This window comes from Mustela nivalis (assembly GCF_964662115.1).
Source record: "Mustela nivalis genome assembly, chromosome: 10".
Taxonomy (NCBI): domain Eukaryota; kingdom Metazoa; phylum Chordata; class Mammalia; order Carnivora; family Mustelidae; genus Mustela; species Mustela nivalis.
The window spans coordinates 105,432,736-105,493,683 of NC_139029.1; the positions used below are offsets into that span (position 1 = coordinate 105,432,736).

The window sequence follows — 60,948 nt, forward strand, 5'->3', positions numbered from 1 at the left end:
CTCAGCAAGAGCCGTGACTGACCATAGTCTTTCAAACTTGTATTGCTGGAACTTTTTTTTTTTTAAGTGGGCTCCATGCCCAGTGTGGGGTTATACTCACAACCTCAGGCCTGAAAGTTGCTTGCTTTACTGACTGAGCCAATCAGATACCCCTGGAACTTTTCATAAGGAATCTCCAGATTAAATTTTTAGTAGCCTCTAGAATCCAGAAGCCAAGCCAAATACTTACCATCAGACTCGCTTGTGATATCTGTAGATTTGGGATAATTCCTCTTCTCAAGGCTCCCAAAATATCCTGAGGTTCTTGCACCTTTCAGGAAGCAACACTCTTACCTGGAAAGGCAGTTGAGAACTCCAGAAGCAAGGGTATCAAGCCAACACTTCCAAAGGGCTCTATTGGCTTCATAGAGTCAACCTTAATTCCTTAAAACTGTCCGGTCATATCTGAGTCTGTGCATGTTTCTCTCAAATACAACATTCCAGTCCAAACCTTGAAAATATAACCAGTGTTTCCAATGGTGTTCTCTTATAAGGAGAAGAGATTTTTATTGAATTTATGCAAATAACTGTAATTGCCATGAAAGAAAGAATACTCACTTAGGATTTCTGAATTTCAGAGGGTTCAGGTAGGGAGAAAAGTTAAATATCTTAATTTGTTCATAAAGGAATTTTTTTAAAAGATTTAATTTATTTATTTGACAGACAGAGATCACAAGTAGGCAGAGGCAGGCAGAGAGAGAGAAGGGAAGCAGGCTCTCTGCTTCGTAGAGCCGATTCAGGACTCAATCCTAAGACCCGGGGATCATGACCTGAGCTGAAGGCAGAGGCTTTAATCCACTGATCCACCCAGGTGCCCCATATAGGAATATTTTTATCATATTTCTGTAGGTCATGGATATTTTAAGAGAAAGTTTCCTTAATCTGAAAGAGCAAACATTAGAAAGCCAACAATCTTTTAAGTCAGAGTCATAAAAAAACCATAATCATCTTTCTTTATCCATTTAGCTCCATGTTATTAATTCTTGTTTGAATGCAGCTTTTTCTGTTAGTTCTGGAAATTTTTATTTAGCTTAGCTTTATGATCTTAAAGATATTAAATAACTATATTTGTCAAAAGTTCCTTTTATGAGTCTCCTTGAAGAGGAAACACATTTTGCAAGAGCATCAGAAAAATAACTAGAAATAACAAAGAACTCAAAAATGGACTTGGTTAAAAATCTGATATGAGATCTCATTATAATATGGGTGGCAAGGAAATCCAGTTATTTCTGATGTATAACATTTCAAAAATCAGAATATTGGGGAGCCTGGGTGGCTTAGTGGGTTAAGCCTCTGCCTTTGGCTCAGGTCATGATCTCAAGGTCCTGGTATCAAGCTCTGCATCAGGCTCTCTGCTCAGTGGGGAGCCTGCTTCCCCCTCTCTGCCTGCCTCTGCCTACCTGTGATCTCTGTCAAATAAATAAATAAAATCTTTAAAAAAATCAGAATATCAAGTGATGAGTGATGATCTAATAACAGAACATACTAAAACTTTAGAAATTTCATATATCTTCTAGAACAGTTATAGTGTTTATCCATAAAATACAACCTAAGGATTATTGTTGTTTGACAGTGCTTTCCAAGTAAATTAACATACCAAATTAGTAAGCCTAATTAGTCAAAAATATTTCATTTAGGATTTGAATTTCTGGGAAGTTTGTTTAAAAAAAACACAGAATGGGAGCTCCTGGGTGGCTCAGTGAGTTAAGCCTCTGCCTTCAGCTCAGGTCATGATCCCAGGGTCCTGGGATCGAGCCCCACATCGGGCTTTCTATGAAGCAGAGAGCCTGCTTCCCTTCTCTCTCTCTGCCTGCCTCTCTGCCTACTTGTGATCTCTGCTGTCAAATAAATAAATAAATAAAATCTTAAAAAAAAAAAAAACACAGAATGTTTTACAGGATGTATCTACATAAGATCATAGATTATTATAAAATTTAACATTGAATTACTGCTTAACCAGGTGGCCATAAGAGATTTTATGGGAGGTTGTATAATTGTTACCAAAACTTAACTCTTTAATACATTTTAAGATTTTTATTTATTTGACAGAGAGAGAGCATGAAATGGGTGGCAGAGAGGGACAGAGGGAGAGGGAGAAGCAGGCTCCCCACTGAGTACAGAGCCCAATGAGGGGCGCTATCCCAAGACCTGAGATCATGACCTGAGCCAAAGTCAGATGCTTAAGCAACCAAGCCACTCAGCTCCTCTAATATTGAAAGATTTAGTTTTTTAAAGTAATCAAAGACCTGATAAAAACAAATATGAAAACCCTGTTTTTCTGGGAAAATAGGGAAGAAAAAAATAACTTGTTTATAACTACTTAACAAGAGCAGACCAATAATCCAAAAAACCGGGTCTTTTTTTTTTAACAGAGAGAAAAGCCAAATTTGAATTTTATATCAGTGTACTTTTAAAACTCGTTTATTTCAATCTTAGTCAGTCCTGACCACACATAAAATTGTTTTCAAAAATTCACCTTCACAAACCTTCTACATGTTTCTTTTTAACTTAGATTTTGTCCTAAATTTTCCCTCTCTACCTAACCAGCTTCATTTCAGGACAAAATTATTTTCTTTTCCATCAACAAAAATGTCTTTTCATTTCTTATGTCATTCTTCTTACATACTTATTTTTGTACATACAGAGTAGCTTTTTAAAATCATCTTCCGGGCGCCTGGGTGGCTCAGTGGTTAAGCCGCTGCCTTCGGCTCAGGTCATGATCTCAGGGTCCTGGGATCGAGTCCCGCATCGGGCTCTCTGCTCTGCAGGGAGCCTGCTTCCTCCTCTCTCTCTCTCTGCCTGCCTCTCTGCCTACTTGTGATTTCTCTCTGTCAAATAAATAAATAAAATCTTAAAAAAAAAATAAAAATAAATAAAATCATCTTCCAGGGGCACCTGGGTGGCTCAGTTGGTTGAGTGACCGCCTTCAGCTCAGGTCGTGATCCTGGAGTCTTGGGATCGAGTAACACATCAGACTCCCTGTCTGCTTCTCCCACTGACCCCTCTCCTCTCATGCCCTCTCTCTCTCTCTCTCAAATAAATAAATAAAATCATTTAAAAAAAATAAAATAAAATCATCTTCCAGCAGTCTCAATCATATTTATCAGAATTTTAATTCTGAGAAACCTTAGTCTCCAGTCAAAACTAGTAACAAATTGTGAGTTATGACACCAGAATTCTTCAGATTGGCAAATTTATGAATATATTTTGTAACTTCTAGAAACTTCTTTTCATAGTATAACCTCTCAATAAGGCACAAAGCATGTTTACAACCTACTCAATTATCTTTCATTTTTCTGCAATAAGAAGCCAAAAGCAGACAAACTTACATTTAGTAGTATTTTAATATTTCATCTTATCTGGAAAAGACTTGGACAGCCAATGAATTTAACCTAAATTATCATTTTACTTAGCACAACTTCAAAGTTTTAGATGACCAGTGATTTTTTTTTTTTTTGGAAGTTCTTTAAAAGTTTATCCACAAACCCTTTCATTTATTTCACCTACTCATTTTTAACAATTACCCATGAAAACTTCATGAGACAAACAAAGTCAATCATTATTTTAAGTCCTCTCCTGCTGATAAACTACAACAGGGATAACATAAACTTAATATATTAATTTGGGTAGAACAAAAGTTGGTTCTCTGTATTATATTTGATATGGATAACTCTAAAGACACGTTTATTTAAATCAAACTGATGACCTTCTTTAGCTTTAATACAGCATTTTGTTGCATCTGTATCCACTGGAAAGTCCATCAGTCTCTTTCTCAGTGACCAATTTTATTTGGGGCTCCTGTTGAGAACTCTGAAGTGAGTGGCTTAAGTCCAGGGGAGTTCTTGGGCTCCTTCATATTGAATTGGGAGGTGTTTTAGTTTGAGCCTCCTAAGGAGGTAGCGCAATAGCTTGGGATGTCTTTTGCTCCTTGATAGGGTAGGAGGAGCCAGAGTTCATGGCGCTAGAGGCATGAAGGCAGCACAGGAGCTGGCCCTGGGATGGCTGGGTAGAGTACAGGAACAGAGGAGGCAGAGACAAAGGCGACAGGGGTGTGGCTGGCAAGGCCAGAGGCAGATTTAAAGTTTTCGGATAACATTAAAAAAAAAATCTCCTTCTGCTGTCTGGTTGCGTTTCAGCCCCATGGTAGAGGTCTGGGGCAAGGAGTGGGCTGGACACCAATTCTGGTGCTTGTGCTCAGAGCGTAAGGGGTAGGTTTAGAATTTGTAGTGTCTGCCTGTCTTCCTCTCCCTCATTATTCTGACTATTGGGAAAGGGATCAGGTGTCCTAAATTTTGTTCATCTTTATCTCTTTGGATCATCAGTTAGGTCCCTTCCTGGGATGTGTCTTTTAGTATGGAATAACATAAAAGTCAGAATTTGGAGAATTTTATCCCAGAGCATGTGAACTTGAAAAACATTTGGGTGAGCTTTTTTCTTTCGAGTTTTAGACTGCCCAATTTTTACAAGTGCTTGCCTGTAAACCAATTAAATAGAGCTCTTCCACAAGGTAATTTGAGCAATACCATCCAGAAGTAGCGCAAACATCTTGTGCTTATAACGCACAGGGACACCTGTACACAAACAGGATGCAAACAGCTTTAGTCTATGTTTCGCTGATATTTGTGGAGAGGAGGGGCACCTGGGTGGCTCAGTTGGTTAAGCAACTGCCTTCAGCTCAGGTCATGGTCCCAGAGTCCTGGGATCAAGTCCCATATTGGACTCCCAGCTCCATGGGGAGTCTGCTTCACCCTCTGACCTCTTCTCTCATGCTCTCTCTCACTTTGTCTCTCTCTCTCTCTCTCTCAAAATAAATAAATAAAAATCTTTTTAAAAAATAATAAAAGAAATTTGTGGAGAGGACATTAAAGACCCAATTTCCAAATATCCACCCCCCTTTTTAAAAAGATTTTATTTATTTATTTGACAGAGACCACAAGTAGTCAGAGAGGCAGGCAGGGAGAGAGAGGAGGAAGCAGGCTCTCTGTGGAGCAGAGAGTCTGATGTGGGGCTCCATCCCAGGACTCTGGGACCATGACCTGAGCCAAAGGCAGAGGCTTTAACCCACTGAGCCACCCAGGCAGCCCTCCAAATATCCCCATTTTATTAGAACCGATCTGGGGCACCTGGGTGGCTCAGTCATTAGGTGTCTGCCGTGGGCTCGGGTCATGATCCCAGTGTCCGGGGATCAAGCCCCACATTGGGCTCCCTGCTCAGTGGGAAGCCTGCTTCCCCCTCTCCTGCTTCCCCTGCTTGTGTTCCCTCTCTCATTGTCTCTTTTTGTCAAATAAATACATAAAATCTTTAAAAAGATAAAAACAATCTAATTATAAGACAGCCTTAAAATTTATGGATCCATTAATTAGTTATTTCCCATTTCCAATTAGAACATGGCTGGTTGTGTACAAAGATACCAAAAGCTCCAGCAACAGACAAACCAAATGAAGCCAGAACACCTCTGTGATCCTTGGTCCCTTCCCGAAAGCCGGGGGTTTCACTGACTGAACCAGATGTCTTCCCAGTGTCTGGTGACTTAGTCTTACAGCTGGCTTTCTCTAACTTTGTGCACAAGAAACTAATTCAGACATGTCAAAAGAACCCTATTTGGCCCATGTGAGACTCAGAATATCCTTAAATTTTCCCATTTATGTAAATACTTGCAACTATAGGCTCATTTGTGCTATACATATAGCCAACCAGAATTTTTGTGGGTGGCTTTTGGTTTTTCTGGGGGTTGTTCCATCCTTTGAAGCAAGGTTCCCCATTTCTTTTAGTTTTGGTTTTATTTTTAGAATAAGGCTTGAATAAGGTCTAAGAATAGTAAGTGTGGCAGACTGACAGGGTGCTGTTCATTAGTGTCACTTTCCAAACAGCTGTGATGTACTCTTCGATGTCTCAGTTTTCCCCAGCAAGATCTAAGACCCCTGAGGGGGCTCAGAGCACTGAATGATCAGTCCTTATGTGTAAGACCCCAGGGGAGCCCTTACCTCAGCAAATGGAAATTCCTATGGGGCCGTGACAAGTCTTGAGAAATATCCTCAGACACTCCTAGGCTTTCAGTCACCTGAAAGCACTGTTTGGCTGGAAGAAGCAAATGGCCCCTCTCTTCAGAGCTGAGTGATTTAGTCTCTCCTATTTCTAGCCAGAAACTGTATTCAAACTTCAAGCTTCATATTAATAACATCAGCATAATGCCAAAGTGAAACAACCAACCCATCAAATCCCCCCTCTAGGTTATTCCCACCTAGAGAACATTACCAACCAGTAACCTTTAACAACTAGGGAAAAAGTTAGGAGCTTCAACTCAGGAGGTCCAGATATCAGGAGAATTTACCAGATACAGCTATGAGACACTGAGAAGTCAGAGGGGCACAGGGGGCTGGTGCTGGTACTAGCACAGAGTTCCAGCCGACCCCAAGGTGTTCTCAGGTAAGCAGCTCTGATATGCTGCTATGCCAACATAACAGAACTGCCAACACATAATGAACAAACCTTTTAGAACTGGGAGAAAAAGAAAAAAAGGAAAAGAATTTTATTAGAACCCAAGTAAGGACAACTACCCAGGATATACAATCTTCACAAAGAAGAGAGTGCTGCTGAGAATGAATGTTTACTACAGGGTATATATGGTTTTCTGTTACATCAAGAGTTACAAATCACCATGATGAAGGACATTTCAGGAAAATCACAAATTTTATCTTGTGCTTTTAGTATGTGCAAGGGTCAAGGCTTCAGAGCTATGAGAACAGAACTTAGGGAGATGTTTACTCATCTTTAGTTTGAAATGTTTCCTTTTGGTTTTTTTTTTTTTTTTTTTTTTTTTTTTTTTTTGCTAGCAGATGTACAATGCCTGCTGGGGGCAGAAATAGAGCCCATGCTTTCAAGTTTGGTGGAGTCACTGTAACCATGATAACAGTTGTGCTTCGCTGGGAGCCCAGAAGCAGGGCCCACAAACATTGAAAACTGAAAATTTCCTTTATCACCTCTCCGTGCTTGTCCATCTGCTTGTCCATCCAGATGGGGGTGCTTGTCCATCTCCCCCCCCCCCCAACCAACACCCTCCTCCTCCCTCTGGAGAAATATTTAGGACAGGAATCTCACCCTCCAGATATTCCGCAGGGCCCTCACTGCCTGGGTTGCTGGTGCTCCTCCAGCCCTGACTGGCACTATTAACCACCTGAGCGCAGCGCCACCACCAGGGAGCGCAAAGCCCCAAACCCAGCGGCTTCCGCCACGGCCCTACCTCCAGCCCTTAAGACTACACAGGTTGTCCCGCCGCTATTCCCCTGGACTCGCGGAGAGAAGGGAGGACGCTGGGTGGGGGCGGAGTCAGAGCTCTCGCGTTGGCCCCGCCCACTTACGTCGGGTATAAAGTCCTGCCCGTTTGCCGCGTACCCCCAGACCTCGAAGGCACTGAAGGGCCGTCATGTCGTTGTCCAAGTCGACCATGGTTCTGGGTTACTGGGATATTCGCGGGGTGAGTGCCGTCCCGACGACCGAGCCGCTCGGTCAGGGAGACGGTCGCGGAGGCGACCCGAGGCTCAGGGTCAGCGGCCTCCGAGAGGAGGGGGCGATACTCCGGAGCCCGCCGACCCTAGCCACGGCGCAGCCCGCCCTAGCCGGGATCCCCGACCGCGGAGACCGATCCCGCTTGGCTTCTGGGATCGCCTGGCCCCGGAGAGGGCTGAGGACAGCAAGACGCTGAGGTCGATCTCGGGCGGAGCGGGGGGGGGGGGGGCGCTCTTAACGACCGCCTGGGCAGTATGCACGGTCGCCGCAGCCCCAGGCAGGGACGTTGGCGGGCGGGGGTTGGGGGCCCTGTGGTCGCCGCGCAGGCGCTGACGGCAGGTTTTTCTTCCCCAGCTGGCGCATGCCATCCGCATGCTCCTAGAGTTCACCGAAACATGCTATGAGGAAAAACAGTACACGTGCGGGGAAGGTAATGCGTCCCGTGTCTGTGACCCAGTGTCCAGCGCTAAGCCCCCGGCCCTCGAACTGTCTCTGTGGTCTTATGCCCAGAGGGTGGCATCACGCCTAAGTTGGGTGGGACATCTGTCCCAATTACCCGGGACCCCCCTGCTGTGTCCCGCGTGGGGAGAGGTGGATGCATCCTTTATCGAGCCTGGGGATCCTCCCTCTGCCACGGTCCAACCCAGTTTACTTAATAGGCCCGGAGAGTAAATGGTTAACTTTGGGATCCTGGGAATGTGAGGTATTGAGATGAGGTTATTTCTTTAGATCTTTCTACTCTCCTCAGGCAGGATGTTAAGAAGGTTGGGCCCCACTTCATTCTCTTACAGCTCCGGACTATGATAGAAGCCAGTGGCTGGATGTGAAATTCAAGCTCGACCTGGACTTTCCTAACGTAGGTGTCCTTAGGAGAAGAGGGGGCAGAAGGGAAGGCCTTCAAGTATATCCTTGCTTCTTTCCTCTCTGGTCTAGGGGGATCTAGAATGTGGGCTCTTAACCTGGATAAAATAGGTAGAATTCAAGGGTGCCTGAGCTTGGAAAAAAAGTTATTTTCATTTCCAATAACCACAATTGAAAAGTTAAGAATTCCTTCTCTGGTGAATATAGGTAATAAGTGACATTGGTTATTAGCCATGACTGTGACTTTGTCACTAGTCAAAATTGGGTATTTTCACATTACATTACATGTGTGGCAGATCTTGTACATAAATAGTAGTTACGTGCATCAGACTTTGAAATGATAGTTATTACACCTTGTTATTTAACACATAAAATAGACACACATGATAATTCTATTTCTTTAATGTTTTACAAATTGTGAAATCCTACATAATTTGCTTTATGTATTTAAAAATCGTATTCTGACAAAAGGTCTGTGGCTGCGCACACACACACACACATACACACACAGAAAGATTAAGAGCCCTGGCCTAGAACCAGGTGGAGGGGCATCTGGGTGGCTCAGTGGATTAAGCCTCTGCCTTCACCTCAAGTCATGGTCTCAGGGTTCTGGGATCGAGCCTCACATCGTGTTCTCTGCTCAGCAGGGAGCCTGCTTCCCCCTCTCTCTGCCTACTTGTGATCTCTCTCCCTCCCTCTGTCAAATAAATAAATAAATAGAAGCCCTCCTTTCTTTAAAAAAAAAAAAAAATAGAACCAGGTGGGGACCCAACAGCTATTTTCTTCTTTGTCCTAACACAGCATTTTCTCTCTACTACTTACCTGCAAGTCTCAAATTCCCCAGGAGAGAGAGGTTGGTTGCTCATCTGACCTGTCCTTTTCCTTCCAGCTGCCTTACCTCATGGATGGTAAGAACAAGATCACTCAGAGTAATGCTATCATGCGCTACATCGCTCGCAAGCACAATATGTGTGAGTGGGGTAGGGCCAGCAGGGGAGACCAGGCTGGCAATTCTCCGGGAGGTGGATGATTCCAAGGGTGATTTCTCATCCTCTGGCCTGTAGGTGGCGACACTGAAGAAGAAAAGATTCGAGTGGACATCGTGGAGAACCAAGTAATGGACTTCCGCATGCAGCTGATCCGGCTGTGCTACAGCCCTGACCTTGTAAGTCTCCTTAGCAGGCAGACATTAAGGAAAAGGAGTGTTTAAAAACCCTGGCGTTCATTCTGCTCCATTCTGCTACTTCTGCTGTCCCACCAACCCAGCCTGTCAGAAATGCGGGGGCGGGGGGGTCCATTTGTCCTATAACTCTGGTGTTGGCCCCCTGTTCTTTCTGTTCTGCAACCCCTATTGAAGGCAGTAAGAGGGAGGCACACGGAGGAGGGGGCCGCTAAGTGTCCCCTCATTGGCTCATGCCCTGACTCGCTCTGAAGGTGGTAACAACTGTTCTCTCTTTCTCTCTTTTTCCCTCTCTCCCAGGAAAAAATGAAGCCTCAGTACTTGGAACAGCTACCTGGACAACTGAAACAGTTCTCCTTGTTCCTGGGGAAATTCTCATGGTTTGCAGGAGAAAAGGTAGGAAGACAGGAAAAGGGGAAGATGCCTTCCTATCTCCCCAATATTACTGAACCCTGCAAACCTGACCATCTTATTGCTCCCCTAGCTCACCTTTGTGGATTTCCTCACCTATGATGTCTTAGATCAGAACCGTATGTTTGAGCCCAAGTGCCTGGATGAATTTCCAAACCTGAAGGCTTTCATGTGCCGTTTTGAGGTAATGCTCCCTGCACCTTTCCCTTTCAGAAACACTCCCATACTTCCCTGGTCCCTAGAGGACCCCATTATGGTATATTCTTTCTCAGCACCAGCATTTGCGTAAAGGGATCCATGGTTGGACACCTCTAAACCTTCATGTCTTAGGAAGGGCCTGGCTTCTATACCCTAATGGCACTATCTGCATGAAATTGTGGCCAGGGGTGGGATGGATGCTATAGAGACGGGCAGTATGGGAATGTCCCTGGTTTGGGATGTGTCTGTTGGACTAGGTTAGCGTCTTTACCAGGTTTGGTGTGCTTTCCCTTCAGGCTTTGGAGAAGATAGCTAACTACATGCAGTCTGACCGCTTCCTGAAGATGCCCGTCAATAACAAGATGGCCCAGTGGGGCAGCAAGAGAATATGCTGAGCCGGAGAAGGATTTGCACTGCTTGTTTTATTCCACCCTGTCCCTAGGGAGCATGTACCCTCACTTCTCGGCTCTTTTCAATAAACAGCATTTAGGCTACTGATGTCTAGCTGGAATTTCTTTTGGGAGTAAAGGCCAGAAGAGAGTAAGGATATGTGGAAAATTTCCAAGATGTGAATCCAATCCCCGCAACACTGACAATCCCCCTACACCACAACTGTGTTCCAAGCTAGAGGTGCTTGCCCAAGTCCTGAGAGCGAGCACTAGAAACAAAGGTGAGATTGTGCAACTGTAGAGAACAGGTCCATTACATGGGACTAGAGCCCTGTAAAGATGTGGCATAGATAACAAGTGAAACTGTATGGGACACTGGATTTTGCAGAACTGAAGTTCAGAAACAGTCCCTTATATGTGGGAATGTAGTGTGATAAAGATGGAATTTCAAACTGGTAAGCTAACCAATAAGAAAGTTGGGGCAATTACTTACCAATTAAAAATGATAGTGGGGTTTCTGGGTGGCTCAGTTGGTTAAGTGTCCCACTCTTGGTTTCAACTCAGGTCATGATCTTAGGGTCATGGGACTGAACCTCACATTAGGGTGCACTTGCGTGCTTTCTCTCTCTCAAATAAATAAATAAAATGAATGAATAAAATCTTTAATAATAATAATAATAGACCCCATACCTTAAATGCAAGTTGGTGCAGGCACTTTAGAAAACTGTGGAGATTCCTTAAGAAATTAAAAATAGAACTTTCCTATGACCCTGCAATTGCACTACTGGGCATTTACCCCAAAGATACAGATGTAGTGAAAAGAAGGGCCATCTGTACCCCAATGTTCATAGGAGCAATGGCCACAGTTGTGAAACTGTGGAAAGAACCAAGATGCCCTTCAACGGACAAATGGATATGGAAGATGTGGTCCATATATACTACTGAGTGTTATGCCTCCATCAGAAAGGATGAACACCCAATTTTTGTATCAACATGAATGGGACTGGAAGAGATTATACTGAGTGAAATAAATCAAGCAGAGAGAGTCAATTATCATATGGTTTCACTTATTTGTGGAGCATAAGGAATAACATGGAGGACATGGGGAGATGGAGAGGAGAAGGGAAATGGGGAAAATTGGAGGGGGAGACGGACCATGGGAGACTATGGACTCTGAGAAACAAACTGTAGGTTTTGGAGGGGCGGGGAGTGGGAGGTTGTGTGAGCCTGGTGGTGGGTATTATGGAGGGTATGTATTGCCTGGAGTACTGGGTGTGGTACATAAACAATGAATTCTGGAACACCGAAAAGAAATTTTTAAAAAAATAGACCCCTAACCTCAAACCATTCACTAAAACTAACTCATCTTCAATTCAGTCCCAACATTAAACAGAGCTGTAGAAGTGTTCAAGAAAATGTAAGAATATTTGTGATCTTAAGGTAGGTTTCTCTAAATAGGACATTAAAAACAAAAAGCCATAAAGGGAAAGATTTGCAAATTGAACAGTATTTAAGAATTTTCTATGACAAGGGACAAATAAGTATAATTAAATGACAAGATGGCAAACGAGACAAAAAAGGACAAAACAAAGACAAAAAAAATTACCAGTGTAAAGACTATATAAAGAATTCCTATAAATCATTAAGACTTTATTAAAATGGATAGAAATCTATGAACAAATGATTTACAGAAAAAGAAATGTGCCAGCCAAAAAAAGTATTAAACAGATGTTTATAATCCAAGAACTGCAGGTTACAACAGTGAGAAACCATTTTCCATCTATCAAATGAATAAAAACTAAGATGTTTGTGAAGTGTTGGCATTTCCTGCCTATGAGCCTGTAAATCAGTTACACTGGAGGACAGTTTGCCAACATCTTCTAAAAATCAAATCACGTCCTGTAACCCAACAATTTCCATTCTGGTTAAAACCTCCCCATGCACCTAAGCCATATGCTAAGACTGGGGTATGGTTTGTGGGAACAGGTGAAAATCCTGTCCATGCCCATCAGTATCATGGAATACCATAAGGCAACTAAAGAATGAGATTGAACTGTGTGAACTGATGTGGAAAGCCCCCAAGACACATTTTTTGAATTTTAAAAATTAGATTGCAGCTAAGCATATATGGTGCAAAACCTTTTGCATTTTAAAGAAGGAAACCATAAGGTAAGCATTTTCTACAGATACATTTATGTTTGTAAATGTGTAGAAAAAGACTTGGAAGGGGGCATGTGGGTGCCACAGTCGGTTAAGCATCCAACTCTTGGTTTCAGCTCAAGTTGTGATCTTGGGGTCATGAGATCGAGCCCTACATTGAGCCCTCCGCTTAGCATGGAGACTTCTTGAGATTTTCTCTCCCTCCACCCCACCAGCTTGTGCTCTCTCTCTCTCTCTCTAGAATAAATAAATCTTAAAAAAAAAAAAAAAAAGAAGAAGAAGAAGAAGAAAAGAAACAGAAAAAGGGCTGGAAGGACACACTGAAAAATGCTTACTTTAGGCCAATGGGAGAGAGCCCCAGGCTTCAGGATGGAAGTTAAAGGGAATCTTAGAGATAGGGGTAAGGATTTCTCTTTTTTTTTTTTTTTTCTTTGTTAGAACCATTATGCACTGGGGACCATCTGTACTGAAATGTACATTTCAAAAGGGTGAATTCCATGTTTTGCTTGTTTTACTGTGTCGCGGCCAGTGGCGCGACAAACCGACCAGGAACGTGAGGGTAAGAGGATGGTGAAAAGAAATTAAGAGACAAAGAGATGGGGGCAGGAGGAGCACCAAGGAGGATGTCCAATAGTGCCAATTTTATTCAAGGCTGTGAGGCATTATATAGCTAACAGAAACAATCATAAGAAAGTATCTATTTTTAGTTGTTTACTAAAGAGTTTGTAACATGCACAGAAAATCCTTCAAGCTTTCCCATTATCTATTTCCCAAGCCCCAATAGCAGACCCTCTAGCGCCAGATGTCCTGATTTCAAGGCCACTCAAGACACAGCACAGTCTTACAGTGGTGTAGTCTATAGCCCGTACAAGGACAGCAAGGACCAGCCAGGAATTTCTGACCCCGACCAAATCGTCTCTATCTGACTAGCAAACGTGTGGGAAGTCATGTAGGCGAGCACACAGCACATAGCACAGTCCCTTTCTCAGCGCTACTCAACTTTATTGACCTTAGCCTTTTGTTCCGCTATTCAGCCTTTAAAGGAGGCACAAGTCAGGGCCTGGTTTGGTCCTCGTCTGAAGCCTTAACGTGGCCTCCCACATTACTGTGCTATATATATCTATTTTTTATTGATGTACAGTTAATATAGAATGTTTTATTAGTTTCGGGTGGACAATATAGCAATTCAGCAACTCTGTACACTACTCAGTGCCCACCATAGTAAGTGTAGTCCCCATCTGTCACAATACAATGTATAGCTATATTCTCTATGCTGTGCTTTTAATCTCCATGCCTTATTTATTTTATAATGGGAAGTTTGTACATCTTCATTCCATTTATCCATTTCACCCATCCCCCACCCACCTTCCTTCTGGAAACCACCAGTTTGTCTCTCTAAGTCTGCTTAGGGGTTGTTGTTTCATTTTTACACTTGTTTTGGTTTTTGAGTCCATGTATCTGTAAAATCTTTCTCTGTCTGACTTATTTCACTTGACATAATACTCTCTAGGCCCATCCATGTCGTTACGAATGACAAAATCCAATTCTTTTACATGGGTGATAGTCCATTGTATACATATACCACATCTTCCATATCCATTCCTCTATTGATGGACACTTGGATTGCTTCCACATTTTATTGTAAATAATGCTGCTAGAAACATAGCGTGCATGTATCTTTTTGAATTGGTGTTTTTGTTTTCTTCTGGTAAATACCCAATAGTGGAATTATTGGATCATACAACATTTCTATTTTTAACTTTTTGGGGAAACTCCATACTGTTTTCCAGTGGCAACACCAGTTTGCATTCCCACCACGGGTGCACAAAGTTCTGCTTTTCTTCTCATCCTCGCCAGTACTTGTTATTTCTTGTCTTTTTTAGTCTAGCCATTCTGACAGGTGTGAGGCATTTCCCTGATGATGTGTCTGTTGGCCACCTGGACATCTGTTTTCTCTTTTAACAAAGGGAGTGTGTTCATATATTACTGTGTAAGAGAAACTAAGGGGAAGTGAACTCCTCTGGAGACTTATTTGGCACCACACTCCATATGCAAAGTCTTTAAGTGGTTTCCAGTCTTAGATAGTGACATGAGGGCCAGATTCCTGTCCTCAGTGGACCAGGAGGCAAAGATCTCTCTTGGGAGAGATCTCTCTCTCTCTGTTTCCTCTCAGGGACAGAGGGTCTGAATGGTCAGGTGATGTCAGGAGGGCAGCCTCAGGAGGTATTAGACACAAGGTATTAAGCAGGTGGTTCAACTGCCACCTGTTGTCAGCACTGGTGACAGTAGTTAGATACCTAGGGCTATATCTTGGATACGGGGAACCACTGGCCAGGAGAGATATGAAGCTGGAGTTTCTCGGTGACCCATGAACTATTGACATGAATTTCCATAATCTGAGTGGGTGAAGTGTGTCCTCAGGGAAGGGAAGGACTTGTGGGTTTAGGGAAGGCCGGAGGAGTTGAGAATGTGTCTGTCACTAGATAGAGGATGTGACCAGAAGTCAGAAAGAGAATGAGTGACTTATTGCTGTGTAACAATATTACCACCGATTTCACACTAAAACCACACACACTATCTCGTGGTTTCTGTGGGTTAGGAATCTGGGCACATCTCTACAGGGTCCTCTGCTTCAGGGGTTCATCTGAAAGCCACCATCTGTGTGTCAGCCGGGGCTACGATCTCATCTCAAGGCTCAAGATCGAGATCTCAGATCGAGAATGACCTGCTTCTGAGACACGAGATTGCTGATAGAATTTAGTTCCCTATGACCTGTTGGCCTGAGAGAGGGTGTTAGGTTCTTGCTGGCTGTCAGCTGGGGGCCACCCTGGGTTCCTTGGAAAGGGGACTTCCTGCTTCATTAACACTGGTAAAAGGGAAGGTCTCCTGGGAAGATGGCTGCTACAGCCCTGTGTAATATAATCATGGAAGCAACATCCCATCACCTTTGGGTTCCTCTGTTAGAAGCAAATCACTGGTCCCACCCACGCCCAGGGGGAGAGAATTTCTCACAAGAACGTGAGCACCAGGGGGTGGGATTATGGGAGACTGTTCCCCACAGGGAAGAAGGCAAGGAAACAGGAAATTGGCCGCGTGGTCCTCTGAGAGGACTCCTGGGAAAGATGGGTGGCAGAAAACAGTGACAAGGCAGTTACAAGGGAGAGGTTTTAAAAGCATAAATCTGCCAGGGAAATGGATTTCACATGAATTCCAGGTGGATAATGGGTAAATCACATGTTCCAACTTTTTCTAGTCATTATGTTTGTTAGGGAAAATCCACTAAACGGTTATACAAAACCAGTGAACTTACTGGCCCAGGAAGCTGGGAAGGACACTGAGAGGAACAGATCCATTCTACAGGAGCTGCAGTTCCCTCAGGCCCCAACCCACCCCCAACAATGACTCTAACACAGGCGGGGAAGAAACTACTGTCACAGTGGTGGCCTCCAAGCAAGGAGGGGAAGTTCATGCCCTGTCATCCCAGAGGCACACAACACACAAACATTGAGAGATTAGTCTACCAACAATGGGGTTGTACTAGGTACATCCATAAGAGCTTTCAAATGAAAACAAAAACCTTTAATCAGCGCTTTAAATGTGGTAGAGCAGGTCTCCCAAAGTATTAGGGAAATTCACCTGCATTCATTGTTGAAGGCTGAGCAGCTGGATTAAGGCACTCCCAGTTCAGAAAGAAATAGCTTGGGGTGGCTGGGTGGCTCAGTGGGTTAAAGCCTCTGCTTTCGGCTCAGGTCATGATCCTGGGGTTCTGGGATCAAGCCTGCATCAAGCTCTCTGCTCAGCAGGGAGCCTGCTTCCTCCTCTCTCTCTGCCTGCCTCTCTGCCTACTTGTTCTCTCTCTCTTTCTGCCAAATAAATAAATAAACATTAAAAAAAAAAAAAAAGGAAGAAAGAAATAGCTTATGGGACTCAAGAGAAATAGAGCTATCTCATTGATGGGATGAGTGGCCTAGGGGACACTGATGTGGATGGACAGATCTGCCTCGACAGCCAGCTCGAGGGCCTGCGAGAATGTCTGCTTTTGGCACAGAAATTACACACTCCTTATCCTTCATCTGCAGGACTAGGTGGGTCATTGAGCCACACCAGCTAAAGGGATTTAGCTGGAGATGGATGGTAGAGAAGAGAGAAGGAATGGACCATTAGCCGGTGATTTCTCTAATGCGCAAAGGTGCTCATGGCCCTCCCCTGCTTTAGTTATCCTTCATAATCTGACCTCTGTCTTGTCCCTGCCCCGGAGCACTGGCTACGAGCCTTGCTGAATTCCCTAAAGAGAAGCAAGCTTCCGGGGTCTGGAGGCTGCCTGGGTAGAGATCCTGGCTCTGCCCCAGTAATTTCTAGCCTCCTGTGCCTCAGTGCCTTCTCCCATAAGTGAACCCTCCCTTACTGGGTTATTAGGAGAATGAAGCCAATATTTCTAGAGCACTCAGAACAGACCAAAGGTACATACATTTGTAAATACAAGTAATCTGAAAGTACCATCTCTTTTATCTCCACGCTTTTGTTCTTGCTGTTGCCTCTGCCTGGAATGTTTTTGCTCCAGCCCTGCCTGCCTAATGACCATTCATCTTCTAAGGTAAGCTTAGAAGTTGCTGCCTCTGGAGGCCACAACTGACATCCCCCCACCAAAATGGTTAGTGATGATCACCCAAAATTTGTGATTGTTTTCCTTTGGGGAAAGCTTCACTACCCTCTTGCTTTTAAGTGACTTGCTTTGGTCAATTAAATACGAGGAGAAATTACATACATATTCCAGGCAGAAGCTTTAAGAGCACGAGCATGGGTTGCCCTATCCACTCTCTATCGCTGTGATGCCTCTGTGAGCAGGTATCAAACTGAAGTTTCTACTTGTATGACAGACAACAAGGAGCAGGGCCCCTGTTGACCACATCCAACATAAAGTATGAGTCAGAAATGAATGTCTATTAAACTACTGATGGGGTGCCTGGGTGGCTCAGTTGGTTGAGTATCTGCCTTCGGATCAGGTCATGATCCTGGCGTCCTGGGATCCAGTCCCGAGTTGGGCTACGTACTCAGCAAGGAGTCTGCCTCTCGCTCTGCCCATTCCCCTTCTGGTGCTTTCTCTCTCTCTGAAATAAATAAATAAATTTAAAAAAAAAAAAACTTAAAAAAGAAAAACCACTGAGATTTGGTTGAGGACTGACATCTGTCCTCCCCCAGACAAAATTAAATACAGTTATGTTAAATCTCTCTTCCTTTAGGATTCAGTGTTTTCTCCCATAAACTTACCACACTGAACTCTAACTGCTTGTTTAAAAGTCTGTCTCTAGGGCACCTGGGTGGCTCAGTGGGTTAAGCCTTTGCCTTCAGCTCAGGTCAGGATCCTGGGATCCTCAGGGCCCTGGGGTCGAGACCCGCATTAGGCTCTCTGCTCACCCGGGAGCCTGTTTCCCTCACTCTCTGCCTGCTTCTCTGCCTACTTGTGATCTCTCTGTCAAATAAATAAATAAAATCTTTAAAAGTCTGTCTCCGCCACTAAACTCTAAGGTGCCTGGGAGCAGGGACATGTGTCTTCAGCAAATTTTTATATTTAGTGCTTGTATAGAGCCCAACATAAAGCAGACACAATGCATTGACTCCACTCTGTTCTAATGAGAATTGGAAAGAGAAAAGGAGTTTGCTTCAAATAAGCGCTTACTGCTCTCAAAAAACTTTTTCACATTCTCCCCCATTCTGGAAAAATGGAATGTTCTGATTTTAAAACAGGTAGAGATGGTCCAGGTAGAAGTGTTTAAAGTCAGGACAAAAGCCCAGGTTCAGGGAGGTCCCAAGGATCAGCAAAAGAGTTCCAAGCATGGAGAGTGGGTTTCAATGATTCTGGAGTCTGGTTTATTCCTTGCTTAGGACAAATTGGAACGCAATTTTTTTTTCTTTTAAGATTTTTACTTGTTTGAGAGAGCGCATGAGCAGCAGGGAGAGGGAGAAGCAGGCTTCCTGCTGAGCAGGGTTTAATGCCCGTGCTGGATCCCAGGACCCTGGGCTCATGACCGGCGAGGAAGGCAGACACTCAACTAACAGCCAGCCAGGCGTCCCTCGAATGGAACAATTCTAAAAGCCAACAGGGATGGGCTGTCAGTGTTCTTTTGGCATTTTCCATGGAAATAATTACAGTTGACTCATGTGGGATGTAATCCAGAAGAAAAGATTAAATGGATGTGTGTATATTTGAATTTCAGGTAAATAACGGCTGCTGTGTCACCCCACATGGAGACAGAGGGCCAGCCGCAGGTCGGTAGAAGGGAGTGTTTTCAGTGGTGCACAGGGATTGGATTAAAGCAAACAGGATAATGTTCGTCTTGTGTTAGAGGTCTCAAGCACAATTCAAATAGGTCTGTACTTTTTCTTCTATGGTCTAATGCTTCCAAACTGCGTTAATATTTTTTAAACTGCGACCGAGGCCCTATCTGCTTCCTTTCAAAATTATGCTTCAAATGGAAAGAGAACAAGAAGAATGTGGGAAAACACAGGGTGTGCGGGCCCTGGGCCTTTAGGATGGAACTGAGATTTATCAGGATATTGCTGGGGCTACCTCAAAAGGTAGAATCTGTTGGGAAATGCCAGATCCGGCTAGCTAGGAATATGGCATTTAGCATTCCAGGAAGAGTTGTCCTGGAATCCATAAGGATCGGCCTCTCTTATTCTCTGCCTCCCAGGTCTTAAGTCACGATGTAGCAGCTGGCTGGTCTCTGAGGGTCTGTCTTCAGCAAAGGTTTCATTCATCATGTCACGGGAGTTAGGGAAAGGTGGGCTAACAAAGTGGGATGACAGTGAACATGAAAGTGTGATGATCAGAGGAATGGAGACAAAAAAAAAAAAAAAAAAAAAAAACCAGCTCAATCCAGGGGCACCTGGGTGGCTCAGTCAGTTAAGCGTCTGCCTTCAGCTCAGGTCATGATCCCAGGGTCCTGGGATGGAATCCCGCATAGAATTGGGTTCCTTGCTCAGCAGGGAGCCAGAGCTTCTCCCTCTGCCTGCCACTCCCCCTTGTGCTCTCTCTCTCTCTCTGACCAATAATTAAAATCTTTACAAAAAAAAAAAAAAAAAAAAAAGGCCAATCCAGGGAGTGCCTTTAGGTTGTTGATATCCAAGTATAAAAAGCCTTATTATGCACCATCCCTTTGGAATTCAACAAAGAAGGGCATCTGTTAAGTATTAAATAAATGCAAGATGTAAATAGATACAAATAAATGCATAACAGCTTATCTGCAAATCTGAGTGCAGGCTGCTTTCTACTATATTATTGCACTCACCTAATTTTCCTTTTTCTATCTCCCATTCCCTTAGTATTTTCTATAGGGCAAACTGGGGGTCATTGACATTACACTTTAGACGGTCATTTTTTTAAATATCAACCTGAACGTTTCTCAAAGATCTCCAACTTGGAACCCGATGCAGTGGTGGATGACACTTTGAGTTTTCCTGTTTTGGGTAAAAGAGAGTGAATGTTTTTGTTTGTATAAGGGATGGTTGCAAGAGGATTTTATGGTGGTGGCTATTGTTTGGAAACGCACATACGGAAAAGAAAGAAACCGGTTATGTTTTTAAAGATTTTTATTTATTTGTTTGACAGAGAGAGAATGAGGAGGGGCGATATGGCAGAGGGAGAAGCAGGCTTCCCACTGAGCTGGGAGTCCGATGCAGGCCTCACGGGGTTCCATCCCAGGACCCTGGGATCATGACCTGAGCTGAAGGCAGACGCTTAACTTACTGAGCCACCCAGCAACCTGTCTTCTGCATCTTTGAAACATCCTTCCTACAGTCCTGCCTACAGGTGGAGAATTTCTCGGGTTTAAATCCCATCTCCCCATGGTAGAAGACTGCCAGTTGACTCTTGAGATCTGTCTCCCCGACTTCTGCTGTCACGACCCCCCATTTCTGCCAGCACATTGCTTCTCAGGTAAAAGATATCATTTCCAACCTGATTAAATCTCTGGCCAGTGAGGTATAAATGGAAGTGTTATACTTTACTTCCAGAAGTTTCCTCAAGAGGAAAAAAGCAACCCCCATTCCTCTTTCTCACCTCCCCCTACCCTCACCCCCCCCCCCCCGTTGTTTGGAATGCAGATGTGGTGGGGGGCTCTAGCAGCCACAGAGGCCATGAGGTGACAAAAAGAAAGGACACCACATGCTGAGAATGAGGGCAGCATAAAGCTAAGCTAGGCCATTAAGGCTACAATGAAGCCAACGGTGACCAGTATTTACCCGGTTGCCTCCAGACCTGTCTTTGCATGAGAAATAAACCATTTAAACCAAGGTTATTATCTAGTTCTATAGAGCAGAACTTAATCCTAATTAATCCAATTGCTTTTCCAGCCCCTCCTTGTGGCTGAGGCACAGGCCTGGGACCCAGGTTCTGTTAATTGTGCACAGTGGTGTAGGATTTCAGTTCTAAAGAAGCAGGCCCTGAGAATTTATTTTTCTGGCAAGGACAGGAGTAGAAGGGTCAGGGTTTTGGAGGCAGCAGTGGTGAGACATTGGCATCTGGGTCTGCCTGTCAGGGCTCAGAGCTCCACTGTCTGTACCCAGCAATGGCTGTGAGGCTTTCTCTAGAACAATCTCTCATGTGGTTAGGCACATCTCCTGGCCACCCAGCTTCCAATGCCAACTCACTGGCCCTCTCAGGGATTCAGTGAGCAATATGATACCTCTGATAAGTCATTTTCCTGTTTCAGCAGCAAGGATCCCTAAGGGATAGGGCACTCCCTTTAGGTTTATCGAAAATAAAGATCTTGTGTTTCATACTTTAGACCCTATCTTACCTGTTTGAAACCACTGGCTGAAACCCAAAGTTTCTCATGGATTTGAATGTAACCTTTATCCTTGCTTTTCTGAGTGTGGGAGTGACTATAGTTGGCCACCAACATCCATTCTTCTGTCCAAACTAGGGTCTACCCTTGTGACTAGGCATAGCCATGCAACTGAACCTCATGAGTGTAAGGCAGGCAATCTGCCCACTTGCATCATGGGAAGTTGCTTCCTTGGCTTTTCTCTATTTTCCTTCCCATGTTCATGATACAGCTTCAACCAAGGAGAGGATGTCCCCTCAGGGATGGCAGCAGCCACAAAATGGAAGGAGCCTGGGTCCCTGAATAATCTCCTGGAGCGCCAACAGCCTGGACTATTCCCCGTGAGACGTGAAATGAGAATAAACTTCCACGTTCTGGAAGCTGCTGTCTTGTGGTCTCTACCAACTTCAACTTTCTCTGCTAACACCATGGCAATGGAGAAATACTAGGCGGGGAACTTGTAATTAACAGCAAGTGATTATGGATCCCTGCCGAAGACACCGGGCAGCCAGCCATGTGCTCAGAGCCCATCTTGTTCTCCCATTCTAGAAGAGGAAGGCACACACTAGATGGTGTATGGGCCCCGTCATCAGATGCCAAAACATCCCAAATCTTGGGGCCTCTGCTAGATCCTAGCCACAGTAAAATAATCTTTCTTGGTGGCCTCAGTTTGAAGTAGATACATTCTACTACTCCTACCCCTGGACTTTAAAATGTACTATTTTACCTTTTACGATTTTGACCATGTTTAAAAAATTGCTTTCATTTACAACTATCTTTGTTATCATATCTTCCTCCTTTTAAAGGACTGCATTATTTCGTTCTTTTCTTCAATAATCATCTTTTCCTTCTTCCCTCTCTCCCTTCCTTTCTTTTTCTCTTCTTTCTTTCTTTCTTTCTAAGTAAACTCTACCCGAGACATGGGGCTCAGACTCATGACCCTGAGATCAAGAGTCACATTCTCTGGGGCGCCTGGGTGGCTCAGAGGGTTAAGCCGCTGACTTCAGCTCAGGTCATGATCTCAGGGTCCTGGGATCGAGTCCCACATCGGGCTCCCTGCTCGGCAGGGAGCCTGCTTCCCTCTCTCTCTGTGATCTCTCTCTGTTAAATAAATAAATAAAATAAAATAAAATAAAAAGAGTCACATTGTCTACCGACTGAGCCAATCAGGGTAACATTTAAGGTTTTGTATACCTATTCCCTTTTCTTTTCTTTTTTTAAAGATTTTGTTTATTTATTTGACAGACAGAGATCACAAGTAGACAGAGAGAGACAGGCAGAGAGAGAGAGGGAAGCAGGCTCCTTGCTGAGCAGAGCCCAATGTAGGGCTCCATCCCAGGATCCTGAGGTCATGACCTGAGCCAAAGGCAGAGGCTTTAACACCCTGAGCCACCCAGGCGCCCCTAGCTATGCCCTTTTAATTTGAGCTTCTGGGTCATGAGTCAGGGAACTCTGGCCACCTGTGTTTGAATTTGTGTTGGATTACAGGCTCATCCAATTCATTTATGTATTATCCATGGCTGCCTTCACCCTAGATTGGGGGGGGGGGGTCCATCCAGATACTACGACCATTGGTTGACCCATGGGCTGGACCCCAGCAATCAGAAAGTCTTCATTCCCCATCCCTAACAGGTGCATTCCATTGCCTTCCCTGTTCCGCAAAGCTGCCCTGAGGATGAGCCTTCAGATACTGATGTGATGCTGAGACCATCCGTATGGCACCTGTGACTGGACCCAGTTAAGTCCTCTCTATCAACTTTTTTCAGAATCAGCAGATAGGGGCGCCTGGGTGGCTCAGTGGGTTAAGCTGCTGCCTTCGGCTCAGGTCATGATCTCAGGGTCCTGGGATCGAGTCCCACATCTGCTCAGCAGGGAGTCTGCTTCCTCCTCTCTCTGCCTGCTTCTCTGCCTACTTCTCTACCTACGTGTAATCTCTGTCTGTCAAATAAATAAATAAAATCTAAAAAAAAAAAAAATCAGCAGATGGGTATGGAGATCTCCTCATCACATGACAAATTCCCATGCTTAGTAAACAGGCCACCTATCAAACTGGAATCACCTGCCTCTGTCCCTGCCTGCCCTCCTATACACAGAACGGTCTCAAATCACACCTGGCAAGCTGCTGAGGAACTTGCAAACTGACAATTTACCTTGCAAACTTGCATTGCAGTTTACAGTGCCAGGGGGTAACTGTGACCAAGACTGCAGGGCCCACAAAGCCAAAAACATGCCCGATCTAGACTCTCACAGAAAAGAACCGGCCAACTCCACTTCTAGATCTGGATCTATTTTATTCGACCTAATAGTTTTGTTCTCTCTGCTTATCTTTTAACTTAATGTCACTTCTAATGTCTATTACTTCTTTCCTTTTTATTCTCATCCCTTTTTGTTCTATTGAGATACATTTGTTAACCAAGAGGTAGAGCTGAAATAAGACAAAAGCATGTATTTGGGGTCTCAGAGTTTAATTCAGGGAGTGCAGATGTGGGTAGCAACCCAAATTGTGTTCCTTTAGGGAACAAAAGTCAAAGATGTTAAAAGACATTTGTATGGGGGAGCCTGGGTGTCTCAGTCGGCTCTTGGTTTCAGCTCAGGTCATGATCTCAGGTCATATTAAACCCCATGTGGTCACGGCTGCACATGCTCAGTAGGGAGTCAGTGTCCCCTCTCCCTCCCCCTCTACCCCACCCCCACTGCCCCCACACACACTCTCTCTCTGTCTAAAATAAATAAAAAATCTTTTATTTATTTATTTTTTTAACATTTTTTTTTAAAGATTTTATTTATGTATTTGACAGACAGAGATCACAAGCAGGCAGAGAGGCAGGCATTTGTATGTGTTATTTACAAAGAACTGTGACTTGTGTGGGTGGCAGAAAACTAATCTTAACCGAATATAATTGGTTTGCTAAGGCCATTACTAAGCAAGATCTCTCTCTCTCTTTTTTTTTCCTGGCACCAGAGTTTAGGACTTTTAATTTGTTCCAAAGTTGCTGAAGCAAAAATCATGATAAAACATTCTGCTTTCGGGGTGCCTGGGTGGCTTAGTGGGTTAAGCCTCTGCCTTCGGCTCAGGTCATGATCTCAGTGTCCTGGAATCGAGCCCTGCATTGGGCTCTCTGCTCAGTGGAAAGCCTGCTTCCCCCCTCTCTCTCTGCCTGCCTCTTTGCCTGCTTGTGATCTCTGTCTATCAAATAAATAAATAAGATCTTTAAAAAAATAAAAAATAAAGGTTAAAAAAAAGTTCTGCTTTCCTTTACACCCCCAACACAAAAACAAAAACAGGGGCGCCTGGGTGGCTCAGTGGGTTAAAGCCTCTGCTTTTGGCTCAGGTCGTGATCCCAGGGGCCTGCCTTTGGCTCAGGTCATGATCTCAGGGTCCTGGGATAGAGTCCCACATCGGGCTCTCTGCTCAGCAGGGAGCCTGCTTCCCCCTCTCTCTGCCTGCCTCTCTGCCTACTTGTGATCTCTGTCTGTCAAATAAATAAATAAAATCTTAAAAAAACAAACAAACAAAAAAACCCCAAAACTCTTTGTAGGAAAAAAATGGTATTGCACATGGGAAGAAACAATATAAATTCAAGGCTTATAGATAAGGATTATCTAGTCAAAACCAACAGGGGACCCCCCTGAAATGTTATCTATAGGAAGTTCCAAAGAAAGTTGCAGGTATTTGGGCAGAGTCCTTGGAATATTTGTAGTGTGGCCCAGTTCAAAGTTCACAGTTTCATTAATGAGGATGTCCATCTCCTTAATAGCCTCCTGGCTGCTTCGGAAAACTCCTCAACATTAGTGATTTTATTTCCTTTCACCTTTCATAATGGAACAGGCGGCACGGAGGAAGGGTTTCCAAGGCAGGGCTAACACCCAGGGAAGGGAGACAGCGTGCAGTTGGCCAGGATCCCACACTATCAGTGGACTGCCCAAGCCCAAAGAGCCCCCAGACAGCCACACATAGAGCTTCTGCAAGCTTTCAGGACACACTCCAGGAATACTGCATTAAGGAGGGACCCAGGCACGGAAGGGCCTCCCTGGTTCTGTAGAGACCCCATGCTCAGGCACAGAAGTATATGAAATAGACAGAAATAAGCAAGAATCCTTATAATCCTACATATCCCCTTTCTTGGCACCTCACACACATCCCGGTCCACTGAGCTGGTATAACAGACACTGGAAAAGGGAACGCCATGTCCCCAGACACATGTGGCCCTGACTCCAAAGACCAGAACAGAAGAACACAAGCCAGGTCAGAGTGAGTAAGGCTTTACTGCAGATCATACAGGGCTGGGCAGGACCACCCTGGGACAGCCGGGCCTGGGACCCCGGGTCACACGGGGATTTGGGGCAGTGCTGGGGGGCTTGGGGATGAGCTCCCTAGGCCAGGAGAGGGAACAGCGACTGCCAATTGAAGAATGCTCCAGTTGGTTTTAGTGCAGGAGGGATAACACTGGTGGGGGAGGAAATTTGCTGAAGTAGAGAGCTACGGCAAAGGGTCCGGATGAAGACAGGGTTGGGAAGGAGCAAGGGGACTGACGGGTATTTCATGGGAACAAAGGAATGCACCAAAGGACAGAGAGGCAAGACTGCTGTTCGGGGACACACACCGAGCACAGCTCTGGCATCTCCTCGCTGGCATCTCCTCCCACTTGGCCCTACTTGTTGCCCCACATGGCAACCTTTAGAAACAGAGGGCCTGGGAGGAAGCGGCTGGACTTCATGTAGGCAGAGATCTTCTTCAGGCCCTGAGGGTGGAAAAAGAAGGTCATATCTCTGGTCTGCTACCGCACAGAGGCAACCTGAGGTCAGGACTATTCCTCGTGAGGTCAGCGCTGACACATGGCACATTTTACCTGCGGTCCCCTGCTCTGGGACGTCACCCCTTCCAGTTCTCTGTAACTAATGGGACACGTGACTAAGATAAAAGACTCCACCTGGAGCCTCAGATCCCCCAGACATGATGATGGGTGTGGAACCCCCACCAACCACCCTACAAGACACGTACCACTATCACCATCCAGCAGAAGGGAAGCAGAGGCCCAGGTGGCTTCAGCGGCCACCTCAGGCTCCCAGGCTCCCAGGTGGGAAGGGCTGGAGGGCAGCTGGCTCTCTTGCCAGGGCTGGGCTCCTCCTGCTGGCCTCTTTCCTCCCCTGCCCTCCAGCAGACCCAGTCCCTTCCGGATCACAGACATCCGCCGGTTGCAGAGGGAGCTTCCTGGCTTCTCAGGGTTCGCCACACAGGGAACCCCAGCAGAACAGAGGCCTCAGAATGTGCCCATGCAGCCTGCAGGGGACACCTGACCTCACCCAGTGACTCAGCAAAACCTGTATGAAGGGGGAGAGGCTGGGAGCATGAAGTCAGGCCAGGCCACACTCTCAATTACTCCTCTTAAAGGTGAAGGTCCAACTGACTGGCCTGACTGAACCCAATGTCATGGGCACCAACTACCTCGTCCCCCGCCCTGTTGCAGCCAATGGGGCATGTGGCTCTCAGGGGTGTCTGAGCACCATCGTCCCAACACACCATGGGCCCAGTGAATTCTAAAGTGTTTGAAGATCCTGGCACTGCCTAGACCCAGGGGCCACAGAGTGTAGCCCACAGCCATCCTCTGTCCCTCCTGCTAGTTATTCCCGGAGCTTTGGCATCAAGCCCAAGGCCAGTCACCCAGAGAAGAACCAGCCCAAAAAGCGCATCTCTTGCTGAGGAATGCAGAAGACAAACATACTGCAGGCCGAAACTCCCGTTGGACAAATGCCTCCGGCCCCACAATGCTCACAAAGCACAGTCTGCTGCCCTCCAATGAGGAACGAAGGGACCAGTGCCATCAGCTGAGGTCCAGCCCCTGCTCCTTCAGCACCCACCCAGCCCTACACACCACACATGGCTGGGTGTTCCTCGAGTTCTCTGTGTGCTCTGAGCTCCGGAACGGTGGCTCCAGGCCCAGGTTGCCCTGGCGTCCCCACTGTGCCTGACACAGAGCCTCACACCCGGGAGAAGATCCGATCGGCCAACAGGACTGGAAAGAAATGGCCTGCCCCATCCCTGACCCAGGATCTCCATTGATGGGAAAGAAAAAGGGCATGGACACAGGGAGGTAAGGAAGGGGCCCGGCACAGAAGCCTCAAGACAGATTCCCTCCACAGGGGCCCCACCTAGGCACTCACAGCCCAGGACAAACAACATTCCTGGGGATGTCAGGCATCCCCATGCGGGGATCGGACTGCTGCAAAGCTGCATGGGGAACCCCAGGAAATGCCTCTGTGCCCCTCTATGTACTGTCATCCCTACCACAGCTCTGCTCTCCTAACGCCAGCTCCACGCACACTCCTGAACCTCTACTATGTCCCCAGAGTCCTGAGCTCTGTGACCCAGCGGAGTAAAGAAACTGAGCTTCCTTCTGGCCCAGGAAAAGGACAGCCATGGACTGCTAGCTACAGAAGCCATTGGCTGAGTCAGAGCCCAGCACACACTGAATCAGCTCTGTGACCTTCAGCAAATGGTTTCTCCTCTCAGACTCAGTTTCCACACCAGTAAATAACAGGTGGTAAGTTTTGCACCATGTAGGAATGTGGTAAAGATTAATTTTGCACCAAGTATGTAAGATCCTGAGCACATATCACGATATAGCAAAGCCTCAATCAATGCTACTTATTCTTTATTTTACAAAGAGGATGAAGAGAGCATCAAGTGAAAGGAGGGAAGACAGGAGAGATATAAATAGTACAAAGGATAAGGGAATCACCTCAAAGCGGGCCACAAACTCCTTCAGGTTCGGGAATGCATCCAGGCACTTGGGCTCAAACATACGCAGTATATCAAGCAGGTCATAAGCCAGGAAATCCACATAAGTGAGCTAAAGAAAGGCAAAGAACAGTGATCACCTAACTCTGAACCTGGGGAAACCCACAGCTTCCCACCCCCCCCCCAAACCTTCCCCTTACCTTCTCCCCAGCAAACCAAGGCCTCGTCCCCAGAAACTGTGAGTAGAGCTTCATCTTGTCAGGGAGGCCCTCCAGGTACCCAGGCTTCAGTTTCTCCTGAGGCACAGAACAGCCATCACCACCCTCAGACTCAGACTCCCCTGGCAGAGAGGCAGGTGTTCCCCGGGCTGTGCCTGACCCCCAGCTGCCAGAGGTGAGCGGCCCTGGCCCCCCTCTGGAGGGGGCATCATTGCCCAGGCGATGATTTCTCCAAACTGTGTTCAGCAGATCCTACTGAGTCCCACCTCCCACCTGTGGGAGGCTGTGGGAAGGCAGAGAACCCCACCTTGCTGTCCCTAGATCTGTCACCACTCATCTCCAAGAGGCAATGAAGTGATCAGTTGAAATGGCCTGGGGAAACAAGTCCCCACTTCTGCCTGCTGGGGGGCAGATAGGAGCGGCCCTTGAACAGCCCCTGGAAAGGTGTGGAGTTTGAGAGACAGAGGAGAGAGAAGTACAAAGCCATATCTCCCTGCTCTGCTTGCTGGCCAGTTGTGCTCAGGCCCGGGGCTGTCAGGAAGACAATGCTGAGCAAACAAAGTAAACACACTATCCAGCAACAGAATTTCCACCCTGGGCACTGACTCTACCCTAAGATTAGTACTCTAAGGAACTGAGTCACAGTGTTCATCGGATGCCTTGAGATATGACGGTCACTCTGGTGAAAGTATAGGGAGTGGCTTGGAAATCAGTCACTCCTCGGGGTGCACGTGACAATGAGATGCAGTGTAGATGGCACACAAGAGTCCAGCTGCCTTCAAAACCCTGTCCATCCCATCCCTGGGACTCACAAAGTCAGGGTTGTAGCAGATCCTGGCAAAGTATATGCGATTGTCCATAACCTCATTCTCTAAAATGTCCATGCGAATCTTCTCCTCTTCTGTCTCCCCACCTACAGCCAACACAACAGACTCTCAACATCAGCATCCCACCCAGGCAGGCCCAGGGGCACCCCACCATTCCCCACATCCCCACCCCAGCCCACTCACATAAGTTGTGTTTGCGGGCAATGTAGCGAAGGATGGCGTTGCTCTGGGTGATCTTGTGAGCCCCATCAATTAAGTAGGGCAGCTATAAGGACAACACGGGCAGGTGGGTAGGCCACGGGCTCCCCGACACCCCCTCCCTTAAAAAAGGGGAGACACGAAACCTGTCACTCACACGGCCTGCCCCTGCTAGCCGCTTAATCAATCCACTGTAAAATGGAGGAATGAGCTGGAACAGAGAGCATGGGGGACAGGCAGGGACAAGAACCAAGAAGCAGAGAAGCTAGCAGAAGCTGGCAAATCGGGTCACCTCAGAGCTGGGAAAGCAGGCAGTGTAGACACCCTTCTCACTTGCCCCACATCGTCAGCACCCCCTGCACCTACATTGGGGAAGTCCAGGCCCAGCTTGAATTTTTCATTCAGCCACTGGCTTCTGTCATAGTCCGGAGCTGTGGTGGAGAAGATGGAGTGAAACAAACCCCCCCAGAGCCCACTCTCATTGGGTCTGGGGAGGGGGTTGAGGGTTGGAGGGCGCCCACCAAGGATCAGTGGCCAAGACTCCAAGAGGGGGATCTGGAATCGAAAACACCAAGTCTCACAGTCCAGTTGTGGGGGCAAAGAACACTTTTAATGTTCTAGAACCTGCATGAATTGGTTTAAAAAATGTTTATGCAAGCCCTAAAAGGAACCCATCCCAAACCCCATACAGGGGGTCCAGCAATGCCCTCTCATGTCCTGCCTCCTAAGGCCAGCTGCACCTGGGAGGAGTTAGGGAAAGGGCAGGCCCTGCTCCAGCTGGGGGAGGGCGGCAGAGGGAGCTGCAGGTGGCCAGGGCATGGGGTGCTGGGTACCAGATCAGCAGGAATAGGGCAAAAGTCAAACTGCGAAGTGGATGCCATTACCAGCCCCCATGGTGTACTTCTTCTCCTCGTAGGGTGAGTCTGTGTACTCCAGGAGCAGGCGGATCGCGTGAGCAAGCTGCCAGAGACGCCCAAGGAGGAGGTCAAAGGAAGAAGTCCTGCCTTGCTGCCTCCCACTGCACCAGGTAACCTCACAGACCCAGCCCCCGCCACCCGTGGGCACGTGAGCGCGCGCGCGCGCGCACACACACACACACACACATACGCAGGAACGCGCCCACAGGCTGGCAGATCGCTAGAAAGGACTGAGTTGCAGGGAGCTCCAAAGGGGCCTTCAGGTAGAAAGGGTCCTCAGGGCGCAGCACTTCCTGCCGCCGTGCGCCTCCATCCCACCCAGCAGGGCAGCCCCTTTGCTCACCCCGCGAATGTCCCAATAACCCAAGATCATGACCATGGCGCTGGCTTTTGAGCGGAGTGCGAGGACTTCGCGAAGCTGTGCTGCCAATTTATCCGCGGAGGAAGGGTGGGCGGGGCCTAAAGGGACCTCCCCTCTCTCGGCCCCGCCCCCACGACGCGCCGGAGGCCGGGCCACCCGCTGGACGCACAGACCTAAGGAGGCTCCCTCTATCAGTCCGCAGCCGCTGGGGGCGGGGCCGCCTCTGAACGTCGCTGGCCACAGGCGCTCCTGTTCCCCGCCGCCCCCTGGCTCACCGCGCAATCCAGAGCTCTCTTTCTAGATCTGGAACCGGAGAGGGCGCTTGGAGATGCGCTTAAGTCACACACACACAAAAAAACACAGGTCTGCTCTTCCCCGCTAAACATCTCTCCCCTTCGCCCTTGGTCGGCCTAGATCCTGCCAGCTCCGGGAGTCTGCCAAAGTTAAGGCCAAAGAGCTATATCCCTCAAATCCGGAATTCAGGCCAGTCTGAAAATTCCTCCCAGGACAAGCCCCAGAGAACACACCATCCGTGGGTGGGAACTACCGCCCAGGACGAGGTCCAGAGAAATGGAACCCTGGTGTCAGTGTTTCCTTCACGGCCTGGGGAGCCCCAGTCCTTCAGTCCCCTGGCTGAGACCCCTGAGCTCAAGTGGAAATGAATCAATGACCCTTAGGACCCAAGTTGTGAATGGAAACCCTAGCCAAGGGCAGGGTTAGGAGGTGCAGTCCCGGAAATGCCCTGCCAGTCAGCGAGATGTCCCCACGTGGCCAGGACAGTGACACGGAGCTGATGGTGTCACACACAGAATGTGACTAAAAGAGGGAGGGGAATCCTCTGCCTGGCCAGTCACCCATCCTGCCACAGAGGGCAGACAGAGGGGGTAGCCTGCAGGAGGGTGGAGGTTTCCCCACAGGATCACAGTCTGACTGGCCCCCAGCAGACCCTCAGCCCTCTAGTCCACGCATTCTGGCCTGACCCTGACTTCCCACCCACATGTGATTTTCTGTGGCTCAGGCAGGTTCAGGCGGCCTCTCAGGTTCTTCTGTGATCTGTGACAATATCCTACTGGCCAACTTTCTCCAAAGGCAGGAGACTATTTGAAACTAGGTGAGTAGGACAGACTTGGCACGTGGCTCATTTCCCTTTGTATAAAGGGTATTGCAAGGCTGCGGGGATGTGTGAAAACGGAAGAAGGGAACTTTAAAAAACAAATGGGTTTACAGTTAAAGCACAGAAAAATGCATTACCGAAGCTTAAAATAGGTAACACTATGTTAGGACAGCAAGGAGTGAACCCAGTCTTGGCATAAGGATTTCCAAGCACCGTGATCGACAGTGCAGTGGGGAAAGAAGACACAGAGGCCTCAGCTGATCACTATTCAATCTCAGAAGTCAGAGGTCTGTCCATCCGTGCCACGCTGGGGAGCTGTGGGGGTGTCACCTGAGCCCAGCAGAGCTCAGCCCCTGCTGCATGTGCTCCCCACAATTCACCCCTGCCAATCCCCAGTGTTCCAGGTCTGGGTCCAGGCTCAGGAAGTAGCCTTTGGGGTCAAGGTGAATTCTGGGTGTGTTTGGCCACAGGAAGGAGATGGGGGCCAAGTGCCTAAGCATGAGCTGGCCTCTAGGTGGGTCTGTTTTCATAATACATTAAGGAGTTGTCACTTTGACTTCTTTACATCTTGAGCCTAGAACAGCAAACATCACTAAATTCCACTGAGACATTACATTTTTGAAGCTAAACAAGAAGCAGGGTAAGAACCTGTAAAATAATAGAACAGACATTGGTCCCCTGGCCCTCGTCCATGCTGTCACCCGGTAGGCACGTCGAAGAAGACAATCCTGGCCATGAACGATTAGAAGGCCCAAGGGAAGTGCCAAGAAAGATGCCTTCAACTATGGGGCACATTTCCTGTGGAAACACCCAGATCACTGAGAGGCAGAGAGGAAGAATATGGGGAAAAGAGACGACACCTGGCAGGGAAGGACCCTGAGGAGACGGGAGATGCGCCCAGAGCTCCCAAGGCCCCTTCCGAAGAAAGAGGACAGTTCTGCAGAAGGAGGAGGAGGAGGGCTCACCGAGGGGCACAGGGCCCAAAGGACCAGAGCAGTGGATGCTGGCACTGGTGCAAGGCATCGGGGAGCAGTGGGGAGCAGGGAAGCTGGAGAGTGGCTTGAAGGGAGGGAATGTGGCCAGTGGTTGCCTGGAGAAAGTCGGTCTCAGTGTTGTCAGGTCTTCTGGACATATATGTGTTCTCTACTGATTTAAATTATTGAAAATTTGAATATTTTTAAGAACACATCCAGTTTGGAAGTCTGGTCTCTGGTATGGCTTCTGAACAGCGCTCTGCAATTCCTTCAGGTTCCGCAGCTGACATTTTGTCCTCTCAAGGTAAAGGAGCAGAAGTCCTACATAAAATAGCCTCAGGATTTATAACTACATATCAGTAATAAATGCCAAGCTAACTAGAATTTAAATAAAAATTTGGAAGAAAAAGAAATAAATCCGAAGAAAAAAAAGACAGAAATGCCAAAGTACAGTGAAAATACCGTACATCATGGTAATATTTTTAAGTCATTAATATTATATGTAAATTCAGGCAATCCAGGGTGCAAGAATACTACTTAATCTAAAAATAAGAGAATAAAGAGAACCATTTACAAGATGATGTCACACTGGAACTTAGAAAGAAAATATTCTATGGGCTTATCTTATTTTGTATAAGGAAAGACAACTAGGGCCTCCAAAATTTAGGAAAGGAATGGCATTCGAGGTGAAACATTTAGAGCAAGACCCAGAAGAAAAACACTGAAGTAGAAATCATTCCGCTCGTGAAACCTTTAGTTAATTCTCTGATACCGTGGAGCAAACACAAATACAGCAAACATGTTAAAAGAAAGAAAAGCTCTGAATCATGTAGTAAGAACCTAGTGAAGAAAAAAAATAACCCATAGGACACTTGTTTGTCAGGAATTTTCTAAGGAACTTTCCAAGCTTTCACAAAGGACATGGGTTCCAGAGCTTGTCATAAGCCGCACTCAGGTATGGCATGAGAACCTTAACTTGGAAAGGACACAGGTGGGGCGGACTCTGCCTCCCAGTCACTTGGCGCCTAAATTCTACTACTAGGGACCACAGCTTGGAGAACAGAATATGAAGTTTTTGGTACAAATGCCTTTGTGCTCCTGCAGAACTGATTGAGAAAAGGACAGAGGAGGGAGGAGAGGGACGAGAGAGCAAATGTGGAAAAGTTCACGTCTGGGGTACACAGGACTCTTTCACACTACTCTCCTTTTCTAGAAGTCTGATGTAGCCATACTTAAGAAACAACACATTGATAGCATTATCCAGGACATACAGACCTACATATATTCTTTTTTTTTTTTTTAAGATTTTATTCATACATTTGAGACAGTACGGAGAGAGTGAGAGAGCATGAGCAGGGGGAGAGGAAGAGGGAGAGGGAGAAGCAGGCACCCCGCTGAATCAGGAGCCCAAGAGGTGGGGCTCAATCCCAGGATCCAGAGATCATGACCTGAGTGGAAGGCAGACAGATGCTTAACTACCTGGGCCACCCAGCCACTCCTGGACCTACATATATTCTTTGCCAAAATCCAAGTTTCATCAAGGAAGACCTACCCTAACTACTTGTAGCACTCTGATGTCTTAAGATTTTTTTTTTTTTTTTTTAATGACAGTCTCCATCCCCTAATGACTTGTGTTCAACCAAAGGTGATTTCACCCCTTGGGGGACATTTGGTAATGTCTGTAGACATAGCTGACTGTCACGACCAGGGCAGGCTGCTGCCATCTAGCGGGGCATGGGTTGGGAACGCTGGCAAACTCCAGGCTTCGCACAGCACAATGGCACTGACGAAGAATTCTGCACTCAACAGGTCGGAAGTGCCAAGGGGAAGAAACCCTAGCTTGATCCTGGGTTGAAAACCACAATTGGACAAACACTGTCCCAGCAATGCCAGCAACTGAAAGGAGACCAGCTGGCAGAGGGCTGTCTCTAAGAGGACAGTCTTACCCTGGGGGCAGGCACAGCAGGCCCCAGGCTGCAGATCAGGGTCAGAAGGATGACAGGTGACAGACAGGAAGACAGGGACTGCACTGGGCAGCCTGGGTCTGGGGCCTGCAGGGCGTAACTCCGGCTGTCAGACAGCAAGCCCCTCCAAGCTCTCCGCCCATTGTTCAGGGTCAGGCAGCCCTGAGTCCTGGGCCAGGATAGTAATTCTTCTGGAGCCTTGGGGGCAAGCTGGGACACGAAGAACTGAATTTATTTTTCAAATGCATCTACCGTGACTGAGAAGGTTGTACGCACAGTTCCTACAATTAAAGGCCGGCTCTTGAGGTCTACACTGGGACTGACTCTGGTTCTCACGGCCAGATGGCACGGCCAAATGTGGAGTCTAGAAGCACGCCATGGACTGCCTTAAACATGAACATCCAGGGAGGAGTCCTTGTGCAAACAGATCTGTTCCCCCAGTTTCCTTGCCATACTGGCCTCCCAGGAACACTCATAGACCTCAGATGGGCAAAATATATAGGCAGATGAAGGCCCCTTAGAGCCATAATATGGTGACAATGGTCAAGGAGCTGTACCAATGAGAAAGGTGGTCTCTTCCCTCCAGCCTTCCTCTCAGCCAGGCCTGCACCCCAGTCTTCACGCAATGCCTGGGGAACTCAGGCAGAGCCCGAGGGCCAGGGATGCGGTCGGACTCCACACACAGAACCAGCACTCAGGGAAGAAAAGTGTGCAGGAAGGATCATGTCTGCAGGGCACTCGGGTGAAGAAAGGTGGGGTGCTGTTCACCTTTAAAGGCCCTAGACAAATTTGCATTGGGGCCCAATAAGGCTGAATGCGAGTTACCAGAAAGAACAGGAGGGGAAGAAGCAAGATCGCTGGTTCCAGGGATTCAGGGTGGTCCAGCTGTGCTCCGGGGCACGGCCCAACAACACAGCACTGCTTCTTGCCAGCAGCTACCCTCACTCAGTCCTACTTGCTGCCCCACACAGCAAGCTTTGAGTATATCGGGTGTGGGAGGAAGCGGCTGGATTTCATGTAGGCAGAGATTTTCTTCAGGCCCTGAGGGTGGAAAAAGAAGGTCCAATGTCAGGGTCTGCTGCCTCACTGGCATTCATGCAGCCCCACTGAGGTACACCAAGTTTGGGACGCTTCCTTGTGAAGTCAGCGATGACACACAGCACAGTCTGCCAGCGGTCCCCTGCTCTGGGACATCACCCCTTCCAGTTCTCTGTAACTAATGGGACACCTGACTAAAATACAAGACTCCACCTGGAGCCTTAAATCCCACAGACACGATGATGGGTGTGGAACCCCCACCAACCACCCTACAAGACACGTACCACTATCACCATCCAGCAGAAGGGAAGCAGAGGCCCAGGTGGCTTCAGCGGCCACCTCAGGCTCCCAGGCTCCCAGGTGGGAAGGGCTGGAGGGCAGCTGGCTCTCTTGCCAGGGCTGGGCTCCTCCTGCTGGCCTCTTTCCTCCCCTGCCCTCCAGCAGACCCTGTCCCTTCCGGACCACAGACATCCCCCGGTTGCAGAGGGAGCTTCCTGGCTTCTCAGGGTTCGCCACACAGGGAACCCCAGCAGAACAGAGGCCTCAGAATGTGCCCATGCAGCCTGCAGGGGAGGCCAGACCTCACCCAGTGACTCAGCAAAACCTGTATGAAGGGGGAGAGGCTGGGAGCATGAAGTCAGGCCAGGCCACACTCTCAATTACTCCTCTTAAAGGTGAAGGTCCAACTGACTGGCCTGACTGAACCCAATGTCATGGGCACCAACTACCTCGTCCCCCGCCCTGTTGCAGCCAATGGGGCATGTGGCTCTCAGGGGTGTCTGAGCACCATCGTCCCAGCACACCATGGGCCCAGTGAATTCTAAAGTGTTTGAAGATCCTGGCACTGCCTAGACCCAGGGGCCACAGAGTGTAGCCCACAGCCATCCTCTGTCCCTCCTGCTAGCTATTCCTGGAGCTTTCGCATCAAGCCCAAGGCCAATCACCCAGAGAAGAACCAGCCCAAAAAGCGCATCTCTTGCTGAAGAATGCAGAAGACAAACATACTGCAGGCTGAAACTCCCGTTGGACAAATGCCTCCGGCCCCACAACGCTCACAAAGCACAGTCCGCTGCCCTCCAATGAGGAACGAAGGGACCAGTGCCATCAGCTGAGGTCCAGCCCCTGCTCCTTCAGCACCCACCCAGCCCCACACACCACACATGGCTGGGTGTTCCTGAGTTCTCTGAGTGCTCTGAGTCCCAGAACGGTGGTTTTAGGCCCGGGTCGCCTGGCGTCCCAGCTGTGCCCGACACAGAGGCTCACACCCGGGAGAAGATCTGATCGGCCAACAGGACTGGAAAGAAATGGCCTGCCCCATCCCTGACTCAGGATCTCAGCTCATGGGAAAGAAGGGCATGAACACAGGGAGGTAAGGAAGGGGCCCGGCACAGAAGCCTCAAGACAGACTCCCTCCATAGGGGCCCCACCTAGACACTCACAGCCGAGGACCAACAACATTCCTGGGAATGTCAGGGCATCCCCAAACGGGGATCGGACTGCTGAAAGCTTCCCGGGGATACCTAGGAAATGCCTTCTGTGCCCTTCTATGTACTGTCATCCCTACCACAGCTCTGCTCTCCTAATGCCAGCTCCACGCACAACCCTGAGCATTGGCTACGTCCCTAGGGTCCTGATCTCTGTGACCCAGACCTGAATGGACCCATGGTGTACTGGTCCAGGAAAGGGAGAGCCGCTCTCTGGTGTCTACAGCAAGCAGTCACTACCGGAGAGCCCAGGACAGCCGGCCCTGCCTCTGCGACCCTGACACATGACTTCTCCTTTCTGCCTCAATGCTCTAATCTGTACTGTACGGCAGGTAACATATCTGCTGTGTAAGAATGCCATCAAGATTTCACTTCACACACTCTATGTCAGCTGTGAGCCCAGATCCTGGTGTAAGCAAACCCTCAGTAAATGCTACTTGGTGTGGGGCATCTGGGAGCTCAGGAGCCTTGGCGTCCAGACTCTGCTTCACTGGAGGGTCTGCTTGAGGCTTTAATATCCCTCTCGCTCAGCCCCCTGTACCCCTCTATCTCTCTCCAAATAAATAAACAAATCTTCCTTAACGTGCTACTTATTCTTTGTTTTCGCTGTAAGGTAGGAAAGTATTAGAGAAAAGAGAGGACAGAAGACCTGTCATCAGTGAGGAGGCTCAGGGAATCACCTCAACTCGGGCCATGAACTCCTTTAGGTTCGGGAATGCTTCCAATGACTTCGGCTCAAATATTCGGTGCAGGTCAAGGATGTCATAAGCCAGAAAATCCACATAAGTGAGCTAAAGAAAAGCAAAGAACAGTGAGCACCTAACCTTGAACCTGGGGAAAACCATAGCTTCCCACCCCCCCAAAGCCTTCCCCTTACCTTCTCCCCAGCAAACCAAGGCCTCGTCCCCAGAAACTGTGAGTAGAGCTTCATCTTGTCAGGGAGGCCCTCCAGGTACCCAGGCTTCAGTTTCTCCTGAGGCACAGAACAGCCGTCACCATCCTCAGACTCAGACTCCCCTGGCAGAGAGGCAGGTGTTCCCCGGGCTGTGCCTGACCCCCAGCTGCCAGAGGTGAGCGGCTCTGGCCCCCCTCTGGAGGGGGCATCATTGCCCAGGCGATGATTTCTCCAAACTGTGTTCAGCAGATCCTACTGAGTCCCACCTCCCACCTGTGGGAGGCTGTGGGAAGGCAGAGAACCCCACCTTGCTGTCCCTAGATCTGTCACCACTCATCTCCAAGAGGCAATGAAGTGATCAGTTGAAATGGCCTGGGGAAACAAGTCCCCACTTCTGCCTGCTGGGGGGCAGATAGGAGCGGCCCTTGAACAGCCCCTGGAAAGGTGTGGAGTTTGAGAGACAGAGGAGAGGGAGGTAAAAAGCCATATCTCCCTGCTCTGCTTGCTGGCCAGTTGTGCTCAGGCCCGGGGCTGTCAGGAAGACAGTGCTGAGCAAACAAGCAACTGCCCAGTAACTGAATTTCCAACCAAGCTGGAATGCTTCCAGAGATTTGGGCTCCAATACGGGGAGCAGTTGGACTCTTCTTAAGATTAGCAAGAACTGAGGCAGAGTTTCATCCCATGCATTGTCACTGCAGTGACAGTATAGGGACTGGCTTGGGGGAAAAGTAGCTGCACGGGGTTCAAATGGCAAATAGATACAAAGTTGAGGGGACACAAGAGTCCAGTGTCCTGTCCAAAGCCTGTCCATCCCAGCTCCCGGGGATGGGACTCACAAAGTCAGGGCTATAGCAGACCCTGGCCAGCTCATTGGAGGTGTCCATAGCTTGGTTCTCCAAAATGTCCACACGAATCTTCTCCTCTTCTGTCTCCCCACCTACAGCCAACACAACAGACACTCACCCTCAGGATCCCACCCAGGCAGGCCCAGGGGCACCCCACCTTTCCCCGCATCCCCACCCCAGCCCACTCACATAAGTTGTGTTTGCGGGCAATGTAGCGAAGGATGGCGTTGCTCTGGGTGATCTTGTGAGCCCCATCAATTAAGTAGGGCAGCTATAAGGACAACACGGGCAGGTGGGTAGGCCACGGGCTCCCCGACACCCCCTCCCTTAAAAAAGGGGAGACACGAAACCTGGCACTCACACGGCCTGCCCCTGCTAGCCGCTTAATCAATCCACTGTAAAATGGAGGAATGAGCTGGAACAGAGAGCATGGGGGACAGGCAGGGACAAGAACCAAGAAGCAGAGAAGCTAGCAGAAGCTGGCAAATCGGGTCACCTCAGAGCTGGGAAAGCAGGCAGTGTAGACACCCTTCTCACTTGCCCCACATCGTCAGCACCCCCTGCACCTACATTGGGGAAGTCCAGACCCAGCTTGAATTTTTCATTCAGCCACTGGCTTCTGTCATAGTCCGGAGCTGTGGTGGAGAAGATGGAGTGAAACAACCCCCCCCCCAGAGCCCACTCTCATTGGGTCTGGGGAGGGGGTTGGGGGTTGGAGGCCGCCCACCAAGGATAGTGGTCAAGCTCTCCAAAAGGGGAATCTGAGACACTAAATCTCACAGTCCGGGTTTGGGGGCAAAGAAGGCTTAAAAGGCTCTGGAACCTGCGTGAGTAAGCTTACAGAATGTTTATGCAAGCCCTAAAAGGAACCCATCCCAAATCCCATACAGGGGGTCCAGCAATGCCCTCTCGTGTCCTGCCTCCTAAGGCCAGCTGCACCTGGAAGGAGTTAGGGAAAGGGCAGGCCCTGCTCCAGCTAGGGGAGGGCGGCAGAGGGAGCTGCAGGTGGCCAGGGCATAGGGTTCAGGGGACCAGAACAGCAGGAATAGGGCAAAAGTCAGACTGCAAGGTGGATGCTATTACCGTCCCCCATGGTGTACTTCTTCTCCTCGTAGGGTGAGTCTGTGTACTCCAGGAGCAGGCGGATAGCGTGAGCAAGCTGCCAGAGATGCCCAAGGTCAGAGATGGAAGTCCTGACTCGGTGCCTTTAACAGCTGCAGGTACCCTCCCAGACGCCAGGGCCCCCACCCGCGAGCACACGCACATACATTCATCCGCACCGCCTCCTCATCTCCCTGCTGCCTTCCCACACCCCCGCCACCCCCACCCCCCCGCCCCGCCACACACACACAGGGGATTCAGAAACGGGCCCACCTGAGAAGGGCAGACCGCTGGAAAGGACTGAACTTCAGCCAGTCCTGAGCAGGAACATTCTGGTTGTATTGGTGTCTACCACACAGCACTTCCTGCCCCCGTTCATCTCCTTCCCACCCAGCGCCGCGGTTCCCTCGCTCACCCCGCGGATGTCCCAATAACCCAAGATCACGGCCATGGTCTGCAAGCGCTTGGTGGTCTCAGCGTAATGCCTAGGCCGAACTAGGCTGAAATTTCATCGGGGGCGGGGCCTAGTTGCCCCGCCCCGGCCAGCCTCCACCACCCGAGGCTCTGGGCGCCAGAGCTGTGCCAAGAGACGCGCTCCATCCGCCGCCGCCGGGCGGATGCAGGAGGGGCGTAGTGAGGAATGACCTCCTGGCCTCGGGCGCCCCGGATTCCCCGACAGCCCGCGGCTCCCTGTCCTGTACGAAGCTCTCTCTCCAGGTCTGGGAGCTGGCGGGGCGCTCGGAGGCGAGCCTGAATCACAGAAAGCGCACACTCTTCTCCCTGGGCATCACTCCGCCTCGCCCCTATGCTGCCCAGATCTCAGGGATGAGATCTCTGGCTGCCAAAATAAAGCCAAAGAGTGGTGTCCTTCAAACCGGGAGTGTAAAGCAGCGCCTGTCCGGGGAAGCCCAGGTCTCAGGCCAGTCTGAAAATTCCTCCCAGGAGGAGCCCCAGAGAACACACTATCGGTGGTGGGTGGGAACTACCGCCCAGGATGAGGGCCAGAGAAATGGAACCCTGGTCTCAGTGTTTCCTTCAGGGCCTGCGGTGCCTCAGCCCTTCGGTCACATGGCTGAGACCCTTTAGCTCAAGCGGAAATGAATCAATGACCCTTGAGACTGAAGTTGTGAATGTAAATCCAGAACCAGTCCTAGCCAAGGGCAGGGTTAGGAGGTGCAGTCCCAGAGATGCCCCGCCAGTCAGCAGGATGTCCCTACATGGCCAGGACAGTGACACGGAGTTGATGGTGTCACACACAGAATGTGACTGAAGGGGGAAGGGGAGTACTCTGCCTGGCCAGTCACCCGTCCTGCCACAGAGGGGGTGGCCTGCAGGATCACAGTCTGGCTGGCCCCCAGCAGACCCTCAGTCCTCTAGTGCACGCATTCTGGCCTGACCCTGGCTTCCCATCCATGTGTGCTTTTCTGTGGCTCAGGGAGGCTCAGGTGGCCTCTCAGGTTCTTCTGTGATCTGTGATCTGTGACAACAATGTCCTACTGGCCAACTTTCTTCCCTGAAGGCAGGAGACTATTTCAAACTAGGCGAGTAGGGCAGAGCTTGGCCCCGTGGTTCATTTCCCTTTGTATAAAGGATATTGCAAGGCTTCGTGGATGTGTGAAAACATCCACACAGGCTTGGATGGGAGGGTTCTCTAGAATCTTAAAAGGATTTAGGTGAGGGAGGTCTATCCCAGAGAGGTTGGGCTACATGGATCCAGGCCCCTCCTGTTAGGTAAACATGTTGCTATGCTCTTGATTTGCCCCTTTGTTGAAAGTCCTAACCCTACTAGCTCTTCACTCAACAAACATTTCAGTACCTCTACATGCTGGACTCTATGTTTGATTCTGAGAATGAAAGAAAAAATTCCAACCATCAAGAACCTGTGCTAGGCATGGGGTGCAACTGACAAACTCAGCTTTTCATTTCATTTCATTTTAATGAGTTTAATTTTTAAAACTGATACTCTGGGGCTTCTGGGTGGCTCATAGGGTTAAGCCTCTGTCTTTGGCTCAGGTCATGATCTCAGGTCCTACGATCAAGGCCCTCATTGGGCTCTCTACTCAGCAGGGAACCACTCCCTGACCCCACCCCACCCCCTGCCTGCCTCTCTGCCTACTTGTGATCTGTCACATATATAAATAAAATCTTTAAAAATAAAATAAAATAAAACTGATGCTCCATTTGGGTATAAAAAGCATTAAGGTGTGTTTGGGACATGCTGGGTATGTGAATCAATTTTTTTCAAGTGTAAATATTTTGAAATCTAGACACAGTTCAAATATTTCCAGTGAAAATTTAGGGTCCAATTTGAGATATGCTCTAAGTATAAAGTAGACATCACATTTCAAAAACTTAAGGGGGGAGGGAGGGGAGAAGCTTGTAAAATATTTCATTAATGATTTTTAAATTGATTTACATGTAGAAATTATAATATTTTGGATTTATAGGGTTAAATAAAATAGAATACTAAAGTTACTTTTTTTTTTCTCTTTGTACTTGTTAATGTGGCTATTAGAACACTTAAAATTACACAGATAGCCAGAATATTTCCACTAGATGGTGTTGGTCTAGAGCAAGAGGAGGTCAACAAGGAGCCACCTGGTATGGCAGTGCTGGGAAGTGGTCCTGGATCCCACAAAAAGGATTTTCCTCAGGGTCTCCCGACACAGCAGGCGGGTATCAAATGCCAAAGCTCAGCTCTGTTAAAGCCATCCTCTGAGGGGCCCCAAAAGTGTAGTCTGGGTTCAGAAGGAGAATTTCATGTCATGTGGACCTTACCACAATTTTTTAAGTGTGGTCTGAAGACTCGCTCTCTGAAAGGCAGTTTTTGTTTTGTTTTTTTTTTTTTTTAATGTATCTTCTTTTTTTTTTTTTTAAGATTTGTTATTTATTTATTTGACAAAGAGATCACAAGTAGGCAGAGAGAGAGGCGGAAGCAGGCTCCCTTTTGTGGGACTTGACCCCTGAGGCTCTCAGACATCTCTACAAACAGAACCAGCAGAAGGGATTAAGACCCCCTGGCTTGGGGTGCCTGGGTGGCTCAGTCGGTTGAGTGGATCAGGTCATGGTCCCAGGGTCCTGCTCAGCGGAGAGTCTGGTTCTCCCTCTCCCTCTGCCTGCCTGTGCTCTCTATCTCTCTGTCAAACGGATAAAGAAAAAAATAAATAAATAAATAAAGACACACACACACACACACACACACACACACACACACACCGCTACTGCTGATGGCTCTTACAAAAGGAATTCAAATACTTCTGTGTCCCTTCCCAGAGTATTTATTATAGATCTTTGACAAAGAAAGAACCTCAGGTATTTTCAGTCCCCTTGCTTTTGGGGAGGTCCCATCAGAGAAGCAGGAGAAAGCTATGGCTCTGGGGCAGGAAGAAGGAAGGGAATCTTGACTGGCTGTCACCTACAGGTGACACAGGGCCCATCCTGAGGAAGGGACTAGGTCCTCTGCCTCAGCCAGCTGCCCACGGGGTTCCAGGGAGGCCTGGAAAGAGATAACTGGCATTCCAGCCCCGCGGATGGATAGAGCCAGCCGTGGACTGCCCATGCTCGTCAAGAATGGCTTCTTGGGGGGGGGGGGGGGGGTGAGTGGGTGGAGTGGTGTCAGCAGGGCAGAGCGGCCAGTGAAGGGTGGCAGTCCTTATTGCAGTGGATCCTAAAACCCTTCCTTAGAAGGATGTTGCAAAGGATAGTGCCTTGAAACATGTCATTGGATTTTTCCCTTGTGGATATGTTTGGTATTCATTACATTTTGTGGGAGCAGGAAACGTTCTTCTAAGGGGTTATTCCTGGAACAGGTGGCTTTCCCCAAGCCACTGGTTCACTTTTTCACTTTTATTTTTTCCAGGCACAGAATTACCCAACAAATTGTACTTCACTCTCGCCCTGAGTTCTAGGCAAGTCATAGCCAAATTCTGTCATCTGGAAAGAAAACAGGATCTCATGATGTTCATTCTGGGTAAATTTGGGCCCTGACTCACTGCTGTTTCTTGTCTCTTTACTTCATTTTCCCCCCGATTCACTCACTTTCTACAATTTTGTATATCTTTTTATAAGACTTTTGGGGAAAAAAAAAAAGAATGAGAGAGAGCAAGACCAGAGTAGGAGAGAGACAGTCATGGGCATCTGAGAAGTGTACTTATTGTAAAAAAAAAAGCAACGGGCCTGAACAGTCACCATCAGACACAGCATTGCTTTACTATCTGGGCCGAGAATTTTATTTTTTATTTTTTGTAAGGATTTTATTTATTTATTTGACAGACAGAGATCACAAGTAGGCAGAGAGACAGGCAGAAGCAGGTTCCTTGCTGAGCAGAAAGCCCAATGTGGGCGCTGGATCCCAGGACCCTAAATTCATGACCTGAGTGGAAGGCAGAGGCTTAACCCACTGAGCCACCCAGGCACCCCAAGGGCTGAGAATTTTAAATGACCATGATGGACACTGTCACTGCCCTCCAACAAAAGACCATGAGAAATGCAGAGAAGTAGGAAGTTGGCTTTATTGGTCCTTGAAGCCAAGTAGAACGCGCAGAAAACCAGAGTGTCTCAGGAAGAGAGTGTGAGAAGAACCTCATCAGAATATCCGGGTTCTGCTTGGGTGATGTGAGGAAGGGTCCTAGGAAGGGGGTGGTGGGGGACTGTCAGAGAGTTGGGAGAGTTCTATGGTTGGGTATCTTGTCACAGTGCCCTTTTGTTTGTGATTAGGTAAAATCATAAAGTGGTCTTGTTTTGTTTTTTTTTTGTGGTCTCAGAGTAACTGGGATGACTTGTCCAGTAGGGGAATAGAATGAAGAGGTACAAATTCCAGTTATCAAAAAATATGTCACGGAAATAAAAAGTACAGTATAGGGAATACGGTCAGGAACGTTGTAATAATGTATGGTGACGATTGGTACCTACGCTTCTCATGGTGAGCATTTCCCAAAGTATATTAAATGTCAGGTCACTATGTTGTATGACTGAGAGTAATGTAATATTGTATGTGGACTATACTTTAAGTTTTAAAAATAAATAAGCAAACAAGAGAAGAACAGGGTTCTATTGGATCTGAGCAGCTTGCAACGACACCGAGGTCTACACTCCATGCACACTCTTCTGAGATAGCAGGGGCTACTTTCTTTGTTTCTCAGTTTCCCACCCCACCTTTGGGCCAATGACAAAGTCAGACCCCAAGACATTAATTTATGAAATCCAGATTTCTCCCAATGCTGACATTTTCCTAAGGTCAGAAGAGTGTGCATGGAGCATGGTTTATAGTTAAACCAGAGCTCATTTTTTCCTTCTCCCTCAGTTATAGGATGAGTGGTTGAACGGTCAGTATGACAGTGGCTGTGCAGTAGCATTGAAGGGCATGAGGCATTGGACAACTGTAAAATCAGCTATTAACAGAAACAAAATGACTATTGGTCCTAACAATTGGTCTCCAAGCCAAAAGGCACAGTGCTGATTTCCTTTTCAAGGAAGCAAAGGAATTAAGTTATCCTCTTTTTAATAGGTTTGATGTGATTCGGTTTTGAATTAACATAATGTTAATCTCGATCCAAAGTCTTGAGCAGAAGCTGTCCACTTCTGAAGCAGCATCTTCTAGAAGGTTCCTAAGAATCTCAGTTTAAGATTTCCAATAGAGTGGACGTGCAGTCCTCAGGAGGAAGTGTTGTCTATCTTTTGAGCTGGTAAATATTAACCTGAGGATCAATACTTTGCAATTCTAATGTTGGGTCAGTTAATAGGATACTAAGATCCTCGAAGCTCAAGGGCAGTTTAACTCAGGTGTCTTTTCCAGAACAGACTGTTCTGCTGTTGATCACAGGTGAGTGGTTTGGAAAGGTAGCTCAGACCTGTTAATGATAAAGCTAGAGGTATTGTCTGAGTCCCTTGTAGAACGGAATCGTATTTCAATCAAATCCTGTAATAGGCTAGAATCTGAGCTTGGTGGGGCGGGATTTTCAAACACATGAACCAACCTTTTATTGATTTATAAGGGTATAACCTTGAGTCCCAGTGGGGGTTGATCTTATACACATTAAAACTAATGGTAGTATTTTAGGCCGTGGAATTTAAGGAAACTTTGTTAAGTTCAGCTTTTAGGATTCCATTAGTTCTATTTTTCCTAGGACTATGGATGACAAGAATAGCAAAAGTTTTGAGATAAAAGGCAAACTTTATAGAGTTTCTTAATACCAGTACCAGTAAAATGAGTGTTTGTCATTACTAGAGAGACAAATGGAAATTTCTCAGGGTGGGAGACAAAATCAAGCAAAAAAAAAAAAAATTTTTTTTGTTTTTTCTCCAGTTAGCATCATAGCTCCCTGGCAAGAAAACTCTTTAATCTTCTGTGAGAAGAAAACAGAAAATAACCCAAACATATTTATAATCCATTGCTAGAGGAACTATACAAAGTCCATCTGCAAGTATGAAGGGCTCTCAAGACTTTGGTTCTTGTCCACATCCTACCTTGACATGATATTTTAAGACATTGTCAGCAGTGTGACATGTCTTAAAAATATCCTTGGCAATACTTTATAGTACGCCACTGATGTTGGTTTAACATTGTTGCTGGGGTATTTCTGCTATTATGAATAATACTGTGAAGCATCTTTACAAAACTCCATTTAAAAGCTCTTGGTTTGGGATGCCGAGGTGGCTCACTTGTTAAGCATCTGCCTTTAGCTCAGGTCATGATCCCAGGGTCTTGAGATCAAGCCCTGCATCGGGCTCCCTGCTCATTAGGAAGCCTTCTTCTCCCTCTCCCACTCCCCGTGCTTCTGTTCCCTCTCTTGCTGTGTCTCTCTCCGTCAAATAAATAAATCACATCTTAAAAAAATATATATTTGGTGCTACACATCAGCCATTCCAAGAGCACAAAATTCATCACTATGCAACTTTCCCCACTTCTGAATTTTTCCATTTTCCAATTTTCCAAATCAGGGATTTATCTATGACAGTAAAAAATAGCCCCTTTGTTGGGGCATCTGGGTGGTTCAGTCAGTGGAACATCTGACTCTTGATCTCAGCTCAGGTCTTGATCTCAGGGTTGTGAGTTCAAGCCCCACACTGGGTTCCATACTGGGTGTGGAACCTACTTGAATAAAAAAAAAAATTTTTTTTAAATCACTGAGAGAGTGGATCTTAAATGTCACCAGGGGACACCTAGATGCCTCAGTCAGTTAAGTGCCTAACTCTTGATTTGGGCTCAGGTCATGATCCCAGGGTCATGAGATTAAGCCCCATGTCAGGCTCCACACTCAGCATGAAGACTGCTTCTCCTTCTCCTTCCCATCCTCCCCTTCTCTCTCTCTCTCTCTCTCTCACTTGCTCTCAAATTTAAAAAAAAAGTTCTCAACACACACAGAAGAAATGGTAACTCTGTGAGATGATAGAGGTGTTCGTTTCCCTCATTGTGGCAACCGTTTCACAATCTATATCTGTATCAAACCGTCACGTTGTACACCTTAAAGTCCCACAGTGCTGTACACCTGTTTTATCTCAGTGAAGCTGGAGGGAAGGATCACAAGAAGGTCTCAGAACCATGGGCAGGAGGAAGAGGGGGAATCTGGAGGCAGCTTCTTACCCTGGCCTGAGTTCAAATCCTGACTTTGCCCTTTACCATCTGGGGCGAGTTACTCAATCTCCATGCACCTGCATCTCCTCTTCGGATTACCGTAGTACGTGCATGTCTCATACGGTTTGTTCATTCTCCAGATTTTTACCGAGCATCTAATTAATGTGCTCGGCACTCTTGTGAAATTCAGCAGTGACCAAAACAGACAAAAGTTCAGATTTGACAGAGCTTTCATTCAGTGGGAGTTGTTCGGGAGATTAAATCTGCTAAGACACAAGAAGCCCTTAGAAGCAGTGCCTTGTACGCAGTAAATGTTCAATAAATGGGCACCACCTTCACCCATGCCTGGCTCTGCTGGCCTCTAGCTGCGGGGCTCCCAGCAGCTGTCAGCATATTTGGTCCTATGGGTTCCCATCCAAGGTCCCTCAAGACTCTGTTGTTCTTTGAGAATTGATCCCACATTTGGCTGTGGACCTTCCACCTAATATCTCTGAGAACAACACAGCCTCTGCCCTAACCAAGGGCTCAACTCCTCAAACCCGCAGAGGCTGGAAATGGTCTTGTTCCTGCTTTTTGCCTGAGGGCACAGAAACCTAGCACCGCTCCTCAGCACCCTGGGACATCTCCTTCCCCTGGCCTCTGCTCCTGGACACCTTGAGGAGTGATAACTTCCCAGAAGCCAATTTAAGTGTGACCAAGTTGTTTAGGAAAGGGCACTGTTCCTCTTGAAAGAAGGGGCCCGTATGCATTTACTAATAATCCCCGCCGACAGTTCTTGAATGCCCGTCACATGTCTACTATACACACTTTCTCACTGAACTCTCTCTGAATGACATATTTCTTCCCCCATTTTATGGGTGAGGAAGCTGAGGCCCAGAGAAATGAACTAACCTGCCCAAGGACACACAGTAAGTCACCAAGGAACTTCTGGGACTGGCTTTACCCAGGACATCACACTGCCTACCAAAGGTTGCAGGGTGAAACCACAGGACGGAGGATCCAACGACGATCCAAGGCTGCTTCCAAACCCAGTGGGAGCTGACACTAGGCAGACTTGGCAAATAACCTAAGAGGCCCTCATATGCCCAGCACAGCAGATGTTTCTTAGATGGCTTTGTGCCTTTGTATTCATTATCGGCAAGAATCTCAACTTCTCTGGGGTGCCTGGGTGGCTCGGTTAAGCCTCTGCTTTTGGCTCTGGTCATGATCTCAGGGTCCTGGGATCAAGCCCCACATCAGGCTACCTGCTCAGCGGGGAGCCTGCTTCCCCCTCTCTCTCTGCCTGCCTCTCTGCCTACTTGTGATCTCTCTCTCTGTCAATAAATAAACAAAATCTTTAAGAAAAAAAAAAAAAAAAAAGAAACTCAACTTCCCAAGGCTAGATCTTATAAACACTTCAAGTGGTGTAAGCATAGCAACAGTTGTGTCAGAGAGAGAGACCATAAGTCAGAAAGAATGTGCTGGAAAGCTTCAGAGCAGTGCACCAGGGGTCAAAAACTTCACTGAGTTGCAAGAGGCCCCTTGCATTAAACCTCTGGGCTTTTGGACAACATGAGAAGATCAGTGGCATTCTGAATACAAACAAATACAAAGCAAGTATGCAGAGGAAGGATGGGACCAGGCACGCAAGGTAATGAGCTGGGTCTGGCAGGAGCACAAAGCAGGATATAGGCTGGGCCAGGACGCTGGCCATGTTCTTGCATGCATTCAGGAGGTCTGACCAGGAGCAGGGGAGAAGCAGGGGTCTCCAGGCAGCAATGCTGGTTGTGGTGCCAGTGGTGTGGTTCAGGATGCTCTGTCCCTGGTGGAGCATCAGGGGTTGGGGACCACCCCAGAGGAGGGTCTAGAGAGAGCTTGGGTCTCATTGGGCAAACTGAGACTCCAGGCTGACCCCAGCCTGGTTGAGAAGAGCCCTATAAACACGCGGCTCATGCCAAAGAGGTTGGGAGGGAAGGAAAAGCTGTGGCTTCCTGGCATGGAGGGGTCAGGACACCTCTCCCACCCCCGGGTGGAAACTTCAGCTAGGAGGCCAACTCCACCCACCACCTGCTGGGTGGGAACCTTCTCAGGTGGGGCCTGCCTCTCGCACTGGCCGACTCTGAAGGCAGAGGCAAGGCTACTGGTGCCGTAGCTGGGGGTGGCTGGGCCCAGAAATGTCTGCTCTCCCCTTTGAGCTCACCTCCTTCACCACAGAAGATGCAGTAACCCCTTTACTCTGGAGGGGGTGCAGGCTAGAGAAGGACAGGAGAGGATCCGGGGTGTGTGTGTGGGTGGGGGGGTCGTCTGGCTTCGGGTAAACCACGCTAGAAGCCTGGGGAAGCCTGACACATCCCACGTTTAGTAGGCGGCGCGGTTACCAGGAGGATGCAAGTTTCAGTCAGTCCTCTGGAAGACCCAAGTCGTCTCCCCTTTCCTGGGCAGGACGGCTCCCAGCAGCGCCCCCTGGTGGCCGAACGTGCAGCTTCCCGGCGGGGAAAGGCCCCGCTTCAGCCCTGCAGACCGGGAACCCAGCAGGCCCAGCACTGACAGCCCCGCCTCTCTGTTCTCCGCGCCCGGACCTGCGGCACCGCTCTAGGGAGGGGCGCACCTGGGTCCGCACGACGGGGACAGCCCTTTAGGCGTCACCTTGAGACTGCCACTCTTTAGGTTTTCGAGTTCTCTACTCAGGTCCGTAAGCCTCACCATCGCCCCCCAACCCCGCACCCTGGGGTTGGCTCGGAGACGCGGCCTCCTTGGTGAGACCCTAGTAAGTGGCATTCGAAAGACAGTGGCTGTCCTTTATTGACTAGCTGAAGGCGAGCCCCTCCACACATGTTCAGCTCCCATGAGGCGGAGAGTAGTACTAGCCTTTTTTCACCCGTAAGAAAACGGAGACTGCTTGTTTGTCCTGGCTTGTTTTCTGTTGAGGTGAAATTCTAATAAGGTCACATTAAACATTGCAAAGCGTGCAATTCAGTGGCTGTCAATGCATGCACTGTGTTGTGCAAACATCTCTAGTTCCAAAACATTATTATCACCCCAAAAGGACCGCCATACCCATTAAGCAGTGAGTCGTCCCCCATCATTCCCCTTCCTCAGACCCTGGCAGCCCCCAGCCTGCACTTTGTCTCTTTGAATTTACGCATTCTGGTAATTTCACATAAACAGAGTCATCTCGCTGACCTTTTGTGTTCAGCTTCTTGCCCTTGGTGTTAACCCACGGTGTGGTCTGTGTGAGACCTTCCTTTTGTGGCAAATGATTTTCCATTGTATGGTTATACCGCATTTTATCCATTCATCTGTTGATGGGCACTTGGGATCTTTTCACTTTTATGTTATTGTAAACAGGGCTGCTATACCCGTTTATTTATTCATTTGAATAACAATTCTCAATTCTTTGGGCTCTATCTTAGGAGTGGTATTGTGGGCTCAGGTGGTAATTCTATGTCTCACTTTTTAAATTTTATTTTATTTTATTTATTTGACAGAGAGAGAGATCACAAGTAGACAGAGAGGCAGGCACAGTGGGGGAGAGAAGCAGGCTCCCTGCCAAGCAGAGAGCCCTATGTGGGGCTGGATCGCAGGACCCTGAGATCATGACCTGAGCTGAAGGCAGAGGCTTAACCAACTAAGCCACCTACGCACCCCTATGTCTCACTTCTTGAGAAACCATTGAACCGTTCTCCACAGTGGCTGCCCCATTTCACATTCCCACCAGCAGTGGATAATAAGGGTTGCAATTTCTCCATGTCCTGCTGACCCTTGTTATTTTTTCTGTATTTTTTTTTTTTTAATTATAGCCATCTGAGTGTTTGTGAAGCTGTACTGAGGCTGCTTTTTTTTTTAAGTGAATCGACTTAATATTTAAAGATTTTATTTATTTATTTATTTATTTATTTATTTATTTATTTGACAGAGATCACAAATAGGCAGAGAAGCAGGCAGAGAGAGAGGAGGAAGTAGGCTCCCTGCTGAGCAGAGAGCCCGACACGGGGCTTGATCCCAGGATCCTGGGATCATGACCTGAGCCGAAGGCAGAGGCTTTAACCCACTGAGCCAAACAGGCACCCCAAATCGACTTAATATTTAAAGAAAACTACTAGGGCACCTGGGTGGCTCAGTCGGTTAAGCATCTGCCTTTGGCTCAGGTCATGGTCGCAGGGTCCTGGGATCAAGCCCCATATCAGCTCCCTACTCAGCAAGGAGTGTGCTTTGCCCTCTGCCCCTCCCCCTTGGCTTGTGCTCTCTCTCTCTCTCTCTCATTCACTCTCTTTCTCTCAAATAAGTAAATATTTTTTGTTAAAAAGATCCTTTAAAAATGAAATAAAACAAAGGAAACTATTAAGAAAAATAATAGCATGGCATATGTGGAGAGGACAGCTAAGACTGGCAAACACAAAGCCCGTGGTTTGGAGGTAGAAAAACAAATGCATGCCAATGTGTCACTCTTCTGTGGCCCACATTGCCTCCCCTCCAGCAACCAAAACCAGACCCAACCCTGATTCTGCAAGAGGTGAGCCTCAAGGTGAGCAGGTTGAGGCAAATCTCTTCTAGGTCAGAGAGCCTTCCTAGTGTCTCCCATCCTAACCCTGCCAAGCCCAAACCATCTCCGCAGGCTCTGCTACGGTCCTGTGCACCGGAACACCCAGATTTGGGTCCCTGGCACTCCCAGGTCAGGTCTGTGGGCTAGCCCCACACTGACCTCTCCCCACAATTTTGGTTTCTAATGTCTTACTAGAATAGAGAGTACAGAAGTTCAAAGTCTGCAACTCGATATATTTTCACAAATTCAACACTCTGGACAACCACCTCCCAGACAGAAACAGAACATTATCAATACCCCTCCTCCCCCAGACATCCCCAGAGGTTTGTACTAGGCTTAACCCACCAAGCCACCCAGGCGCCCCTGATCTGAGGATTAAATCAGGTCTTATCTGCATATGTAATTTCTCAATAAATGTTAGCTGTTGTTACTACCCTTCATGGCTCAGTTCAGGGCCCCAAACTCCCTGCCAGTGCCATTCCCTGACCATCCATGGGGAGCAAAGTGGAGTGGGGCTCAGGATCTTGAATAGTAAAACCGAAGGGCCAGAGTGTATGCCTCCAGCCTTGTCCAGAAGAAACCATGTCCACATCAGCTGGCCCCTGAGCAGCTCTCCTGCAGGAGTCCTGGCTTAGCCTAAACCATAGCTTTCACTAGGAAGATTCATACGTGAGCCAGCCTGTCTACTGGGTTGGCAGAGTGGGGCCCCACAGGTGCCCACTTCATGAGTTAGTGGGTGTGGGTGTCTCAAGAGGGTGCCCCAGACCCAGAAGCTTCAGAATGCAGAAGCCAAAGCTGTCCTCACGGAGGTCTCACTACCGCCACCCCATGGACAAATTGATACTGCAAAGGGCTACCAGTCAGGAGCAAGTTCAAGAAGCTGAAATCCAGCCTATATTCTGCTCTGGTGAGAGCCATGCACCTGCGCTCAGGATCTGGTCCTGGCGCAGCTAAAACCACCGGAGGGAAGGACGACCTTTTTCCTACCCAAACATACCAGCAGTTCTGTGAGCTGTCAGGGTTATGTCTGCCCAGAGGGTCCACGGTTTCCTTACTCAAAGGCAACACTTGGGTGAGCATCCATCCTGGATTTCTGCATGACCCTGGTGCCCAAGCAGTCACGCAAGCTGCCTGGTGCAAAGCGACAGGACATGGCACAGGGGGAGGGAGAGAGCCATGCACCTGGATTATTCATGGCGGGGGCTCCAACGCCCGGCAGGCCACCCTGGGGGAGCCTTGGCATGATACGTCCACTCCCACAGCAGTACTGAGCCCCCGGACAACTCTGTGGGCCCTGAGCCCAGTTCTGCTACAGAACAGGATTGGGGTGACGCGGAGGGAACTGTAGCTTCTCCTAATGTATAAGCTTCTGCGGGATGCTGCTGGGAATCCCAGGCCCAACTCGGGGACCTCCTCTACGGGCAGGGGCAAGTGCCAGTGGCCTCGATGGAAACACAGCTGTATGCACAGCCTCAGGCTGATGGTGCCCAGGGACTTGAGGACCAGGCTGCCACCTCTGTCAGGCAGGATATGCACTGATAAGAGCCCCTGCATGATCAGGGAGCGAAAGTAGACTGTTCTCTGCTCACCGAGCTGTGCTCCCCCGCATGAGGCTGTGTTGACCCAAGGAAGGGGCATCTTGTTCTAAACACACAAAGGCACCCTATAAGCCAGAATGTATCTCCCTGGGGCACAAGGAGAGGGCGCAGCGCCGACCAGGGTGTTCAAAATCCTGGTTCCAAGTCACTGCTCGCTGACCTTTGGAAAAAAATCCTATGCTTGGTGCTTTGATTCCCCTATCACAAGCTGGAAAGTAGCTTTCCTGGTCCGGGGTACATCTTCTGTGAGCTGAGTTAGTGGAAGTCTGTTCCTGGGGACTGGTTATCTCTGGACGCTGTGACAGATTCAGCATCTGAGCTGCAGGACCACCCGCCCCCGGCAGCCTCTTGAACCCCATCTCCATCTCGACCTCTGCTATCCTCCCACAGCCCTTGGTGAGGACTGCAGAGGAGTCTCCCCTCCCTTCTCCACCCCTTTTCCCACCCTTCCTGGGCACCAGCCTCCCTCCCAAGCAAATGTCTTTCCAGACTCTGCGATATGAGGATAATGGATAATCTCCATTATCCACCATGGATATCTAACTTTTTAAAAAATTTCTGCTTGGACTCCATTTTATTTCAAAATAATTTTGGGCTGCTGGCAGGAGTAAGCACACCCCTGTCTAACTCATAAGACTCTTGCAAAAATTAAACATGGAAAATAATCAAACACAATACAGGTGGGATGTTGTTGCTGTTTCTCTCCAAAAGGACTTAGCCCATGCGTCTCTGGTGCCCCAATGGTAACTCTTTAATTTTCCAAGTCCTCTGGGCTGAACTCAGGTATGATATATGATTGTCTCCTCCCCCACTGGCTTCCACTGTGGCTTTCAAAGTTCCACCAATGCACGGAGGGTTTGCTATGCGCTGGTCAAGTCTGCTAAGAGTTTTAAATGCAGTATTGCATATCAACTCAGTAGACCCTTGGGTCCATATTTTTTTTAAAGATTTTATTTATTTGAGAGAGAGTATGTGTGCATGAGTGGGAAGAAGGGCCACCCAGGAGCCCCGGCCCCATTGCGTAGATAAGATAACTGAAGCTCAGAATCCCTGTAATTTATCCAAGATCTCACAGGTAACGAGTGAAAGAGCTGTAACCCAAAATGGTGATTTTTATCCCAGGGAACACGGACTCAGAGGCCTCGCTGGCAGTGTGTGGATTGGGTTAGGGGTAAGGCTTGTGGCAACTGGAGGGCACCCCACCACCTGGGGGCATTCATGTTCCCAAGCTTCTGTCACCCTTGGATCAAGTACTAGTCCTTACTGCCTCCCCACAAAAGCTGCTCTCCAGGCCCACTGCAACCGCTCAGGGCCTCATCACCCACACCTGGGAGGCTGAAGGAGCCTTCTACATGGCCTTTCTGCCTCCAGCCTCTGCTCCCCAGAGCCAGACCCCATCCTTTCCCAGAGACCCCAATCCTACAGAGTCCCAGCCCCGCAGACACTCAGTACTCTCAGGCCCACCGCATGGACCATAATAGAGTGGGAGGAACAAGGACTTTGCACCCAGACGGTTCTGGGTTCAGATGTCAGCTCTGCTATTTGCTAGTTCGGTCCGCTGGGGCAAGGCGCTTCACCTCCTCGGCCCTAGGTCTTCTCTAGGAGGAGCACCATTATGAGGGCCAGTGGGCGGCCCGCAGGTACACTAAATACATGTGTAATTGTGAAGAGGTCAGCCCCGTGGCAGTCCAGCAACTGTTTGCCTTGCTGGTGGACACACAAAGCGGCAGACAGCTTGGTACTCTCTCCCCTTCCTATGTCGCTGCCAAAGCTGGGAAGTCAGGGAGGACTGGGGGACCTGCCCAGCTTGTAAATGGAACACGCAGGTTCCAAACCCAGGGCGGTTTCTTGTCTGCAAGATGCAGATGGAAACTCCAGCTGCACGTGGTCTGGCGTCTGCCTGGAGAAGACAGGCGGCGGGAGCAGGTGCTGGGACACCGTGCGGCCTACCTGGGAGGCAGGAAGGCCAAGGGGCCTTCAGCGGAAGTCAAGCTCCTCCCCAGACGCCAAGCAGGCCTTCGGGGTAGGGCTGTTCTCAGCCCTTTACAGACCCTGCATCTGTTCTCAGACCCATCGCCCCCATCACAGCAAACTAAAATGCACCCGAATCCCTCATCAGATAGAATACTTCTTTGCTTTATTTTTTAAATTATTTTTTATAAACATATATTTTTATCCCCAGGGGTACAGGTCTGTGAATCGCCAGGTTTACACACTTCATAGCACTCACCATAGCACATACCCTCCCCAATGTCCATAACCCCACCCCTCCTCCCCCCTACTTCTTTGCTTTAAATGTAAAAGGGCTTTTATAAATTTACTTTTGAAAATACTTGACTATGAGTAAGTCATTTAATTTACTCTTGGCTGTGATTTCTCTTCAATCATCCTGCATCTCCTGGAACTCTTGCCAAAAATCCAACTTACAGATTGTTTTCAAATATAATGACATATGTATGGATACCAAACTTAAGCGATATTAAAATTGACATGCTACTTTCCGAAAGCATTTGAATAAACCTTCACCATGCAGTCTACTTAATATTTTATAGCCCCCAAATCTTTTCTTTCAGGGCTCTAGACATTTCCCAGGCCTTGGCAAGCCCGCCCGGGGCCCTGGGGAGGACAGCTTTGCTCTTCGAGCAGAGCAGGCACAGTTGGAGCCCTCCAGACCAGCAGGCTGCCCCCACAGGAATACCCACCCTTGACTGTTCAGGGCATCCTAATCTGGACAACCTTATTCTCATCTTGATAACAAAATAATTAGCCAAACGTTTGGTTAAATGTGATTTAATACTTAAACCATCATTGGCGTTTCAGAGAAATGAATTTACAAATGAGGCAATACTTTGATGGCGCAAATGTTATGACGTTGTTGTTGGAAATTAGGATGACTGTCATCCTAACCAAACCTTACCACTCCCCTCTCCTGTGGGGGGTATAGCCAGGACCCGTCCCTCCTCCCACAACCGCCACCCAGTGAAAGTTTTGTGACAGACCAGGAACAGCCCCCCAGTGTAGATGTCATTGAGGACTGGCCCTGCAAGGCAGACTGGATGACATGGGTATTGCACTCTGGGACTTTTATTATTATCATCATCATCATCATCATCATTACTTTGGTGGGGGCCTTTTAAAGCATACCAGTTTTTCAGTTTTGTTTTTTATATGCCCATGATGCGGCTCAAACTCATGACCCTGAGACCCAGAGTTGCATGGTCTACTGGCTTAGCCGGCCAGGGGCACCTAAAGCAGATCAGTTGTTTGTGTTTCAAGATTTATTTATTTATTTATTTAAGAGCAAGAGAGTGCCCCTGCACCTATGCATGCACGGACGGTGGGGGAGGGGGGGAGGGGGAGACAGAATCTTAAGCAGATTCTCCTCTCAGAGAATGTCCTCTCACTGTGGAGGAGCGGCGGGTGCCTCCCTCACAGAGGCGTCCGCCCACACCTGTGAAGCAGGGTCTGAGGACGGGCAGGACATGACTCCAAGAAAAGGGAAGAGGGGAAGGAGGTGGCAGGACCACATGGGAGGCTTTGGGGAGGTAGAGGGCAAGGAAAGGACTTTAAGCTCGGTTTATATATTTTTATTCATTTCTATTGATAAGCAATAAAATATATATATATTAAATATGTTTTATTTTATATATATATATATATATCTTGGACATGGTCATCTCATTCATGGGTATCTAGACTGGGGGAATATCCATAAAGCCTGTAAAGATAATACTAGCTACTACGTATTGAGCACTTATTATCTTATATCCAGAGATAGGATTGACTGAATGAATCCAGAATCATCCCATGAGGACAGTGCTATTATTATCCCCATGAAATGGGTGAAGACCTAGAGAGAGGCACGGAGAGGGGAAGTAATTCAACCAATGTCACACAGCCAGATAGCAGTGAAGCCAAAATGCAATCCCTGGCAGTCTGATTCCAGAGTGCACCATTAGCCATGACATTAGGCCAAGGTCATTCTTAACAAAGAGTCATGATGGTAAATGATGGTGAGGTTTACCATGGAACAGCATACAGTAATTAAAACGTATACAGGCATACCTCATTTTATTGTGTTTTGCTTTATCGCACATGTAAAAATACTGGGTTTTTTTTTACAAACTAAAGGTTTGTGGTGACCCTGTCTCAAGCAAGTCTATCTGTGCCGTTTTTCCAAAAGCTTTTGCTCACTTGTGTCTCTGTGTCACACTTTGGTACCTCATCAAATTTTCAATTTTTTTTTTTTGAGAGAGAAAGACAGAGAGCAAGCACAGCAGTTTGCGGGGGTGGGCAGAGGGGTAGGGTGGGAGAATCTTCAGCAGGCTCTATGCTCACTACGGAGCCCAATATGGGGCTTGATCTCATGACCCCAAGATCACAACCTGAGCTGAAATCAAGAGTTGGACACTTACCCGATTGCACCACCCAGGCGCCCTTAAATTTTTTCATTGTTATTTGTCACAGGGCTCTGTGACCAGGGATCTTTTCTGTCACTGTTTTAACTGTTTGGGGACTTCCCAAACCACACCCATAGAAGACGGCAAACTTAACGTGTGTTCGGACTCCTCCAACCACCAGGCTTTCCCATTGCTCTCCCTTTCCCTGAGACACAACAATAGTGAAATCAGCCAGTTAACACCCCTACCTACAAGAGCCTCTAAATGTTCAAGTGAAAGGAAGAGCTGCACGTCTCACACTTTAAATCAAAAAGCTCGAAATGATTAAGTTTAGTGAGCAGGCATGTCCAAAGCCAAGACAGGCCGAAAGCTAGGCCTCTTAGGCCAACTAGCAAGTTGTGTGTGCAAAGGAGAGTTCCTGAAGGAAATAAAGAGTGCTGCTACAGTGAGCCCACGAATGATGAGAGCAAAATGGCCTTAAGAAAAAAGAAAAAAAAAAGCAAGCGAGCAAGCAAAACAGGCTTATTGCCAATATGGAAAAATTTTTAGTGATCTGGATAGAAAGATCAAACCAGCCACAACATTCCCTTCAGCCAAAGGGTCTTCTTTGGGGCTCATGCAGCTGGTGACTTCCCCTGGAAGCCAATGCTCATTTCTCATTCCAAAGGCCCTAGGGACCTTGAGAGTAAGGCGTAATCCACTCTGCCTGTGCTCTATCAGTGGAACAACAAAGCCTGGATGATAGCACATCTGTTTACAACATGGTTTACTGAATATTTTAAGCCCACCTTTGAGACCTGCTGCTCAGGGGAAAAAGGGGGATTCCTTTCATATGACTGCTCACTGACAATGCACTTGCTCACCCAGGAGCTCTTATGGAGACGAGCACAGAGATTCAAGCAGTCTTCACACCTGCTGACCCAGGGACAGGGCAGTCATTTCCATCATCAAATCCTACTATTTAAGAATTGCATCTCATAAGGCTGTAGCTGCCGTAGCCAGTGATTCCCCTGACGGACCTGCACAAAGTACACTGAGAAGCCTCTGGAAAGGACTCCCTCTTCTAGAGGCCGTGAAGACTATTTGCGAATTATGGGAAGAGGTCAAAATAACCACATGAACAGGAGTCTGGAAGAAGCTGAATGCAGCCCTCATGGATGACTTGGAGGGGTTCTGGACTTCAGTGGGGGAAGCAACGGCAGATGCGGTGGAAACGGCAAGGGGGCTGGAATCAGAAGTGGAGCCCGAAGATCAGCCTGAATGGCTGCGATCGCGTGATCAGACATGAAGAGCTGCCGCTTAGGAATGAGCAAAGAAAGTGGTTTCTTGAGATGGAATCTACTCCGATGAAGATGCTGTGAAGACTGTTGAACTGACAACAGAGGATTTAGAATAGCACAAAAACTTAGTTGATAAAGGAGCAGCCGGGGAAGGGGGCCTGGGTGGCTGAGCTAAGCGACCAACTCTTAGTCTTGGCTCAGGTCATGATCTCACGGTTGTGAGATCAAGCCTTGCATGGGACTCCAGGCTCCGTGTGGAATTGCCTGGAGATTCTCTCCCTCTCTGCCCCTGCTCGCACTCTTTCTCGCAATAAATAAATAAATAAAATCTCTTTTAGGGGCACCTAGGTGGCTCAGTCAGTTAAGCTCTGCCTCCAGCTCAGGTTGTGATCCCAGGGTCCTGGGATGGAGTCCCACATCAGCTCCCTGCTCAGCAGAGCATCTTCTTCTCCCTTTCCCTCTCCCTGTCTCCCTGTTTGTGCTTTCTCTGTCAAATAAATAAAATCTTTAAAAGAAATAAAATACTTTTTAAAAAAGCAGCAAGGGGTGCTTGGGTGGTTCAGTGGGTTAGGCCTCTGACTTTTAGCTCAGGTCATGATCTCGGAGGTCCTGAGATCGAGCCCCGCATCAGGCTCTTGCTCAGCAGGAAGCCTGCTTTCCCCTCAATCTCTGCCTGCCTGTCTGCCTACTTGTGATCTCTCTCTCTGTGTCAAATAAATAAATACAATCTTTAAAAAAAATTTAAAAATACAAAATAAAAAATCAGCAAGGTTTGAGAGGACTGACTCCCAATTCTGAAAGATGTTCACCTGGGGGTATAATGCTAACAAACAGTAGTCTTGCTACAAAGACATGGACAGAAACTGAGGCGCCTGGGTGGCTCAGTGGGTTAAAGCCTCTGCCTTCAGCTCAGGTCATGATCCCAGAGTCCTGGGATCAAGCCCCACATCGGGCTCTCTGCTCAGCAGGGAGCCTGCTTTCTCCTCTCTCTGCCTCCCTCTCTGCCTACTCGTGATCTCTGTCAAATACATAAATAAGATCTTAAAAAAAAAATGGGAGAAATTGTTTGTGAAAGGGCGTCAATTAATGTGGCGAACTTCATTGTTGTCTTAGCCAAAGAAATTGCCACAGCCACACAAGCCTACAGCAGCTACCATCCTGATGGGTCAGCAACCATCACGTCCAGGCAAGACCCTCCACACGTCCAGGCAACACCCTCCACCAACAAAAAGATTACAACTTGCTGAGAAGTTCAGGTAATGGTAAGCATTTTTTAGCAAAAAAGGTTTCTTTTTTTAATTAAGGTATGCATCGTTTTTTTATATATATAC

At 47.9% G+C, this 60,948-nt stretch overlaps 3 protein-coding genes across 4 annotated transcripts; 1 reads left to right on the forward strand and 2 right to left on the reverse strand.

Annotated features, from left to right (window-relative positions):
• Positions 1–7,366: 7,366 nt before the first annotated feature.
• Positions 7,367–10,689, forward strand: GSTM3 (glutathione S-transferase mu 3). Its single transcript, XM_082687488.1, has 8 exons — positions 7,367–7,513; positions 7,900–7,975; positions 8,337–8,401; positions 9,296–9,377; positions 9,471–9,571; positions 9,887–9,982; positions 10,071–10,181; positions 10,492–10,689. Exons 1-8 carry the CDS (start codon positions 7,463–7,465, stop codon positions 10,588–10,590), a joined length of 681 nt encoding a protein of 226 aa, XP_082543614.1. The 5' UTR covers positions 7,367–7,462; the 3' UTR covers positions 10,591–10,689.
• Positions 10,690–25,816: 15,127 nt separating this feature from the next.
• Positions 25,817–30,991, reverse strand: LOC309842767 (glutathione S-transferase Mu 1). Its single transcript, XM_082687491.1, has 8 exons — positions 30,812–30,991; positions 30,436–30,511; positions 29,918–29,982; positions 29,537–29,618; positions 29,339–29,439; positions 28,509–28,604; positions 28,310–28,420; positions 25,817–26,311 (listed from the first exon to the last, which is right to left on the reverse strand). The coding sequence occupies exons 1-8, from the start codon at positions 30,845–30,847 to the stop codon at positions 26,222–26,224; spliced, it is 657 nt and encodes a 218-aa protein (XP_082543617.1). The 5' UTR covers positions 30,848–30,991; the 3' UTR covers positions 25,817–26,221.
• A 3,213-nt stretch (positions 30,992–34,204) lies between these two features.
• Positions 34,205–40,770, reverse strand: LOC309842766 (glutathione S-transferase Mu 1). Of its 2 annotated transcripts, none has more exons than XM_082687490.1 (8): positions 40,660–40,770; positions 40,227–40,302; positions 39,714–39,778; positions 39,333–39,414; positions 39,135–39,235; positions 38,281–38,376; positions 38,053–38,194; positions 34,205–35,922 (listed from the first exon to the last, which is right to left on the reverse strand). In XM_082687490.1, exons 1-7 carry the CDS (start codon positions 40,693–40,695, stop codon positions 38,072–38,074), a joined length of 579 nt encoding a protein of 192 aa, XP_082543616.1. In that variant the 5' UTR covers positions 40,696–40,770; the 3' UTR covers positions 34,205–35,922; positions 38,053–38,071. The 2 variants fall into 2 exon arrangements, with proteins under 2 accessions (XP_082543616.1, XP_082543615.1); XM_082687489.1 differs by having other exon boundaries at positions 38,084–38,194; positions 40,660–40,766.
• Between the last annotated feature and the right edge of the window lie 20,178 nt (positions 40,771–60,948).

Excerpts from the sequence above, each read along its gene's own strand:
- GSTM3 (XM_082687488.1), top strand. The coding sequence starts at position 7,463 with ATGTCGTTGTCCAAGTCGACCATGGTTCTGGGTTACTGGGATATTCGC. Across the intron at positions 8,402-9,295 it reads TCGACCTGGACTTTCCTAAC|CTGCCTTACCTCATGGATGG; the intron begins GTAGGTGTCCTT and ends TTTTCCTTCCAG. Across the intron at positions 9,378-9,470 it reads CGCTCGCAAGCACAATATGT|GTGGCGACACTGAAGAAGAA; the intron begins GTGAGTGGGGTA and ends TCTGGCCTGTAG.
- LOC309842767 (XM_082687491.1), bottom strand. The coding sequence starts at position 30,847 with ATGGTCATGATCTTGGGTTATTGGGACATTCGCGGG. Across the intron at positions 30,512-30,811 it reads GTTATTGGGACATTCGCGGG|CTTGCTCACGCGATCCGCCT; the intron begins GTGAGCAAAGGG and ends CGTCTCTGGCAG. Across the intron at positions 26,312-28,309 it reads AGTTTGTGGCCCGCTTTGAG|GGCCTGAAGAAGATCTCTGC; the intron begins GTGATTCCCTTA and ends TTCCACCCTCAG.
- LOC309842766 (XM_082687489.1), bottom strand. The coding sequence starts at position 40,695 with ATGGCCGTGATCTTGGGTTATTGGGACATCCGCGGG. Across the intron at positions 39,236-39,332 it reads TGCCCGCAAACACAACTTAT|GTGGGGAGACAGAAGAGGAG; the intron begins GTGAGTGGGCTG and ends TGTTGGCTGTAG. Across the intron at positions 38,195-38,280 it reads CTTGGTTTGCTGGGGAGAAG|CTCACTTATGTGGATTTTCT; the intron begins GTAAGGGGAAGG and ends GCTTTTCTTTAG.